The sequence below is a fragment of the Peromyscus maniculatus genome, chromosome X (assembly GCF_049852395.1).
Source record: "Peromyscus maniculatus bairdii isolate BWxNUB_F1_BW_parent chromosome X, HU_Pman_BW_mat_3.1, whole genome shotgun sequence".
In the NCBI taxonomy this organism is placed as follows: Eukaryota; Metazoa; Chordata; class Mammalia; order Rodentia; family Cricetidae; genus Peromyscus; species Peromyscus maniculatus.
Genome location: NC_134875.1, coordinates 54690460 through 54761374, shown reverse-complemented (window position 1 = coordinate 54761374; position 70915 = coordinate 54690460). Strand labels below are relative to the sequence as shown.

The window sequence follows — 70915 nt, the reverse complement described above, 5'->3', positions numbered from 1 at the left end:
CAAATTTCCACTGAATGTCCAAAGTCAGTAGATTAGAGCACTACAGTAGGAGTGAGGAGGATTTAACCTAGTCACTGTCAATTACAAGTCTCATAATACCTTCTTATAGCCTTAGTGAATGTGTAAAAGAAAAAGAAAAAAACCCAGCTATTTCGGATCAAGACTCCAAAACTTTAGTAGAACGTGGACCGCCAAATACAGCTGAATCCTATTTCCAAAGATAAGAAGGCAGAGCTCTTCAGTGAGTGCCTCCAGCAATCTTAGCGGGAGTAGGACACAATGTAGTGACCAGGGCAGTCCGGAGAGCTCTCTACCCCACCCCAGCCCCAGATCCGAAGCTTCCACATGTCTCAAACCACCCGGTTCAATCGATGGTATCTTAAGGTCCTTCCTTACTGGGTGAACAGTGCCAAGGTAAAAGCTGGGGAAACTGGGATTCACACGCTTGTAACTGCAGGGCGGGGCAGAGGCATTTGTCTGGATTGGGGCATTTGTCTAGACTGTGCCATTTACAAATAACTTGCCACTGCCCAGCGCCAGCCTAAGGGGCAGAAGGGCAAGAGCCACCTTAGAAGGCCGCTTCCCAGTCGCCCCAACTCTCCTTCCAGCCTTCACTACCTCCTCGGAGCTACTCTGCATTCCCCAGAAACAAAGCCTCTGTGAACTCAGATGCGCAGATAGAACCCGGTCCACCTGAAAGTACAAAAGCGCTAGCGCACACGCGCCAGCAGTTGCCACCGCACTGGCCCCACGGGGCCACAGGGTCTTACCTGCTGGCTCCAAGGCACGTTATCAAGACAACCGTTAACTCTGCAGCTACAGGACCAGGTGGTGTTCCTAGACTCAGCCACGGGCTTAAGAACTCTGCAACAGGTCCCACTCCTGCACCCCGCCCATCCCTTTATGATTGGACAGACGGTCCTGATGTAAACCGTTCGCAGGCCTCTCTGATTGGACGACAAGTCCTGGCTTGCCACGCCCCCTCCCCAGCTCTAGTTTGCTGGGTGGCCGTCTCTGCTCATTTTAGTACCTGAGCACACCTGCCATAGCAAGGCCTGATGATGTCGTGGAAGAAATTTGATGGCCAAGGGGCGAATTGTTGGCCAAGTTCAGTTCCCCTCCTCTTCCACAGCTTTAGCCTCGGGTCCATGATTCCTTCTTTACAAATACATTCATTCCGCTGCCAACTTAGGAGCCTGACATTAAACAGCTACATCTTATCCAGTTAGATTTTAATATCTGAGCTTTCAGGGCCAAACTGAAGGAGTTTTTTTTTTTTATTTAAAAAATTTTATTCATTTTACATACCAACCGCAGATCTCCCTCTCATCCCTCCTCCCGGTCCTTCCCTGCTCCCACCTCCCTGCCCTACCCCCTCTGGTCCACCCCCTATCCCTTCCTCCAAAAGAGTAAATCCTCCCATGGGGGAACACCAAAGCCTGGTACATTCAGTTGAGGCAGGACCAAGCCCTGCTCCATTGCATCAAGGGTGAACAAGGTATCCAACCATAGGTAATGGGATCCAGAGACCCAGCTCATGCACCAGGGATAGATCTTGATCACACTGCCAGGGGCCCCTCAAACAGATCAAGCTACACAACTGTCTCCCATATGCAGAGGGTCTAGTCCGGTTCGATGCAGGTTCCACAGCTGTCGGTCTGAAGTTCATGAGTTCCTGTGAACTTGGTTCAGTTGTCTCTGTAGATTTCCCCATCATGATCTTGATTCCCCCTTGCTTATATAATCCTTCTTTGCTTTCTTCAATTGGACTCCTGGAGCTCAGCCTGGGAGGTGCTTGGTTTTGTTCATAGCAGCATTATTCATAATAGCCAGAACCTGGAAACAACCTAGATGCCCCTCAACCAAAAAAATTGATAAAGAAAATGTGGTACATATGCACAATGGAGTATTACTCAGCTGTAAAAAAAAAACAATGGCATAATGAAATTTGCAGACAGATGAAACTAGAAAATGTCATCCTGAGTGAGGTAATTCAGACTCAGAAGGACAAACATGGTATGTATTCACTCATAAGTGGATACTAGATATAAAGCAAAGGATAATCAGACTACAACCCACAGCTCCAGAGAAGCTAGGAAACAAGGAGGACCCAAAGAAGGATGTAAGGATCACCTTGGGAAGGGGAAACAGAGGCAATCCTGATGAGTAAACTGGGGATGTGGGGGCAATAGAGGGTAAGGGATGGGGGATGAGAACATAAGGGGACGCGATGGTCGAGCTGGAACAGGGCAGAGTGGGAGAGCAATGAAAGATATACCATGATAGAGGGAGACATCATGGGGAAAGGGAGAAACCGAGTGCTAGGAAAATTCCCAGGAATCCACAAGAATGACCCCAGCTTAGACTACTAGCAATAGTGGAGAGGGCGCCTGAGCTGGCTTACCCCAGTAATCAGATTGGTGAATACTCTGTCATCATAGAGCTTTCATCCAGTAACTCATGGAAGCATATATATTCTTGGCTTTTTATAGCCTTTGGAAGGGACTATACTGTGATGACCAGTGGTTTTGAACCTATGATCAATGACCTCTGTTCTAATCCCTGACCTGCTAATAGTGCAGATGCGGGAGCCAGTGGTTCAGGGTCCACAAGAAACAGAAAATGAAAACTATATAGACTGAAGTTACCTCCTCCCAAGGCTCAGGGATTGTCATAAAAGAGGGGCAGAAAGATTTTAAGATCTAGAGGCAGTGGATTCCTACAATGAAACTGTTTTCTGAACACAACAGGGTAATTGCACCATATGAACTGACAGTCGATGGAACTATATGTACAAGAGTTGCATAAGATTAAATCAGACCAAATCCCAGCATGGAGAGGGAAGGAAGTCAAGAATTCCTGCCCCCCTGGACTGGCCTCAACAGAATGGACCAGGCTCTCTGACTCCCCATGGGAAACCTTGCCTTGGAGGAGGTGGGAATGGGGGGGTGGGTTGTGGGGAAAGGCTGGGAGGCCAGAGGAGGGAGGAGAGGGGAATCTGTGGTTTGTATGTAAAATGAATATAAAATCTTTTAATAAAAATAATGGGGTGGCATTCCTCGCATTCTGAAAAAAAAAATTCCTGGCCCTAGCTGAGAACTTCTGACAGCTGATGGTTGTTGGGAAAGGGAGAGCCAGTTTTCTTCAAACATGAGGCTCCTGAGAGGCTACCTGTGCTCCCGCAGATGGTCCTACTTCCATGCACATACTGGCCGCACTAAAAGGAATTCCTGGTGTAACAAGAAAATTAGACAGTCTTATTAATAAAAACAAACCTGGAGCCAGGTATTGGGGTGAACACTGGAAGATCAGAGAGACAGAACAAGCCACAGCTAACCTCACCTTGCTAATTCCTCAGCTGATCCTGTTTCCTCAGACAGGAAGCCTCTGAGTCCTCATCTGAATTGATCTCAGCTGAACTGCTGCTAAAAGCCTAAAAGCTTAAAAAAGGCTCTAGTTCCTGGTTTTCACGCCTTATATAGCTTTCTGCTTCCTGCCATCACTTCATAGAATTTTGTGTCACCATGCCTGGCTGTTTCCAGTGTGGCTTTGAACTTACTGAGATCCAGACGGATCTCTACCTCAGGAATGCTAGGATTAAAGGCGTGTGCCACCATTTTCTGGCCTCTATGTCTAATCCAGTGGGTGTTCTGTTCTCTGACCCCAGGTAAGTTTATTAGGGTGCACAATATATTGGGGGATACCATATCAAGAAAATACATGAAGTAGGGAGGGAATTGTATTTGGGAATAGAAGAGGAATTGCAAGGGAGAGAATGGGATGGCGTCCTTGTTCAAAACATCATACACAGGTGTGAATCAACCAACAGAAAAGACAATAGCAATAATTAATAATAGTAAGTTGTAAAGCAACGGCTTTTGGACAGTACCCTCCCCCGTGTCTCCTGGGAGAGAACAGTGAAGATCTGAGTTACTGTTGTGGAGTATCCACCAGAGGAGACAACTCAGACAAGAGTTTAAGCCTATAGAAAGAAAGCTGACAACTACACCAGGTGGGTGTTCAGGACCCAGCTCTGAGCCTTTCTCAGGATGAGCTTTTGTTTTGTTTTATTTTGTTTTTTTAAGACAGGGTTTCTCTGTGTAGTTTTGGTGCCTGTCCTGGAACTCACCCTGTAGACGAGGCTGGCCTCATAGAGGCCTGCCTGGCTCTGCCTCCAGAGTGCTGAGATTAAAGGCATGCATCACCACTGCCCAGCCTCAGGGTGAGCTTTTAAGCACAAAAATCATGTTCTTGGTTGACATTCTTCAGTTAACAAGAACAGTTAGCCAAAAGCAGAACTACAGAAGCCAAAAAGCAAGGTTAATACACTTAGAGACTTTCCCAAAACTATGGACTTTAATGGATTAGGTCTTTGTTTTAGTTTTGTCACGTGGTGCTGTCCACGTGCCTAGTTTCACAGCCTGAATGGTACTTCCACCATGGAGTCAGTTGTGCTGAGGTCTGTGGGCCTACTAAGGTCTGGGGCCCTGTTACATTCACCACAGGTCTTAGTGAATGAGTCAAATTGTGACCCAATCCTGCTATAACGAGGGTAGTTAGTCCTAAGGACCATTAATTTTACTGAACTCGACAAAATTGTCCATCTAGTTTAAGATGCAGGGCCTGCCATTAATCCAATCAGAATGATAATTAAAGGCCCATCCAGTGCTGCTAGCAGAGTAGTTAGCCATGGGGGCTAAGAAGACAGACACTGGTATGAATTATCTGATTTATGTCTTTGTCTCTTTTTCTATTTTAGTTTGTTGTTGTTTTGATTTTTTTTTTTTTTTTTGGTTTTTTGAGACAGGGTTTCTCTGTGTAGCTTTGCACCTTTCCTGGGACTCACTTGGTAGTCCAGGCTGGCCTCGAACTCACAGAGATCCGCCTGCCTCTGCCTCCCGAGTGCTGGGATTAAAGGCGTGCGCCGCCGCCGCTGCCCCCCCCCCGCCGCCGCCCCCCCCCCCCCCCCCCCCCCCCCCCCGCCGCCGCCGCTGCCGCTGCCACTGCCACCACCACCTGGCTGATTTGTTTTGTTTTAACCATGGCAAGACTTTTATAAAAATTACTCTTAATCAATTATCATAGAAACAACAGGTTTTCCCCCAAGCCGTGCATAGTCCCCTTGTCTCCATGAGAAGTAAGTGCTCTCTAATTTTGTAGGACCATTTCAGTAAGGGAATCTGTTGTTTGATCTCAGAAATGGAAATTTTTTTTTTTTTTTTTTTTTTTTGGTTTTTCGAGACGGGGTTTCTCTGTGTAGCTTTGCGCCTTTCCTGGAGCTCACTTGGTAGCCCAGGCTGGCCTCGAACTCACAGAGATCCGCCTGCCTCTGCCTCCCGAGTGCTGGGATTAAAGGCGTGCGCCACCACCGCCCGGCCAGAAATGGAAATTTTTAATATCTCTAGGTCCTGATCATCCTGTCTACTTAGTTTGGAAAGGAACAACAGAAGAAAATTTAGTTAAACCATTGGTACATGCCCATCCAGTAGTCTCGGGGCTCAGGAATCATTATCCAGATGAGTTAACCTCTAAGGCAGAATAGCAGGCATCAAGATAGGGAAAATGCCTAGGTTAAGTCCTCTAACTTAATTTGGGCTTCCCCCGGTCACGGTGAGTTCTATCAGTCAATGGGCTGACAGTCTGGGTCGTTCCTATCCCTATGTAGTACAGGGGCCAGGTGTCTTAAGCATAGCCAGCAATCATGGCCTATTTCTGGGCGAGAATGATTAACTCTGTCCCTAGGGTCCCTCCCTGTGGCACAGAGTCTGATTACCCAGGTTTTTCCCATTTTCCAAAGGCCAGAATCTTTTGAAGGACTTTTTCAGGAAGCCTCAGTTTTACAATCCCAATTTTTGTAATGGAAGATCACTTGTGTCTGGCAACTAGAGGGCCAAGCTGGAGGGCATGAATAGAATTGTAATACAAGACATTAAAAATGGGTATTATTATGTGAAGGTCAAGATAGATACGGGTTTCTGGTCTGTAGTCACACTAGCAATCACCTTCCCTATATCTCTCTTTCTTAGTTCCCAGGTCCAGGCCTGAGGGCTGTGGGGTTGGACCATAACCTTGTATTCATACCAAACACAAGTCTCAGGAGGAGGTAGAGGGGCGGGAAGGCAAGGGCCCAGACTCAACGAATCCTTAATTTCAGTGGGTCCATAGTCTGCAGACAGTCCATTTGGCAGCACTGTGTGTGCCTTCCACTTTTTTGTTCTGGGTGTGGTGGATCCATGGTGTAATGCCAGCTACCTTCTCAGCTGTATGAGTTTAGAGAATCACCATGTAGGGTGATTTCCAAGTTGGTTCCAGAGCCCCTTTGGTTACTCACTTGACCCAGACAGTGTCACTGGACTTGAACAAAGGGAAACAGGTGGTGGATTCAGAGTTTGCTGGGTCTTTCGGATAGTCCAATGAATAGCCTTTATGGAGGAATGGAGCGTCTGTAGTGACTTGAGAAAGGAATGGTTAGAGAGCTTTCCAACTGCTGGTCTTTGAGCCTGGGAAGCAGTGGGGGAGGTCTTCCAAACATAATCCCATATTGGGTTAAATCCCTCCCTATAGGGTGTTCAGCATGCTGAAGCCAAGCAAGGAAGGAGGCCTGTTCATTCTGTTGTAGACGCTAATGAGAGTTTTGTTAGTTTCTTTTAATGTCCTATTTATTATTTTTAGCTGACCAGAACTCTGATGTCTATGTGCACAATGAAGTGTTCAATCTATCCCTAAAGATTTAGCTATTAATTGAGAGGTTTTGGCTATAAAAGCCAGGGCATTGTGAGACCCCATTGCAATGAGACCAGTTCCTGGAAGAGCTTTTAAGCTACTATTCGAGCAGTGTCAATCCTTGTGGCAAATGCTTCTTCTCACCTGGAAAAGATATCTATAAAAAGTAGCAAGTACATTTATGTTCCCCAAACAGGTCAAATCTTGGTGAATTCAGTTTTCCCAGAATTCTTGGGGTGTTGGTGTCTCATTTGGACCCCTTTCTGGGTAAGAGCTCTCTGCTTTGGATTTACTTGAACACAAACCTGGTATCTGGCTGTGACATCCCTCACTGTGTTGTCCAGTCTAGGTATAACATACCTTGGTCTTAGCAACTCAGAAAGTTTTGGGGACCCCAGATGAGTGGCCTGGTGAAGGTCAGCTCCCAGAGTCCTGCCAGATGTTTCTGGGAGAGTGATTGTACTGGCTGTTTTTGTGTGTCACCTTGACACAAGCTAGAGTCATCAGAGAGGAAGGAGCCTCAGTTGAGGAAATGCCCCCATGAGACCCAGCTATAAGGCATTTTCTCAATTAGTGATCAATGGGAGAGGGCTCAGCCCATTGTGGGTGGTGCTATCCCTGGGCCAGTCTATAAGAAAGCAGGCTGAGCAAGCCATGTGAAGCAAGGCAGTAAGTAGCCTCCCTCCATGGCCTCAGCACCAGCTCCTGTCTCCAAGTTCCTGCCCTGTTTGAGTTCCTGTTCTGACTTCCTCCAATGATGGACTATAATATAAAAGTATAAGCCAAATAATCCCTTTCCTCCCCAACTTGCTTTTCTGGTCATGGTGTTTTGTCACAGCAATAGAAACCCTAACTAGGACAATGATCTTTGCTTCTGGTGTCCTTCATCTTCCTGTGGGTTTGAGCTGTCCATTTCTTCTTTACCATAGTGTCTCAGGCAGCACCAAGTCAGGGTATATCTCCAGAATATCAATAGGCCCTACTGATCTTAAGGTCATTTTCAGGCAGCCACCTCAGCAGCCCAGAATTGGAGGACAGCAATTTATAGGGGAAGCCAAATAGCCTTTAGGAGGGCCAAGATTTTTTTCTTTTTCTTTAAAACGTCCTTTCTCCTAGTGGTGAGACTCTTTCTCTATCAGTCATAGCATGGACATGCACAGTAGTAAAGGCACAGCGACTGTCCGTGTGAATGGTGGTGAACTTCCCTTTTCCCCATCTCAGAGCCTGGGTTAGATCGATCAGTTCTGCTCTCTGAGCTGAGGAACCTGGCATGGGCCCAAAGCATTCCAGTTAAAGTAACTAGTGCAGCTTCCAGCTACCTGGTTTCATCTTTCATCTTGTGATGGCCATGGATGAGCACCTGCAGGTCGTCATCAGGCAAGAGCGTAGCAGGATTGATGGCGGTGAGTTTATCTTATCTGACTGGAGGGTGAGCCAGGAGTAGGGCCTGCAACTGGGCCACGCAGGCATTAGACAGCCAGTGTTCTGGTGGTCCTTGTTGGAGGACCTCCAGAGTGTGGGGTACTGTGAGTATAAGATCTTGACGAAGAGTTAATTTGTTTGTTTGTTTGTTTATTAGACTAGCAGTAGCCACCACAGGTCTTAGACAAGTGGACCAACTGGTGGGTACAGGGTACAATTGTTTAGACAAGTATGTCACAGGGCGTTTTCATGATCCCAAAGTTTGGATTCAACTTTTGCAATGTCTTGTTTCATGAACAAAAAAAAATGAAAATATTTTTGAGATATCTGAAAGTGCTAGGGCTGGAGCCGAAGTCAGAGATGTTTTTAAAGACTCAAAGCCTTTTGTTTAGTCTCAGTCCAGATTAGGAGATCAGTGGCCAGCTTATGCTGGTGTATAGAGGCCTTGCTATTTCTGCAAACTCTAGTATCCAAAGGCAGCAATACCTACCCTCAACTAGTAACTTTTATAATCTGTTTTCGTTTTAGTGGTTAGGACAAGGTCATGTATATATTATAAGGGTATGGTCCTGGGGAACCTCTTACAGAAGGGCAGGAGATCATCATTTCGTGTCTTTAAATCCTTTGGGCAACCTGGTCCAGGTACATTGCACACTGTAACCACCCTGTGGGTCTATGCATTTAAAAGCATAGATGGACTGACTCACCTCCACCACGGGAGGCTGAAGAATGCATCTTTCTGGTCCAAGACAGTGTACACATTTCTCTGGAGGAATCAGACTCATGAAAATCACAGGATACTCAATAAACTATTCTTGCCATGCTGCTTAACAAAAAAAGTAAAATAATTACAGAATATATAATCAGCGAATGTACCATAAGCTAGAATGTGTAATGGACTTTCCTAATCTCAACATAAAGTTTGAGTTCTAGATCTCCACTGTTGCACATGGTACTGTAATACTCAGCAGTAAAAAATAATTACATCATGAAATTTGAAGGCAAATGGGTGGAACTAGAAAATATCCTGATTGAGGTAACCCAGACTCAGAAGGACAAACATGGTATGTACTCACTCATAAATGGATACTAGATGTAAAGCAAAGGATAATCAGACTACAACCCACAGCTCCAGAGAAGCTAGCTAACAAGGAAGACTCAAAGAGGGACAAATGGATCATCCTGGGAAGGGGAAATAGATGAGATCTCTGGAGTAAACTGGGGATCAGGATTGGCCAATGGAGGGTAGGGGGTGGGGGATGAGAACATAAGGAAACAGGATGGTCTAGCTGGAACAGGGACAGAGTGGGAGAGCAGTGAAAGAGATACCATGATAGAGGAAGATATCATGGGGATAGAGAAAAACCTGGTGCTAGGGAAGTTCCCAGAAATCCCCAAGGATGACCCCACCTTAGACTACTAGCAATAGTGGAGAGGGTGCCTAAAATGGCCTACTCCAGTAATCAGATTGGTGAATACCCTAACTGTTATTATAGAGCCTTCATCCAGTAACTGATGGAAGCAGATGCAGAGATCCACAGCCAAACACCAGCCTGAGCTCCAGGAGTCCAGTTGAAGAGAGAAGAAGGATTCTATGATCAAGGAACATCAAGATCATGATGGGGAAATCTACAGAGACAACCAAACCAAACTAGTGGGAACTCATGAAATTAAGACCAACACCCGTGGAGCCTCCATGGGACTGGAGTAGGCCTTCTGCATAAGTGAGACAGTTGTGTAGCTTGATCTGCTTAAGGGGCCCCCTTGCAGTAGGATCAGGATCCATCCCTGGTGCATGAGCTTTTTGGAGCCCACTGCATATGGGGGGACCCCTTGCACAGCCTTGGGGCAGGGGGAAGGGCTTGGACCTGCCTCTACAGAATGTACCAGGCTCTGCTGACTCCCCATGGGAGGTCTTACTTTCTTATAGGAGGGAATGGAGGGTGGTTTGGGGGAAGGCTGGAGGGACAGAGGAAGGGAAGAGGGGGGATCTGTGGTTGGTATGTAAAATGAATAAAAATGTCTCAAATCAATCAATCAATAAAAGTGAAAGTACTTTTGAGAATATTCCCAGGATTGGATGCTTCATCAATTCATATATTTATTTCTCTGTATCAAGGAAGCCTACATATCTTTTCCCATAATGGCTGGAGTAATTTTTACTCTCACTCAAAGTGTACCGGTTGTTCTAATACTTGTTTTATTTACACTGTTCTTAATAGCCACACTCACAGTTGTAAAGTGATTTTTCACAGATTCTAAGTTGAATTTCATTGCTAGTTAATTATGCTGCTGTTTTCCATGTCTCTGCTGGTGATTGTATATCTTCATTTGAAACTATTTAGAAACAAGATTTTAAATACATTTACTCAAATATTTATAACAACACTAATCACAAAACTATACAGTATAAATAGCACATAATCAGCAACTTACAATTATAAGTAAAATCTATGTGTCTATGCAACTGAATATTAACCTATTGAAAGAAAACAAATATATCTATATTATATAAAATGTATTAATCTTAAAATACATTTTAGAAAATGAAATGTCAAAATCAGAAGGCTAAGTGTTCTATGATACTGCTTGTGCTAGAAATAGTATCCATGAAAACCAAAGGAAAAATATTAGCTTCAATCAGCTAAAGGAAGAGAAATTTAATAATTAACACTAATCATCACAGTTCTTAACATTAGTAATAATTTTAGGAATGTGGTAGTTTTAATAAGAACAGTCCCAATAGGTTCATATATTTGAACACTTAGTAACCAGGGAGTGGAACTATTTGAAAGGATTAGAAGAATCAGGAGATGTGGTTTATTAGAGAAAAGGTGTCCCTGGGAGTGGTCTATGAGGTTTCAAAAAGCCCATGATAAGCCCAGTCTCTCTGACTCTCTGCCTGCAGATGAGGATGTAGCTCTCAGCTACTTTTCCAGCACCAGGCCTGTCATGCCTGCTACCACATTGTCTGCCATGATGACAATGGACTAAGCCTCTGAAACTGTAAGGAAGCCCCCATTGCTTTCCTTAATGAGAGTTGTCGTGGCCATTGTTTCTTCACAGGAATAGAACAGTGACTGAGACAGAAGGTGGTACTAAAGACTGTGATCTTGCTGTGAAAGGCCCAACTACGCTGTGGTTTGAGGACTATGGGAGACTTTGGGACTTTGGAAAGAAAAGCAGTTGAACACTTAAGTGGGGCTTAATGGGATGTGCTGATAGGGTGGAAGACAGTAGTTCTGAGAGCAATGTGGGCCCAGCTCAAGAAGTTTCAGAGGGGAAGAATAGTACTAAGGCCTAGAGACCATTCTTGTGGTATTTTGGCAAAGAATGTAGCTGATTTCTGCCCTTGCCCAAATTTCTGGAGGAACATTAGGAAGTATAATTGAGCTCAGTTCAGTACCCAAGGAGATAAAAAGTTTAAGTAAATGCCTGATGCTAAACAGAATAAATGGAGTGGTGACCTCAGAGCAAGACCCTGTCCAGCTAAACTTCCAACTTGTGGAAAGCAATTAAAGAAAAGCTACAGCAGTGAAGGAAACCAGAAACAACAGCAATCTGATGAAAATGTAGTTGGACAAAGGGGAAAACTACCAGCCCCATAAAGCATCAGAACTTGGCAGTTTTGGCCACGTGGTTCTGACTTCAGAGTCAAGGACTGAAGATAGAGTTTGTGGAATCTTCCTCTATGCTTAAGGAGAGCAGCTGAGGCCAGGCACATGACCTTGCATTCCCTGAATGGAGGCTGTAAGAGGCCATTTTGTGAAGCTGTGAAGGTGGAGCCAGAGCTGTGGGATATCTGCCCAGGAGAGCTGCAGACTAGATGTAGAATCAGCCCACAAGAGAGACAGGCATGATACAGTCAACAAAACTGGAAGGAGTTGGAGTTCTGCAGAGAGCTTTGACATCAGTCATGGAGATACAGAATCTGAAATTAGTCCTGCTGGTTTTGGAACTTACTTGGTCCAGTATTTTCTCACTATGCTCCCTTTCTTCCCTTTTGAAATGGAGATGTATAGCTGGTGCCATTGTATGTTGGAAGTACATGATCTGCTTAATGATTTTTATTTTATAGGGAATTACAGTTGATAGATTACCAGGAATCTCGGAAGATAATTTGAACTTTAAACTTTCAAGCAGTGTTGAGACTGTTATAGATTATGGGGACTTTTGAAGTTCTACTGAATGGATATTTGCATTATGATATGGCTATGAGCCTGCAGGGGCCAGGGATGGAATGTGATGGATTAAAAATGGTTCCAATAGGCTCATAACTTTGAATTCTTAGTCATCAGTGTTAGGTATTCATACCAACTTGGGTGGTGAAGGAAGATTTCCCTGCTGCACATAGAGATGGCCCTGGAGACCTCTAGCCACCAGTCTCCACCCCCAGACTACTCTAGTGGCAGGCCTGACCCCCTAAGGCATGTGAGTGGCCATCCTGCAGCTCCTAACTCCACACCCCTGCCTTGAGGAGCTCCAACAGCCAGGCCATGCTCCCCCATCCAAAGGAATGTAATCCCCCCCACCCCCACCCCCCCCACCCCCACCCCCCGCAAGCAGGAGAGTGACCAGGCTATGCCCTACAGAAAAATAAATCCTACCAACCCCTGAACTTCCTCCAAGAATGGCCACATAATACCTCCAATCCCTGGTGACCCTGGAAATCAAAATGTATATAAACCCTTTCTTCTGCTCAGTTCCCTGATGCTTCTTGCCTGAGCAGAGCTGAGGCAGCCATCCTCCTGGGTTTTTCCCTCCCAATGAATCTCTTGTGTGAGGTTTGTTGTGTGGTATGACTTTGTGGTATTCTTTGGCCCCCAACTGGCAGAATACCTTTCACATCTGAGTTGTAACACGATCAAGGAGACCATTATTTAAGAAGGATTAGAAGGTGTGTCCCTGTTGGAAGTAGCATGTTACTGGGGGTGGGAGTTGAGGTTTCAAAAAGCCGATGATAGGCCCAGGCTCTCTGCCTCTCTACCTGCAGATCAGGATGTAGCTCTCAGCTACTTCTCCAGCACCATGGCTGCTTTGCTTGCTGCCATGCTCTCCATCATGACGGTAATGGATGAAACCTCTGAAACTGTGAGCAAGCCCCAAGGTAAATAATTTCCTTTTTAGTTGCCTTGGTCATGGTTTCACTTCAGAGCAATTTAAAAGTGACTAAAACATATATAAAATATTTTGGGGGCTGGGAGGATAGTTCAGTCAATAATTCACTTGCCACTAAAGCATGAACCCGAGTTAGAGTCCTAGCACACACACACACACACACACACACACACACACACACACACACACACACACACACACCACACAAAAACAATGCCCACTAGGCAAGGTGGTCCATCTGTAATCCCAGTGCTTGGGAGGCAGCGATAGGGAACCTCCAGAGCTAACTGGCTAGGTGGGTTTGGGTTGAAGTGAAGGATCATGTTTTGATGAAATAACGAGGAGACAAATCTAGGAAGACACTTGGTATCAATCTCTAGCACACACACACACACACACACACACACACACACACACACAGAAATTCGAACATGATACACAATATACACGCACACATACACATCAAAAAGCATCGTATTTTATGACAAATACACAAATTAAAACTTCTTAATAATGAAAGCAAGGTTTTATTACAGAACTAATAAACAATATATTATAGTAAGAAATACTAAAACCAACATAAATAATTTGAAAATTAGACAAACCTTAGCAATTTTTGAAAGATACAAACATACCCAGGAAGGAACAGAAATTTTGTTTAGCCTTGAAGCAATTAAAAATATTAAATTAATAGCTGAAATTTTTTCAAATGCAATAATAATAATCTCCAGGTCCACAGTAATGAAATTGTAAATACCAACAAAACTTAAAGGTGAAGTAAATCTAGTCTGAAGAACATTTTCAAGAATATAAATATGACCAGCTTCCTGTTTTATGATCCGAAACTCTCTGTGACAACCTAACCAAAACTATCAAAAGAACAAATAGACCAGTATTCTTGTACATAGTTGTAAAAGTCCTCAAGAAAACATTAGTAAATTGAATCTATCAAAACACAAAGTATAATACAGCATCACAAAGTGGTTGTTATCCAGTAACTCAGTTTCTGAAAAATGAGATCACTATATTAATGATTTCACTATATTAAGAAATTTAATGCCAGGCTGCAATGGCGCACACCTTTAATTCCAGCACTCGGGAGGCAGAGCCAGGCAGATTTCTGTGAGTTCAAGGCCAGCCTGGTCTATAGCACAAGATCCAGGATAGTCACCAAAACTACACAGAGAAACCTTGTCGCAAAAAACCAAATAAATAAATAAATAAATAAATAAATAAATAAATAAATAAAATAAATTTAAGAAGAAAAATAAAATGACTGTGTCACCAGCCAGATAAAAGCAATTGATGAAAATAAGAACCATTTGTCAAGATTTTAAAATGAAGAGTAACTTTTATTTTCTGTTTTAAAATTTTTTTAGATGTATGTTACAAATATAAGTGTTTTGTCTGGTGATCATGGAAGTAAGAAGAAGGCATTAGAGTCCCTGTAACTGGAGTTATGTATGATTGTGAGACACGATATGATAGCTCCAAAATGAACCGGGGCTCCTTCCAAGAGCAGGAAGTGGTTTTAACCAGTAAGCCATCTCTCCAGCCCATTTTCTGTCTTTATTTGTTCGTGTATTATTTTTTTTTTTTTTGAGACAGGGTTTCTCTGCGTAGCTTTGCGCCTTTCCTGGAGCTCACTTGGTAGCCCAGGCTGGCCTCGAACTCACAGAGATCCGCCTGCCTCTGCCTCCCGAGTGCTGGCATTAAAGGCGTGCGCCACCACCGCCCGGCATTCGTGTATTATTTATTTATGAGTTTTCAAGACAGGGTTTCTTTAGACCAGTCTGGCCTCAAACTCACTGAGATCCACCTGCCTCTGCCTCCTGATTGTTGGGATCAAAGGGGGCAACCACCACAGCCCAGCCTGTTTGGTGTTTTTCCTTTTTTTTTTTTTTCCGGAGCTAAGGACCGAACCCAGGTCTTAAGCAAGCACTCTACCACTGAGCTAAATCCCCAACCCCTGTTTTGTGTTTTTAAAACTGGGTTTTGCTGCTCTGTTCAGGCTGGTCTCCGGCAGTCTTCTGCTTCTGCCTCCCAAATGCCACAACTATAGCCATGTCTCAGGGATATTTTTACTATAGCCATGTCTCAGGGATATTTTTACTATAGCCATGTATCAGGGATATTTGTACTATAGCCATGTATCAGGGATATTTTTACTATAGCCATGTATCAGGGATATTTTTACTATAGCCATGTCTCAGGGATATTTTTACTATAGCCATGTCTCAGGGATATTTTTACTATAGCCATGTCTCAGGGATGGTCCCACTACCACATACATCAGAGAACTAGGGACATTAATACACGAGAGTGTTTTCTAACAAATGCATTTTTGATGTATGGGGTTGTGCATGAATGGTTTTTGCACCATGTGCCTGCAGTGCCCACAAAATCCAGAAGAGGGCATCTGTTCTTGATGGACACCTAAAGAGAGTGGTGGATTCTAGGGAACTCAGGTACCTAATGTAGAAAGCCGATCTGTGCATCCTTCCGACCTGGGGCCTTTGGGCGAACAGCCGGGACTCTGGACCCCTGAACCGTCTCTCCAGCAAAGGCCTGGTTTTTAAGAGAAAAGCTTCTGTGCTTTTGTCCACTCTATCTGACTTTTGGTCCCTAAGCTTGAGACCTGGCTTGGGAGAATCCTCCAGTCAGGCAGTGCTGCGGTCACACTCACAGAGTCCACATAGAACTTTGAACCAAAAAAGACGCAGGCAAGTGCATAGACACCTATGACTTGAGGACCTCAGCCTCGTGAACGGAAGTGCGCAGAGGGAGGTGAAGTCACCTGACCCCAGCTAAGCCAATCGGAGTCCAGCTGACCCAGCTAAGCCAATCGGAGTCCAGCTGACCCAGCTAAGCCAATCGGAGTCCAGCTGACCCAGCTAAGCCAATCGGAGTCCAGCTGACCCAGCTAAGCCAATCGGAGTCCAGCTGACCCAGCTAAGCCAATCACAGTCCAGCTGACCCAGCTAAGCCAATCGGAGTCCAGCTGACCCACCTAAGCCAATCGGAGTCCAGGTGACCCAGCTAAGCCAATCACAGTCCAGCTGACCCAGCTAAGCCAATCGGAGTCCAGCTGACCCAGCTAAGCCAATCACAGTCCAGCTGACCCAGCTAAGCCAATCACAGTCCAGCTGACCCAGCTAAGCCAACCACAGTCCAGCTGACCCAGCTAAGCCAATCGGAGTCCAGCTGACCCAGCTAAGCCAATCGGAGTCCAGCTGACCCAGCTAAGCCAATCACAGTCCAGCTGACCCAGCTAAGCCAATCACAGTCCAGCTGACCCAGCTAAGCCAATCGGAGTCCAGCTGACCCAGCTAAGCCAATCGGAGTCCAGCTGACCCAGCTAAGCCAATCGGAGTCCAGCTGACCCAGCTAAGCCAATCACAGTCCAGCTGACCCAGCTAAGCCAATCGGAGTCCAGCTGACCCAGATAAGCCAATCGGAGTCCAGCTGACCCAGCTAAGCCAATCGGAGTCCAGCTGACACAGCTAAGCCAATCGGAGTCCTCCAGTTGCGGCACTAAATTTGGAAAGGAACTGTTGGGGTCCTCACATGACTTTTCGAAGATCGCGCTCTGGTCTGGAGGTCACAGCTGCCGCGCCTGAGGGGGTGAAAAAGTCGGAAGATTCATCCCACTCTCCCGCTCAGGTAAATAAATGGCAGAAGTTTCTTTTTTAAAATTGAACCTGTTGTGGGATTAACCGCCAGTTTCCCTGGATTTCTTCACAGTGTGGCGTTGTTCGCTCGAGGCTTCGCTTCCGCCATGTTCGCTTCAGAATCCGCATCGCTCGCTCATTGCATTAATTCCTGAGGTGTGAGTCGCTTTTATTCTGTGACCAATTGCTTCAGATTCTTTTTCTAAAATACTTCGCACTATCCTTTAACTTCTTATTTAATAATTTGTATTTATTAACTGGGTGTGGTGGCATATTAGAGGTTGAAACAAGTAGGTTTCAAGTTCTGCCTCAGCCTGGATACACGGTGAAGTCTTAGAAAAAAAAAGACAAAAAACAAACAAAAACCCAAACAAACAACAACAAAAAAAACCCTCAAAAACAGAAAAACCCAAGTAACCAACAATAACAAACAAAAAAAAACCCATCATTATTTGCATCAGCCTGGGTACCTGGTGTGTCCTTGTTTTAAAAAAAATTAAATTACTTTTCCCCCCTTTGCATCAGCGTGGGTACATGGTGAGGCCTTGTCTTAAAAAACATTTTTTTCTTTCTTTGCATCTTAGTCTTATTAGTTTTCATACATCAGGCTTTTTAAAATGGTAGGAAAATGAGCTGTGAAGATACTTATTTCCCTTTCAGTTTATTTAATATGTATTTTTAAATGTTTTTACATTTGAAATATAAATACATACTGGAGATGTGTGATTTTGGTTTCAAAGGCATTTAGAACTTTTTTCAGTTTCCTGCTGAGTCTTGTCAGAAACTTGATGATTTTTCTGTCTTTGCATTCTGAATGTGAGAGTTAGAAGTATTTGCCTCCATGCCTAACTTTTATCTTTAAAACATTTAGCAAATAATTTTACAATTCTAAAATGTGTTCTCCCTGATATCTCTACTGAGAGACATCTTATGCCATAAAATGTCAAAACTAAGATTAGCATTGAAATGAATTATTACAGATTTTATTTTCATTTTTCAGTGTTATCCTTTACTTTTTATTATAAATTTTTTATTGAGAATTTCCTACATGTATACAATGAAATATGATCATACCCACCCCCATTTCCCATTTCCAACTCCTTCTACATACCCTCCCCTACATGTTCCCCTCCCAGCTTCACCTTGGTGTCTTTTTGTTTTTGATAACCCACTGAGTCCAATTATTGCCACATATATGTTATTTCAGAAGTATTTCAGGATCCTGTTCAGGATACTTCATTGAATGTGGTTGTCATATTTCTCCATAGTCCCATCCAGGGGTATAAGCCTGAAACGTTTGAAGAGTACTGGTCAGGAATTGTTTCTATTCAAGTTTTGTGGGTTTATCTGTAGTCACAGTTTTCCTGTCCAGCACCCATTCTCAAATAATCACAGAGGCTTAATATTAATTACAAATGTTCTGCCAATAGCTCAGGCTTATTACTAACTAGCTCTTACATTTTAAGGTAACCCATATTCCTTATTTATGTTCTGCAACACGATGGTACCTTTATTGGCTTGGCACATTAATCTCTGGCTCCCTCTGTGTCTGGCTGCGGACTCCAGGCTCAGCTCTTCTTCCTCCCAGCATTCTCAGTTTGACTCTCTCACCTAACCTTATCCTGGCCAGTCAGCTTCTTTATTGGGTGCCATTTGTAGTCGGACTTTTTCTGTCCATCAGTTGCTCTCAAATATTCACTCAGAGGCTCACATTAGTATTTGTAATAATAATTATAAATGCTTGGCCAATTCCTCACACTTATTACTAACTAGCTCTTATATTTTAAGTTAACCCACATTCCTTATTTATGTTCTGCAACATGATGGTACCTTTATTAGCATGGCATATTCACCTCCTGCTCCTTCTATGTCTGGCTGCTGACTCCAGGCTCTGCCCTTCCTCCCAGCATTCTCAGTTTGGCTCTCTCACCTAACCTTATCCTGTTTAGTTACTGGACAGTCAGCTTCTTTATTAACCAATGAGAGTAATCCATATTCACAGTGTAAAGAAGGATTATTACACAGCACATCCCTTAAAAACAGATTATCATACAAAATGTGAATTATGACATTTTTAGTATGTATATCTTGGTCCTTTTCTTCTGTTCCCGCTCAGTGCCCTCTCTTGTCCCTTGAGCCTCTTAAGATAGTTCTCCTTCCTTCACTCCAACAGACCCTTTTCTACTGTCATTGCATATCTTTGTGTATATATGAATATATATTTACATATTAAATCTAGGTTCTTCCTGTGAGAGCAAGTATGTAATATATCTTCCTGAGACTGGATGATTTTGAGTAAACTGATGATTTTCATTGCCGTGTTTTTATCTATAGATGGCATCATTTTGTTTCACTTTATCACTTAGTAATAATTTCACATGTACATCTAATTTCTTGGATCCATTCATCTGTTGATGGAATTCTAGGCTGATTCCATTCCAAGGTTATTGTGAAAAGTAACATAAGAAACTTGAATGTGCAGGTATCTCTATGGTGTGTTGATTTAGATTGCTTTGGGTGATAAGTGTGAAAAGTAAGAGAGTTCTAGTTTTCATTTTTTCAGAATCTTCCAGTGTTTTATAAGAGTTCCTTTCGCTCACATCCTCACCAACATTTGTTTTCATTTAGCATATCAAAGTACTTTTGATTATTTTTTTTCTTATGGTTAAGGAAGTTAAACATTTATATTTTTTTAGCCATTTGTATTTCTTCTTTTGAGATCTGTCCAGTTGATTAGGCATTTATCAGTGTGTTGGCTTCTGTACTTGGTATTTCATGTTTTAAGTTCTTTAAAGATTCTAAATATTAATTCTCTGTAAAATGTATAGCTAGAAAATATTACCATTCTGTCGAATGTCACTGTATTGTTGTTTCTACTGCTCTGCAGAAGCTTTTTAATTTCATGCAATTTAATTTGCCAGTATTTGCTATAGTTTCCTGAATGTGTTTTAAAGAGGTTTTTCTGTGCCTGTATCTTGAAGTGTGTTTCTCATATCTTATAGAAGTTTCAGTATGTCACATCTTATGTTAGGAACTTTGATCCACTTTGAATTGATTTTTGTAAAGAAAGAGAGGGATACAATTTAATCTCTCTACGTTTAGATGGCTAGTTTTGCTAAACTAGTAAAAACTACAAAAAGTTGTTAAAAACAATTTTCTTTTCTCAAGAGGATGTTTTGGGCACTTTTTTCACCTATAATCAGGTGATTTTTAGATATATGGTCTTATTTCAAAGTTGTCTATTTCATTCCAGTGACTTACATGTATCTTTTTGTTGCAATAACATGCTGTTTTTGTTTCTATTTCTCTGTGATATAATTTGAAAGCAGCTAATATTTACTTGCTGGTTCCTGTATGTAGGAGGTCTTTTCCTCTTCTACTGTCTTCTTCAATTTCTTTCTTTACTGTTATTAAATTAGATTGTTCCAGTCTTTCACTTCCTCATTTAGGTCTATTCCTTGGTATTTAACTTTTGAGCTATTGTACATGGAATTGTTTCTCTGATTTATTTGTCATTGTCATGGTTATTGGCATGGAAAAGCCACCAATGTTTGCACTTATTTTGTAATTCTGATTTTTTTTTTTTTGCTGCTTTTATCAAATCTAAGTATTTTCTATTGGAGTGTTTGGAGTCTTTTAATTATAGGATTATAGCAAATGTTCTTAAGAATAATTAGACAGTTTCCTTTCATGTTTTTTTTTATCATTTACCATTTTCTTTTGCCCTACTACAGTGGGCTAAGACTTCATTCAGTATATTGAATAAGATTGGAGAGAGTGGTCCATGTTTTGTTGTTCCTGACTTGAGAAAAAATGCTTTCAAGGTTTCCAAGTTTAATATGATTTTGAATATAGGTTTATTTTGTAGAGATTTTTTTTATGGTGAGATACGTTCCTTTTAGTCTTAGATTCTTCAGGGCATTTTTGATAAAGGCCAGCTTTGCACATGTAAGATCATCACATGTTCTCTGACTCCAAACCTTACATGTGAAACATCCTTTCATACCTAATATAAACCAAATTGATCATGATGTTAAAATATATTATTAAATTCAATTTATAAAGACTATTGGAATCTGTTAATCTATTATTATATTATAATCTATTAATAATGTTCATCACAGAAACTTCATTTTTTAAAAACTTTAGTCTGAACTAGGTATATTGTCCACACAGGTATATTGTCCACACAGGAGAAGTTTGGCATTTCCTTTATGTTTTATCAAGTAGTCTGGGGAGCATTTTTCAGGTCTGATAAAATTTCATCCATCTGTTTCTAGAATTTTCTTTGTTGGGAGGTGCCTTCATCTTGTTGATTTTTATAGATCTTTAAAGTTGTTTATGTCTTCTGTACTTAGGAAATTATCCATTTCTTCTAGATATTCTGTGGATATAAGTTTTCAAATGTTCATTAACCATTTCAGAATTTCATTGGTGTTTCTTTGTAAAGTCCCCTTTTAACTCTATTTTTACTAATTTATATATTCATTCTCTCATTTGGTTCAACTAAGGATTTGTCACTCTTTTAAAGAAACCATCTTTTTCACTGATTATTTGTATTGTTGCTTCTCTTAGTTCCTGTTTTATTGCTGTGAAGAGATATGACTAAGGCATTTAATTGGGGGTTTGCTTATCTGTTTAGCCTATATAATGAGTTCAGACAGTATCTGTGTTCCCCAAGTCCAAGAATGGTCACGGTGGGTAAGAAAGTCAAGAAGGTCCTAAGAGAAGGGTTGGAGCCACCAGAGGGCAGGGATTCTAGAAGACCCTCTGGGTTTCCACACCAAAATGTTAGGACAGTAAGGAACAAAAGGCATGGAAGAGACCCAAGTCTGCTCTCAACAGATGAAACTGTTTATTGGCACAGCAGCAGGGGGCAGTGACTTCCCCATGGGAATGGAACTTGTGTGAAGGGGAAGGGGCTGTCAGGGCTCTTATAGGAGTGGGCAGGGGGCCTGAATATAAGGAAGTTGATAGAGCTGCACAGGATACATATGACCTCCTTCTTTTGAAACTTCTTTTTTTTGTTGTTTTGTTTTGTTTTTCGAGACAGCGTTTCTCTGTGTAGCTTTGCGCCTTTACTGGAGCTCACTTGGTAGCCCAGGCTGGCCTTGAACTCACAGAGATCCGCCTGCCTCTGCCTCCCGAGTGCTGGGATTAAAGGTGTGCGCCGCCGCCGCCGCCGCCGCCGCCGCCGCCGCCGCCGCCGCCGCCGCCGCCGCCGCTGCCGCCGCCGCCACCACCACCACCACCACCACCACTCGGTATGGAAAGCCAATGATGTAGTCAATAACACTAGGAGGAGTGGGAGATATGAAGATCCACCTAATAAGCCCTTTAACATCAGTCATAGAGATACAGAATTTGCCCTGCTGGGTTTCAGTCTTGCTTTGGTCCAGTATTTCCTCACCATGGCCCCTTTCCTCCTCTCTTTTGGAGGAGTAATGTATATTTTGTGCCATTAAATGTTAGAAGTAAATAATTTGATTTTTTATTTTGATTTTACAGGACCTATAGTTGAGAGATTACCTTGAGTCTCAGAAGAAACTTTGTGCTCTGGACTTGTAAACAGTCTTGAGACTGAAAGACTGTGGGGACATTTGAAGTTGGACTGAGTGCATTTTGCACTATGATATGGCTACAGGCCTATGGGGGCCAGGGTGTAGACTGTAGTAGTTTGAATAAGAATGGCCCCCATAGGCTCAAGTGTTTGAATGTTTCATTCCTAGTTGGTGAACTATTTAGGAAGGATTAAGAATTGTGGCCTTGTTGGAGAATGTGTGTCACTGGATGTGGGTCTTGTGGTTTCAAAAGCCAATTCCAGGCCTATTCTCATTTTCTCTCTTCCTCCTGCCTGCAGATCAGGAAGTAAGCTCTCAGATACTGTTCCAACACCATGCCTGCCTGCGTGTCACCATACTCCTCACCTTGATGGTCGTGGACTAAGCCTCTGAAACTGTAAGCAACCCCCTAGTTAAATGCTTTCTCTTATATTTTTCCTTGGTTATGGTTTCTCTTCACAGCAGTAGAAAAATAACTTGAGACAATGGACTTAAAGCTACGTATGACTGTTGATTGCTTTCCTCTGTTGGCAGCTTGCATAGCACCATTGAATACTGTAAGAAGTAGTCCTTAGGGATGAGACTTAGAGGCTTTTTCCAGGTCAGTTTTTCCAAGTCCTGTGCCTGAAGTGTGTGGTGTCTTCCACAGTAGGGTCATACCTTCAGATCCTGGTAGGCAACTGAGGGCAATGGCAGTGGCCTATATTATTTGGGAGAGTGTCTTAGACTCCCCTAAACTGATTTCAGGAATTTTTAACATCCTCTCAGATTGCTTCATTTAGCTACTAATCATTAGGATGTAATGTTTAATTTTATTTAGATTGTTTCATTTCTGTTGTTTCTCATTGATAGTGATTTATAATTTTATTGCTTTATGATCTGATGAGATAGAAAATACTACTTTTATTTTTAAATAATTTTACTTGCTTGGTGACCAAAATTGATATCTATATCACAGAATATTCCATAGGTTGCTGAGAAGATCTGTATCCTATAGCTATTGAATGTAATATTCTATAAATACTTGCCCTAGTCTGCTTTCTTGTTGCTGTGAGAAACACCATAACCAAAAGCAACTTGGGGAGGAAAGGTTTTATTTCACCTTCCAGCTTAAAAGTCCATCATCCAGGGAAGTCAGGGCAAGAATTCACGGCAGGAACCTGGAGGTAAAAACCATGAAGAAATGATGCTTACTGGCTTGCTTCCCCTGGTTTCCTCAGCTGCCTTTTTATACAACCCAGGACTACCTGCCCAGAGGTGGCATCTCCATCAGAGAGCTGGGCGCTCCCACATTAATTAAAAATATGCCCCACAAACTTGCCTATAGGCTAATATGATGGAGGCAATTTCTGAGTTGAAGTTCCTTCTTCCCATATGAGTCTAGCTTCTGATAATTTAACAAAAATTAACCAGCACACTGTCCTAAGTCTGTTTGATCTTTAGTGCATTATGTCTGTGTTAACTGTCAATTTTTATGTTTGGATTAATTATCTACTGACAAGGGTTGAGTACTGTCATTATTGAGTAGCTACAGTAATGTTTTATAATACTAGGTATACCAATATTCAGTGCTTACTTATTTATTGTAATGATAGCTTATTGATGGGTTATTCAAAATATTTATTGGTTGTCTATGTATTCTGAATAAATTTTTGGCTTGAAATCTACTTTATCAGATGTGAGCATATAACTAGACCTGGTTTTTTTCTGCTTCCAAGAGCTTGGTATATTGACTTCAGCCCTTTTTATTCAGAGTTTACTTATATTTGACGAATAGATTCACTCCCCTCAGGCACCAAACATCTAGGCTTATCTGTAATGCAGTCGGCTAGTTTGTATCTTTAGATTCAATAGTTAGGACCATTTTAATTAAGATTAATATTAAGAAAATTTTTTCATTCAAGGAATTTTTTGGTTAATTTCATGGTTTGTTCAAATATTAATTGGCCTTGTTATTCTCCCTTCATTTTACTAGGCACAAGATTATTTACTGAATTGTAGGTTTTTTCTATAATTTTCTGTATCTTTAACTATCATGAAATAAATTATTTTCTGTTTTCTCACAGTTAACACTCTATTTAATCCTCCTCTCTTTGTAGGATTCCTTTAAATATATTTCTGATATGCTGGCTTGGTTGCAACTGATTGCTGTAGTTTGTGGAAAATCTTTATTCACTGACTTTAGGGGATAACTGCTGGATATAATAATCTCACTTGACATTTATTTGCTGTAATGCTTAAAACCCATCATTTGCTATTTTTGTGGCTTTCAGGTTTCTGCCAAGAAGTCGGGTGTTATTCTGATTGGTTGTCATTTGTAAGTGACATGGATGTTTCTTTGCAGATTTTGATGTTATGCCTTCATTCTTTAGTCTTAGCATACTGTCCATATTCTATAGCAGTACATTTTACTTCTGATACATCTTAGAGATGTTATATCTGTTTGGAGTCTAAATGCCTCTCGTGCTTAAAATTTATTTATTTTTTCTGTAGAATCGGGAAATTGTCTCCTTTAATTTCTATGACTGTTTTCTGTGTCTTAAGTTTTTATCTCACCTCATTTTTCTGCCTGTAGATATATTTCATCTTATGGTCATACTCCAGAAGTTTGTGCTCAAGATGGCTTATTTTTTTCCTTTACTCATATATAAATATGATATTTCCTTCAACCAAGAAATTTAATTAAATAAAATAAAATTTTTCAAAAAAGAAAATGGCCCCCAAATTGAGTGACACTATTAGGAATTATGGTTTTGTTGGAGGCAGTGTGTCACTGTGGTGGTGGGCTTTGTACTCTCCTATGCTCAAGCTACTGTACCAGTGAGACCATCTATTTCCTGTTTCCTGCATATTAATATGTACCAGCTCCTTCTCCAGCACCATGTCTGCCTGAGCACTGACTTCTATGCTTCTCACCATGATGCTAATGGACTAAACCTCTGAAACTGTAAGCCGCCATCTCAATGAAATATTTTCCTTTTTAAAGAGTTGCTGTGGTCATGGTGTCTGTTCACAGCAATAGAAACCCTGACTAAGACATATACATAGAGAGGAAAACATTTAATTGGGCTGGCTTTCAGTTTCAGAGGTTTAATCCATTATCATGACAGGAAGCATCTTGATCCACAGGCAGCAGAAGGAGACTGTGTATATGAGCAAGAGATATCAAGACCATGATTGGAAAAAGTAGAGAGACAACTAGCCAAACTAATGGAAACATATGAACTGTGAACCAATAGCTAAGGAGACCCCATGGTACTAGACTAGGCCCTCTGGATAAGTGAGATAGTTGTTTAACTTGAACTGTTTAGGGGGCCCCCAGGCAGTGGGATCGGGACCTGTCCTTAGTGCATGAGCTGGCTTTTTGGAGCCTAGGGTCTATGACGAGACACTTTGCTTATTAGCCTTGGTGCAGGGAGGAGGGGCTTGGACCTGCACTTACTGAATATACCAGGCACTGCTGACTCTCCAAGGGAGACCTTGCCTTGGAGGAGGTGGGAATGGGGCATGGGTTGAGGGGGAAGGCTGGGGGTGGGAAGAGGGAGGACAGGGAAATCTGTAGTCAGTATGTAAAACGAATAGAAAATCTCTTAATTAAAAAAAAGAAGGAGACTGTGTCACTAGGCCTAGCTTGAGCATATTAGATATCAAAGCCTGCCTCCATAATGATACACTTCTTCCAACGAGGCCACATCTACTCCAAGAAGGCCAAGCATTCACACACATGAGTCATTGGGGATGGTTCCTATTCAAATCACCACAGGGACAATCATTTGTACTGACAGTAACATTCTAAGATGAGTGGATAGTCTACCCTTCTTGCATTATCAAGATAAGTAATATAATGGTTTCTCTGCAGAGAGATCAGAACACCTTTTTTTTCAAAACCTTGTCCAGGACTCATTTTATTTACTGTCTGTTGTTGTTCTTGGTAGTGTTATTTTTGGAAGTAATATGTCCCTTTGCTCCTCAGTTTTGTCTTAAACAATAAGAGATCCTGTCCAGCTTCCAAGAAGAGATCCTGTCCAGCTTCCAAGAAAAGATCCTGTCCAGCTTCCCAAATATTTTTTGACGAAAGGCACCTTGGCAAGTTTCTTTGTCAAGAGAAAATAAAGTGCTAAGTTACAACTGTGTTTTCCAATAAGTGAGTTTTAAATGAAAAACTTTTGCTACTGTGCCTGCCCACTAATTCTGACTGCTCATTATCTGAGCTTGAGACCTGGCCTAGTAGAACCTGTAGCCAGGAAGTGGTTATGTCTCATCATAGATTAATTTTTTAATAGGTAAAGTTTAATTTTTTAATAGGTAAACTTCTTACATAAGAATATCTAGGGAGGTGAATGGATACATACTCTGAACCTGCTAACAATGTGGTCCATGGTACAGCACAGCAGAAGGATCTAGAGACAAGGACCCTGACCTCTGAGGAGCCAATCAGGACTCTCCAGTGGCTGCTTTAAATTGAGAAGGCCCAACAGTTAAAAGGGAAATCGCCATCAAGACTGTGGCATCCCCCAGGGGGAATGTCTCTTAGAAAATGAGTGGCTGCTACTCTTGAGGACATGGAAAGTCAGAGGACTTAACGGACCCTCACATTTAGGTTAATGGCCAGGGTAGAGGGATTAATCTGTGATCTTGATGGATGACCACTCAGGGGTTTTGAATCGGCTTGTGTGTGGCATAGGTTTCTTTTGTGGTGTCAGTTTCTCAGGAGGTAGTTGTTTCTTCTGAGATGGTGGTAGCTTAAATTATGTGACTAACTATTTCCTATTCCCTCTTTAAAGTTGTCCACACATCCTCCCTCCTCCTCTTCAAAGATTTATATTCCTCAGAAGGACTTGGTGGCGTTTCCACAGTTGCGGTGTAACAATTTGGACTTCTTCATCAACCAGGGATAACATGGTGAGATGTCTTTTATATGTGAGTCCTTTAAAAGAGTAAGGACTGAACTGTGTAGATATGTATTTCTCTTTCTACAGTATTTGATTATTTTAACTTGGTTTTCACATCTGAAGAGCAAGTACATACTCATGTACCTGTGTTTCATAACTGATGTAGAAGAGTGTGATTTCATTCAGTATAATGAGCTCTGGAACTTTGGAAATGCACTGGAACTTTGCCAGACACTTGTTATGTAACCACTCACTGGCCTTTATGATGCTCCTGGTTCTGTCTCTTTAATGGTAGTGTTGCAGATGTGTATCTCAGAACATGACCTATTTATTATTTTCCTTTAAATTATAAACTGATTTTAGGTGCATAAGAAAATGTGCATCTAGATTTCCCTAGTATACATACCTTATACATCCAAAAAATTACCAAAACAAAGAGATTGCTGGATAATAAGTTAACTTCATATTTCATTTGAATTTGATGATTTATTCAAATAATACTGTCATTGAATTCCAGGACTCCATGCAAGATACCTCAGTGAAATTAGTCATCATTTCTCCACAGTCAGTTTTAGTAGGGCAGTTCCTCAGTCTTCACTGGACTTCACAAGCTCAACATATGTGAAGATTCCTGGTCAGGCACACTTCCCAAACTTCTGTCCATTTGGATGGGTCTCACAATTTTTGCACAGTGTGCACAATGCTGCATGTTGTTAGGACATTTACATACATGTATGTATAGTTCATTACATGTACTGTACATATGTAATAAAAAGTAAAATGAGGACTGCTTGGGTAGAGTAAGGGATTGTAGAAAAAGCAAGATGGGTGGAGAACATAATAAGGTCAGCATAAGTAAGGAACTGTTATGTGCATATCTACATATATGTTACATATATGTGTGACTAGTTATTTAAGTCTAGATACTGAATATGAGAAAACACATGTTACATTTGTCTTCTTGAATTTCCCACCACCAAGTGTAACTGTTCCTTTTCCTTACATTCACCTCAGCATTTGTTCTTATTTGTTTTCTTGATTTTCCCCTTTCTGGCTGGGGAAGGTATGGTTTTGGTATGCTTTTGATGAACATTTATCTAATGGCTATGATTAACATTTTTAATTAATTTATTGGCCATTTGTATTCCCGTGAGAACTGTCAAGTGCATTTGCCATTTGTTGATTTGGTGATTCCTTTATTTGGTGATTAAGTTTTGACTTCTTTATAGGTTGTAAATATTAATCATGTCAGATGTATAGTGGAAAAGCATTGTTGCCATTCTGATGTCTGCCTCTTCATAGTTGCTTACGTCCTTGCTTTGCAGAAGCGTGTTTATTTCATGCAGTCTCATTCATCAATTCTTGTTATTTTCTGAGATGTTTCCAGGGTCCCTTTTTTAGAAAAACTGTGCTACACCTATATCTTAAAATGTTTCCCTCATGTTTTGTTACAGATTTCAGTACGTCCCATCATACATTAGGATCTTCGATCTATTTTGAATTAGTTTTGAGGAGTGAGGGACGGGATGAATGATCATCCATTTAGGTAGCCAGTTTTACCCACTCCATTTGTGGAAGCAATTATCCTCAGTGTTTGGTTTTTGGCATCTTTAAAAATACATAAGTGGCTGTGGCTGTATGGTTTTATTTCTGAGTCTTCTATTCTATTCCAGGGGTCTACATATCTCTCTTTTTGCAGGAGCATTCATTTTTGTTGCTGGCTCCATAGTGTAATCTGAGAGCAGGTGTTGTCCCACCCCCAGCATTGCTGTGGCTACTTCTGGTCTGTTGTTCTTGTCCCTGCATTTTAGGACTTGGTTTCCTTTGAGCTAAACATAATCGGGAATTCAAGGCATTGCACTGCATCTGTGTGTAACTTGCAGTAACATGGTCATTTTGCTAATCTATGTGAGTGGGAAGCTTTTCGCTCTTCTAGTGTCTCCTTCCATTTCTTCAGTGATTTAATGTTTTCATTTTTCAGTACTTCACTCCATCAGTTAGGTTTGTTCCTAGGCATTGTAAATTTTTGAAAACATTGTGCATGGGCTTGTGTTTCTGATTTATTCCTCAGTATCAGGGTTTGGGTCACTATGGACTGCACAGTATTTTATGCTGCTGTGCACCCTCCTTCCTTGGTGGAAGTGTTAAGTACAGATTAGTGTTTGTGTTTGAGTGTTTGCATTCTTTTAACCATATGAGCACATCACTTGCCCATAGAGATTATTTAACCTCTTTTATTTTATCCCACTTATATCCTTCTTTTGTATTATTACTGTGGGTAAATCCTTCAAGCAGGATATTGAAAAGGGTTTTTGTGAGCAGATCCCATTGTCTTATTCCTTGACTTTAGATAAAATGGTTTCTGCTCTTCACAATTTAGTATAGTGTTAGCTATACGTTTGTTATGTAGAACCATTTTATGTTGAGGTGTGCTCTTAGAATCTTCAGGGCTTTTGTCATTAACTGGTCTTTAGCTTTTTCAAGGTCTTTTCTGCTTGTTTTTCCAGTTTTAGGATGTGCCCTGCTTAGGCAAGCACACCTTTCTGCATATTTTAGATCATCCTGTGATCTCTGCTCTGAATGTATTTAGGTGCTGTATAGTCTTTATTGATTTGTGTAACGTGAACTATCCCGTGTCCCTGATAGGAACCCAACTTGATCATGATGTTTTTGATGTGGGCTGGTGAGCAGGCTACATGACCTGAGTTAGGTCTTCTCTGAGTTTTGCCTTCACTATTTATTTATTTTTATGTTGTTGATGTTTAAAGGTATAATTTGCTTCAATCTTTCTTCAAGTTCTAATGTTCTTTAGGTTAACTGATATTGATACACTTTGCTGGTGAACCTTTCTACACTGCTTTTTGTATTTTTATTTTTAGTTCTAATAATTCTATTTTTTGTCTGTTTTCAAACTCACAATTACTTGCTCATGTATGTTTTTGGTTTGCATCTCCATGTCCTTAGTTGGATTCCTTCACCTGCTACTTTGTATCTTCTTTGAAATTTCTGAATATCTTTTCATGTGGAGTTTGAATTCTTAGCCCAGCCTTTCAACCACTTCATCACTTTTAGTTTCATCATTTTAGGGGTTATGATCATTTTTCCTGCTTTTCATATTATTTGTGCTTCTGTGTTATATTTTCTTCATCATTTACTATTGGTTTCTCTTCGAGTTTTATTTGGAGAAACTAGGGAGCAGCCTCCTCTTGCAAGCCAAATCTCCAGTACTATTCAAAGAAGACAAAAGTCACCACTGTAGCAGTTTTAACACCAGTGTAGACCATGTCTATAAAGAGACATAAAATTATTAACTCCAACTGCTCAGCCCAAATGAGAATAGAACAGGTGTTAGTTATTTAGTGGCGCTCTTACCCTGCGAGGAAATGTCATGAAACACGACAGAATCCACTAACAAGAGTTTTATTAAGATGAAAGAGACAGACGAGTACTCAGGCCTGCAGAGAGACAGGAGAAGGAGAAGAAGGAGGAAGCCGGGAATATGGTGCCGGCTTATAAAGGCTGGATGGTGCATGCATAAACAGGTCGATGTGGCTACTCCACCATGCGCAGATCACATGGTTGCCTTGTGTGCTCTTATGCAACCATGCAAAGCCACGGGGTCCTGGTCACATGAGACACCTTGACCCAGAAATGGCTATTTTGAACTGGAACTGCCTAGACAGAAGTGTCTAGGTCCACTGGGCATGCACAAACATGCCCAACCGTGGGGGCATATCGTGAATCCATCATCCCTGACTCTTCTTTTTTAAAAAAGAAAAAAAAATGGCGGTTGAGTGGGTATGGGGCGACGTTTCTCTCAAAGACTGCTTCGAGCTGAATAGTGGGTATCGGTTGGCTCTTGGGGGAAATGGGGAGGGTAGCTTGTGAAGTCCTGGGATGATGGTGGGGGGTCCTGGAATGACGTTCTGCCGTCCCCTTGTTCTGCAGCTGTCCATCCTTCGTGCTGTGGCTGGGAACCTTCTGATAAGATACTGTTGACATAGAAAAAGCTTAGAGAAAAAAATCATTATTATTTTATTTTTGGAGTTGGCATTTATCTGAGGTAGATCTGGCCTGCCTAGATGGAGACATGTGACATTTATCTGAGGTAGATATGGCCTTAGTACTCTGCTTAATTTTTACCTGAGACAAGCCTTATTAGAGGTAGTTTATTTAAGGCACCTGTTTCCTTTATTAGTTTAGCATTTAGGAAACGCAGGTGATCAGTTACTGAAGATTGAACAATGATAGATTGTTGTATTATATTTTTCCTTACCACCTGGATATTTCTGATGGTCCTTTTTGCCTCTGGTTCTGTGTGGCCCTATTTGGGAAAGGAAGGGGTGATACCTTGTTCCTCTGGAATTGGTGACAAGGCAGTGGATCCTGGTCCTCTGGAGCCTGAGAGTACAAGGCCCTGTTTGTTTTACTGTATATGAAGAGAGATTTTTCTGGGATGGAGGTGAGATAAAAGGTTTTAGATGAGACAGGTGGACCCAGTGAGGAAAGTCCTCGAGTTTAGCAGCTGTAGGAGTCACAAGAATTACCTTGAAGGGTCTCTGCCACTTAGGGGAAAGGGGTGGAGGGCGCTGGCCTGGAGGAAAGAGAAGAACCTGATCCTTGATGTGGATTGGAGGTGGGCAAGAATTGTCACATGGCTGAGGTAAGGAATGGTCTGTAAAGCTCCATAGGATAGACCTTAGGTGACATAAAAGGGGAGTTAACGGGCTATCTGTAACAGTAGGAGGGTTGGATAAAAGACCTGGTGTTAGAACTGGCCTTCCATACATTAGTTCAAATGGAGAGATTGAAAGAGGCTTTTTAGGAAGAGCCCTGAGCCTGAGAAGAGCTAGAGGCAATAATCTTACCCAGTCTAGATGAAGTTCCTGTGACATCTTAGTAAGAATAGTTTTTAAGACCGGTTGGTACGCTCCACCTTTCCTGAGGACTGAGGATGGTATGGGATATGAAAATGCCAAGGAATGTTAAGAGTCTTAGCTACTGTCTGAGAAATCTGAGAGGTGAACTCTGGGCCATTGTCAGACTAAAGAGAAGCAGGAACCCCAAACCAAGGAATAATTTCTTGGAGAAGGAGGTCTGCAACTGTCTGAGCCCGCTTATTAGAAACCAGATATGCCTCCACCCAATTTGAAAATGAGTCTACCATCACAAGGAGATATTTAACTTTCCTGACGGTCGGCAGGGTAAAATTGAGCTGCCAGTCCATTCCTGGAAGGGAACCTCTAGCCTGGTGGGTGGGTAAAGGCTGACTTCTGTACTTGGTATTGGGATCTGTTTTTTGGCAGATCTCACAAGAGGCAGTAATAGTTCTTAAGAACTGTAAGTCCTCAGAGGTGGGCTGCAGGTGAGCTTTTACGAATTAAGACAGAGCAAGATTATTAGGGTGAAAAAGCTGGTGTAGCTAGGAAAGAATTTGCCTAGTGTCAGGGGTTCCCTGTGAGAGTGTAAGCTGCACTGTATGGATTCCCTGTGGTGGGTGAGGTGAGACTTGGCCCTGGAGGGCCGCTGTCCTGGCTGCCTGGTCAGCCTGGTTGTTTGCCCTAGAGATGGTGGAGCTATTGATCTGATGAGACTGGCGGTGGACAATTCCTATAGCCTTGGGGAGGTGAGAAGCCTCCAGCATGGCCATTATTTGGCCTGAGTTAGATATGGATCCCCCTTTTGCTGTGAGAAGGCCACACTCCCTCCAAATAGCAGCGTGGGACAGGAGGATATGAAAAGCATATTTGGAATCTGTGTAAACATTTAGAGATTGTCCCTGTGCCAATTGGAAGGCACGGGTAAGAGCTATCAGCTCAGCCTATTGGTTAGTGGTTTGTGTGGGTAATGCCTGTGCTTCTATCACCTCAGTATCTGACACTTTTGGCAACATTTTGGACAAGGCCTTTTTGGTGCTCTTCGTGGGGCGGTGGTGCAAGCCTGGGCCCAATGGCCTTCTTTCCCGCACTTGAAACAGGGACCAGACAGCTTTTGGGGAGCCGGTTCGATGGTGTTTGCCAGCATCTGGCAGCTCCTTTTTTGGGCCTTCTCATCTCTCCCATGGTACACCTGAAATGCTATCGCCAGCACATCTGCCTGTGGGGTCAGAGGGCCGTTCTGCAAACGTTTAAGTTTATCTCTAATGTCAGGGAAGCTCTGTGAGACAAAGTGGGTCATTAGGAGCTGCCTGCCCTCAGGGCTCTCCGTGTCTAAGCTAGTGAACTAAAGTAGAGCCTTGGTGAGACGCTCTAAGAAGTGAGACGTATTTTCATCCTTATCCTGAATTACCATTTTTAGTTTTTCATAGTTTACTGGTTTTAGGGCAGCCTTATGGAGGCCTGTCAGGAGACAGGTAATAAACCTGTCTCTGGCTAGACAGCCACCCTGGGTGTTACAGTCCCAGTGTGGTTCTTGGTCAGGAACCACTTCAGCTCCTGGGGTGTGTGAAAGGTTAGTCTGGTAAACCTCGTCTGCATGGGTCCTAGCCTGTTCCCACAATCACCTGCACTCCTCAGGAAGTAAATTATTAGAAAGTATCATGTATATATCATGAAAGGTGAGACTATAAGATTGAGTTATATATTGAAACCGTTTAATAAAGGAAGCAGAATTAGAAGTATAAGAACCCAGCTTAAATTCTATCTGAGAGAGTTCTGCGAGAAAGAATGGAACATGAACCTTAATCAGTCCATCCACACCAGCCACCGCTCACAAAGGGAGAACAGTGGAAGGGTTTGGATGGCTGGAATCAGGCAATTTAGCAGTTCGAGAATGGGTGGTAGGAGGAGCGAAGGTCGGAGCCAGGGCAGGGCCTTTGGAAACGGCCGCTGCCGAAGGAGAAGCAGCTGTTGCCGAAGGAAGATCCGCTTTAGAGGGAGAAGAATCTGGAAGAGGGGCTGAAGGAACAGTCGCCCTAGGAGCAGAGGTAGGAGCCGGAGGTCAGATAGGTGGAGGTTCGTTAGCAGGATCTAGAGTCAGAGATTTCGAAGTCAGAGAATCCTCCAGTTTAGGCATAGCTAGGAGCATATGAGCAGGAGAGAAGGAATCTAGAAGAGACGGTTTAGCACTCAGAAAGAAGAAAGCAACTCTTTACATTTGCCTGCTCACTGACAGAAATTAGAAAACTCCCGTAAAATATCGGGATCTAAGGAGCCATTCGGCGGCCATTTTTGTTATTTTTTTAAAGCATATTTGAGCCATTTCTTAGTACAGAGATGGATCAGCTTAGGAATCTTTATGTAAGGCATTAAGCTGAGAGGTTTTAAAGCTTCGAGAAGACAGCCTAAGGAAGAGGAAGGACGAATAGGGTTGGAAGCCTTGTTTCCCATGTCTGCAGCAGAGAGGAAGAAAAATGAAAAAATAAATAAAAAAACCAAATGTGATCTGGAGTCAAGGCCCCAGGCATCCCCAAGGCCAAGGACGGATACTGGGCACAGGCCGCTCATTGGCTTGTCAGCCGAGAAGCAGGGGCCCCGCTGCATGAGGCAAGGATTCCCCAGGAATTGGGACAGCATCTACCGCTTCGTCAAGCCAGAAGAACGTGTCGCCCTCACACAGCCTCCAGGACGCACCCAATGGCAGTGGTCCAACCACAAGGAATATCTCAGGCTGCAGATGTGGGGGATGGCTAGAAATTTAGGCCTGTGATAGGGGCTGACCATAGCCAATAATGACCGTGGCCAGGGGTTCCCCTGGTTTCAAGAATACTTAGTGAGGCGCTGGATGCTCAATGGTCATAATTACAGATTCAGGAAACCTTTTATGCCGAAAAGTGGGGGACTCACCATTTGGAGAAGCAGAGTTGGATGCAGTTTAGTGTGGCCAGGCGAATGCAGAGCGGTCTGTCACATAGGAGCAGAGTTCACGGTTTGTGTGGAGCAGTCCTCGGTTTACGAGTTTCCAGGTGCAGGGCGCCCAGAAGTGCCCGCTTGGTCTCAGCACCAGATGTTAGTTATTTAGCGGTGCTCTTACCCTGTGAGGAAATGTCATGAAACAGGACACAATCCACTAACAAGAATTTTATTAAGATGAGAGAGACAGACAAGTGCTCAGGCCTGCGGAAGAGATACGTGTGTAGAGATGAAGAAGAAGGAGGAAGCCGGGAATATGGTGCCGGCTTATAAAGGCTGGATGGTGCATGCATAAACAGGTCGATGTGGCTACTCCACACATGCGCAGATCACATGGTTGCCTTGTGTGCTCTTATGCAACCATGCAAAGCCACGGGGTCCTGGTCACATGAGACACCTTGACCCGGAAATGGCTATTTTGAACTGGAACTGCCTAGACAGAAGTGTCTAGGTCCGCCGGGCATGCATAGATATGCCCAACCGTGGGGGCATGTTGTGAATCCATCAACAGGAATCAGAAACAGTGTGCAGTGAACTACAAGGTTAAGACTGAATGGGGTCCATGTGGTCATAGTAAATGAACTGGGTAGGGTGGGAGGAACCTAAGAAGAAGCAATGCTGAATAAAAGAAAGTGGAGAAGGAAAAAGGGGAAGCATGTGAGGAAGAGGAGGGGAAAGAGACAATGATAGGAGTGCATAATTACAAATGTGTGAACCAAACTAGGTAAATGTACGGAAAGGAATAAAACCTAGAAGGTTTGAAAATGCTGTAAAGTATCAATGATACAGAAGCATAGTGGACAGAAAAGGAGGGAATACAATGGGCAAAACCAAATGTTTTAAATGTCCAAGTCTTAACTGTGCTTATTTCTAGGTCCACTACTGGAGTACGCCAACTGAGAATTGACTTTGGATTTTTTCACCTTTATTGACTTTTAGATTGGTGCTGAGCCCTGACCAGTCAAAGGTCAGTTATCTGACACAACTCTCTTTCTTTTAGGAACTCTTATTTTTTTTCTGTGTCCCACGAACCTCTACTATGTATTCATAACTTTTATACCTATAGGGGGCAGGTGCTCCCTCTCTTCAGGGACTCTATAGTTTGTAAATTATGAGGTTGCTGATGTCCATACAATTATCTCATATGTGTTTTAAGAGTTGAGAAGGAAAGGACCCTGATTTTTTTCTTGGGGATTTGATCTCAGGGCATTCTTGATTCCCACCCAGCAGAAGAGAGCCTGTGTGAGAGAGGAGGCTGCTGAAACTTTAAGGTCCTACCTTTCCTTAACCTGACACTTCCTTTTTGTTTGTTCTCTGATTTTGGATTAGTTTTAAATTATTGTTTGTGTGTTTGTATGATGTGTTTAAGTGCAGGTGAGTACATGTCAAAGAGGTCTATGGAGGTCTGAGGACAACTCTTTACAGTGAGTTCTTTGTTTGGGGTATTAAAGGGGTAATAAGTTATGAATATTCTGATTCTATGTTTCTTTTTGCTTTGTCAGATTCTTAATTTCCCCTTTTTTTTCCTTCCTCATAATTGCCAGATTTCTTTGGATGATTCTCACACCCTCTTTGACTTTACAGTTTCTCAGAAACTGTTTCAAAGACTGTAGTTTCAAGTTTTCATTATATGACATCACTCACTTATTTTTAAATAATTTTATTAATTCTTTGAGAATTCCATACAGTATATTTTGAACATATTCACCTCCTCAACTCCCCTTCACTACACTTTTCAGATCTCCCGTCACTTCCCAACCGACCTTGAGATTAGTTCTTTTTTTTTTGTTCTTTCCCCATTGAGTCCATTCATTTTTTTATTAAGAAAATTTTTTCATTCATTTACACACCAATCAAAGATCCCCCTCTTCCCTCCTCCCACTCCACCAGCCTCCCCCTCCAAACCCACCCCCCACTGTCCCCCACAAGAAGACAAGGCCTCCCATGGGGAGGCACATCCAGTAGAGGCAAGTCCAAGCCCTTCCCCCTGCCTCAAGGCTGCACGAGGTGTCCTATCATAGGTAGTGGGCTCCAAAAAGTCCACTCATGCGCCAGGGATGGATTCTGATCCTTGAACACATTGGCATAGGAGATCACTTCCTAAATATAACACCAGTAGCACAGGCACTGAGAGCAACAATTAATAAATGGGACCTCCTGAAACTGAGAAGCTTCTTTGTCCTAAGGCAAAGGACACAGTAAATAAGACAAAAGGACAGCCTACAGAACGGGGAAAGATCTTCACCAACCCCACATCTGACACAGAGGGCTGATCTCCAAAATATATAAAGACCTCAAAATATATAAAGAAATCAAAATAACGAGTCCATTCATTTTTAAGATATATTAATTACACATCTTAATGGAATTCACTCTGTATTTCTATACCTTCCTCTAGTCTACACTAATCATGTCATATGGTTCTTTTTCCAACTCAGCACCTGATGTGGCACCTTTACTAGATGCTTAGAATTTCTATTCTGTTTTCAGGTAGACTGTTACCACATAAGGGAGAGAACTTAAGGATTTAATTGGACATCTTTGGGAGAGTTGCTTAATTACACTGGGTCTCCCTTTATCTTTAGGATACATGTTTGTATTGTAGGATTATTTTGGGACTGGTGTTTCTGGCCGTAGGCTCAGGTCAGTTTGAAGCCCCTAACCATCTTCTTTCGTGCATATCTCTTGCAGTTTTGGTGTGTCTTCATATGCCACAAAGGTGATCCAAGTATGACAAGTCATGGGCTGGAATGTCATTCTTTTTTCTTTAATCACAGTTAATTTGATGTCTTAGTATTCTATATTTCCAAGATAATGATGATGGCATCACTTTTGAATAGATTTACCCTTTCTTTTGTGATGGCTTCTATACTATTGAGATGAAATATCAGGAGTCAGGTAGCTAAGTGACCAAAATTATCCTCTGCTAACCTAGTGCTCATTTCTATTGATATTTGATCACTTACAAATATTTGTGTATACACATATGTAAAGGAATTGGTTTTATGTCTATTCATATACAAATAGACCTTAATACACTCACAAACCAATTTCTTTTGCCTACAAATAGAGGCAGGTATCTAGAAATGGCTGTTTTATTTATTCTACAAATAGTTATCTATATTGCTAACAATGGTTGCAAAGAAGATTCTGTGGCCATCTGTCAAGTTTTCTAATGTTTCTCACCCTCCTGCAGGTTCATTAAGATGGACAACAGGGAACTGCCCACACTGTTGAATCTTTCTATACAGCATCTACTGAATAATGAGCCTGCAGCAATTCATGCTCTCGAGGTGATACCAAGGGAGCTTTTTGTTCCATTGTTCTCTGCTGCCTTCAAGGGTGGGCATAAGAATATAGTGAAAGCAATGGTGAAGGTTTGGCCTTTTATGTGTCTCCACATTGGATCATTAAGGACACGGGAGTCCCAGCGGGAACTCCTGAAAACCATGGTCGAGAGTCTTCAGTTCCTACCTGTCCAGAACTCAGCTTCTAGGTAAGACCCTGTATAACAGAGATGTGGTAAGACACAGGAGGTTATGCCACAGCCTGCTACTCTTCCAAAGGTAGTATGCAAAAAGTGAAACAGTGAAAAAGACTATGGGACTGATGGTCAGTGTTGAGGTCACTTTGAGAACAAGTGTCTTACAAGGTTGGGTATGGAATATAAGCGACTGAGAGCAATGTTGATGAATTCGCATTATGGTGTTACTATTACGTAGAAGGACATGAGTGTTAAGACTGCTGAGGATTGGTGGAGAATAAAAGAGAAAATAGTGTGTGCTGTTTACTGAGAATTTTGTTCTGTTGTCCACTGCTGCTTCCTCAGTGGATGGGCATGAGAAGACACTGACTGCAAAGCCTGTAAAGGCTTGGCCCTTTTTTTGTCTCCACGCTAGAAAATTAAGCATACAAGAAACATGGTGAACTGAAAGACATGCTTGATGGTCTTCAGGTGTTACTACCAAGAACTCAGCTTTTCAGTAAGAATGTGTATAATGGGTGTATGGCAAGATAGCAACACATTATCCTGTAGCCTGTTGCAAGAGAAGACTGGATAATTTTTCACAGTTAGTTAACGGTGAATGCTGAAAATCAATGTGAGGTGGTTGGTACGTCAGTTGAGGTTATCTTAAAAACTCTGATGTCTTACAGAGGGTTTTAATTTTGTAATAGATGTGAGTGAGGCTACTGTTGATAGAGATACGTAATGGAGATGTTTCATAGAAGACAGGAATAACAAGACTTGTGAGCATTAGTTGATCATAGAAAATAGTAAAGGATACAGTATTTGAATAAGAAAGTCTTGCTGGTAGCTGGTATATGGAATAACAAAAGGAAAAAAAGATGATTTTGTCACTGCGTGTTATCAGTGATCCTGCTCGGTTATATTAATGTTTGCTACCTCTTAGTGTTCTATGTTCTCTTTTCCCTGCAGGAGCCCTAAACTGAGGATCCTAGATTTAAGGCAGAATGTTGGCTGCAAAACCATCTGCTCGGAGACCAGTACTAAGTCACCTGCCTGTTTTCACTCCTGTGCTTACTCTGAGCATTCTATCTTGAAAATCGAAGGCCAGTGTAGTATGGCAAGTTCAGAACCTGAGGCTCAGTCCTCCAGGCAGGCTATGGAATTATTAGTGAACCTTTCCCTTGATAGAACCTTAAGGGAAACTGAATTTTTGGTTCTGCTTCTGAATAAAGTAGAGCAGAGCTCAGGCTCTTTGCACCTGTGCTGCCGAGATTTGCAAATAGACAAATTGTGTGATTGCAGAAACAACCTACATCACCTGGATCTGAAATGTATTGATCACCTGGCTGTTGAGCAGGCTTCTCTGAGTGAGGTCACCACCCTTCTGGCTCAGGTGGTGCACCTGGAAAGACTTTGTCTGTGTAAAATCACTTGTAGATCTTTGAATGGGGAAACCTTTCGAAATTTTATCGCTGAGCTTGGGCGTATGGACCATCTCAATGAGCTGAACTTGTCCTCTTTCCGCCTCACAGATCATCTTGAAAATGTCCTGAGGTAAGGGCATGGGATGGATACTGAATTTCTAATAATAGCCTGTTTTTAAGATGAGAGAAATAATTCTTCGATATTCTCAAGCTTCCCATAGCCCTTTCTCTTTCCACCTCAGCATGGGCTATGCTGGGAGTTTAAAAACAGATAGGGAAGGGTATCTTTCTGTAACTGAAGAGAAAATGGGGTTACAAAAACCTTAGTCAGCTGAGCATGTGCGGGCGTGTGCTCATTCCAGAAGTATAAAGGTGAAGAGAACAATGCAGTCCTCCTCTGGCCATCGAGAGATGAAGAGGAGGAATTGAGAGAAAGACTTCAGGTTGGGCACAGGTGCACATAGCCATCTACCCATAGACAGTAATGTCAGAGCATTAGGAAAATCTCCAAGGTTCAAGCTATGACTTTAGAGGCTGTCACTTGGGGACTGGCCAAAGGGAGCTTCCAATTGGTTGCTCCTCTGTCCTATCTCTTCTGAGCAGGTGAACTAGCTCCACCTTGGATTATATTGTAATTACTAAGTAGGTAATATTTTCCACCAAGTTTTTCACACAAATGTATAACAATATATTGTACACAGTGTCAAGGTTAAAATGGTACTTGTCAGGGTAGTAAAGTGTCTTTCATAGACCCACAAGTCTACTAAGTATGTGAAAGCTCACATCATTTGCTGCTCATGCAATCCATGTGCAAAGTAGTTGGTTTCAGATTCATAGATATAGTTCCCCTCTTCTAGACCTCATTTTTCAGAAATACTTTTCTGTTTCCTCCCTGCAGAGTCCTACCAGCTAGTTTGGAATTCTTACATCTACCATTCTGTGGACTTTCTTACAACGACTTCAAGTTTCTGTCTGAGTGCCCTCAAGCCAACCACTTAAAGCTCCTGAATATCAGCAACAACCCAATGAACTGGGAAGATAGTGAGCCCCTTTATAACCTCCTGCAGAATAACTCTAGCACCTTGCAGCAGCTGGCAATCAGTCATTGCCTTCTAACAGACTCTACAATCTCTGTTCTCATCTCTGCACTAAGTCGCTGTTCTCAACTCCGAATCCTCAACTTTTCCTCCAATCCAATTACCATGACTATGCTAATGAGAATTCTTGAGCGCTTAACATCCTTGGTGCAGCTTAAATATGTGTTTTGTCCTATCCCTGTGCATTGCTATGGGAGATGGCACTTTCAGGACAGTTTAGATCGACAGAAGCTTGCTGATGTGCAGGCACAATTGAAAAGAATGCTACAAGAGGCAAAAAGGAATGACATGCATTGGATGACTTTCTCTGATTAAATTTACAGTCCAACACAGTTTAACCTTGATATGTTCTCTTTAAGTATTAAATGTTTTTTCTTGATCCCATAGACTGAATATATAAGGTTATTATGTTGTAGCAAAATACAGTTAAAAATATAGGTATGTAACTGATTTCTATAGAGAATAACTTAGAAGAAGATGGAGGACTCAGAGTGTCTGTGTGTCTCTTGACTATTGTTCTTGATAGTACTTCATCCTTCCTACTAAAGTTTTAGGTAGAAGAGTTGGAAAGACTATATCATGAATTACCACAGCCTTGTCCTCACTGAGATTTACTTCTGGGCACTTGACTGCAGACATGACACTCTAGCCTTTCCTAGATATGTTTTTGGAGGGCAGGTAGTTATTGAAACTGATGCTTTTATCCCCTGAGTTGTATTAAGCTTCTATATTAAGATGTTTTCAGTTGCTTATGGGAAACCATCTGGATTTAACAGTGAGATAAAGAATCTGTGCCCATTACCCATTGAGTGGCTCAGTTTTTCTTTATTTCATACTCATTTACCAAGGATCGGCTTGCGATATTATTGTAGGCAGCAAGAATGAACAGACAAGACAAGGTCCCTGTCTCAAGCCACTCAGAGGCTGAATGTTTCTGTGGTTTATCTACACGGTTCATTAGTGCATAGAAGAAAGTTGTTTTACACTCTTGGGCCCCGATTTATCTTCCTTGTTCTTGTTACATGGTCTGTTCAATGCAAAGTGAACTCTATGATGTTGACTCTTCTCAACAGAATTCATGGATTCAATGTTACCATCTTGGAGGCTTTCTTTTTTTTTTTTTTTTTTTTTTTTGGTTTTTAGAGACAGGGTTTCTCTGTGTAGCTTTGCGCCTTTCCTGGGACTCACTTGGTAGCCCAGGCTGGCCTCGAACTCACAGAGATCCACCTGGCTCTGCCTCCCGAGTGCTGGGATTAAAGGCGTGCGCCACCACCGCCCGGCATCTTGGAGGCTTTCTTAAACATCTGCTTGATGTCTGCCTTCTGTCATCTTGCAAAATGCCTGACATAATAGACTAGTAAGGAAGAGAACTTTGTTTCCCTGCTTTAGATGGTTCACCGTAATTGTTTGTTGCACTGGTTTGGAACTTCAGCAAGGCAGAACATGGTAAAGAGCTTGTGGCAGAGGGAGATCCTTCCAATTCATGAGGCCAGGAAGCAGAGAGAGCAGGAGCCTGAGTCTCTGTACAGCCTTCAGGAGTAGGACTACATTGATATGCCTCCTTGAGCTAGCCTGCTCTAAAGTTTCTACCACCTGCCCTGGAAACTGTTCTTGAACTTAAAACCTGTTCAAAATTTTCACCCACCTGCCATGGAGCCATCAACTTGAGACCACCTTCTATCATATTAGCTTGGGAGACATTTAGGATACATGGCATCCTTCATGGTATACATGATTCTGTTTGAATATTCGGCTGTTTCTTTTCTGTTAAAGTTGACACAATTTGCTATAATATTGTGTAGCAAATATGTATATGGAGTCCTTTATATTTGATACTCCAAAATGTCATTACCATATATAGAAAAGCATGTTTGTTCAAGATATAATACAAAAAAAGCATGTCAAACCAATTAATTTGCAGTGTATTTATGTTATGAATGTATTGAAATGGGAGTATACTGCATTGCAAGGACATAGCAATGGTGTATAAAATTTAGTTTGTTCCTATCACATGCTGAAATGTCAACACCACTGCATTTTAATTACTTAATAAGGAAATGAAACAAAAATATGCAGTTTTTTTTAAAAAAAAAACCTAACTGCATTTCTAGCAAGAAAAAGCAAAAACAATAATATGTCTATATTGTTTCAATTTTTAAATGATAACATACCGGATTTCAGATCAGCCAAGCAAAAATATAGTTAAAAGTTACAGAATTTTGTTCATAGTTCTCATGTATTGAGATGATATTGGACTATATCTTGGAGATATAAAACATGAAAATTTATCTACAAAACTAAAGTTTGCTTGTATGATTACACTTATATTTTGCTAAGTGTCACAACATGGGTGTGTTGGTTCACACAGAAAGAAAACTCAGAGGCACCTTAATAATGAACTGAGCCTTTCACAGCTGCAGGGGATCCAGTCTCTTTAAGAACTGAGAAATTTTCCCTTCACCTAGGGCATTTTTTCTCTATATTACAGTTTAGCCAATTGATTTCCATATGTTCAAAACAACCTGAAAGAAGCTCCCAAAAATATACTGGCAAGTGCAGATTCCTCAAATCATCAGGTACCACAGTTTTCTGGTTCTCCAACCAAGTTTTGCTTAGGCCTTTGTATCCTTGGGAGACTCTGAGACAAGATTCACATAGGGCAACAAAAGAAACAAAAGGTATCAGTTAAACAAAAGATGGATTAGGGCTCCGTGCCACTCTCTGGAGCCCAGACCAGGTGTAGCCCAGTGGGAGTGCAGCCTCAGATCCCCCATTTTATACAAAAATCAATTATCTTGAAGGTTATGCAGGCTCACAGTAAATATAGTCTTTTTTTCTATCTGTCTTACAATCTTATTAAGTAGACCAAAACACATTTTAAAGCAAATAAAGTTATTATTACTAGAACAAGAGCAACACCTGCTAGGATATGGAATCTATTAAAGTGATTCGTAGGATTGAATGAAGCTATGTTATCTGCAAGACTTTCCATAATGCCCATTCCTGTCCTATCAGGTAACTTTTTTGCAAAAGTTTCTTTAATTTCTTTCTGTAAGTTACAAACCATTTGAGAAGAATTAGGGTGACCCAACAAATGCATCTTAACCTTACCCCAATCGTACTTGCTTTCATGAAATCTCAAGGGTGTGATACAATAAGAAGAAACATTGTAATCACATTTTAATTTTATCTGCTCCTTCAAAATTTCTAACTGATCCCCTAACAATACAACAGCTTGCCTTAACTCAGCTAATTCATTTACTATCTTACTATCAATTTTATTCTGTTTAGTCCACAGTTTTTCTGGATGTTTATGCCAATCTCCAATGAATTCAGCGGTTTGGATTTCTTTATGAAGCACCACTCCAGCAGTTGCTCCTGTGGCTGTCAATGCAATGATCCCTGTAATAACTGTGACCACCAGTTCACCCATTCGATGTGCTCTTTTTAATATTCGTTCAGTGAGCTTCTGTAAAGGGATCCTCACAGGAGAGTCTTGCCATGGCCATGACAACTTCACTGGTATACAGATTGCTGGCCTTGCTCTGAGATTATATAAACTTTCAAAGGTCAAATTTAAAAACATACTAGAATTAGCACAGGTATGAAGGGCACAGCATTCACAAGTAATGCTGTATTTATTCAGGTGCAGGCCCTTTCTATATAGGCCCTTTCAGTAGCGAGTAAGGTAATGGTACACATGCCATAAAAGGATGGCTTTGATTTAGTCTAAAAGACAGAGTGTACTTATCATCTTTAATGTTTAATTTTCCTTCCCACGCCTTAAGAGGTGGAAGGCACGTGCCAATTTCTACAAGTTAGTCTGAGTTGAATCGCCAAATTGCAGGAGGGGACTTGCCATTCCAACTCCATGCCACCAAATAGGTTCATTAACTGAAGCACTGATTTCCACAGTTCCATTCAAATTATACAGTTTCAGTCTTAATTCTGAGTGAGAATATTTTCTCTGAGGGGAGCAGTAAGGGCTCCAATCAATGACGTCTCCTTGAGAGATATTAATTAGCACTCAAGGTTTCTCACTCTTACACTGTTGCCAATGTACCTAGTCAGATTCCTTGTTGGTAACCCTCATCTCACAGAAAGGTAGATTTATGGAACTAGTAGCATTAATCTATCCTTTAAAACCAGATGCATGAAGCATATAAAGCTTATTATAATCTTGGGTAGTATTGACTATGAATAACCATATTTTAGAGGTTATTTTTATATAACCTCTGAATTCCATTTCCCATGCAAATAGGAACTCCTTGTACTCCAACAGTATAATTGTCAATCATTTTACCCTCCTCCATTGGCTGAGCAGGACCTCGGTTGTCATAAGGACCAGGTAGCCAAGATAAACCATTACAGGAATATTCATATCTGCCCAACTTACTGCTAAGTTAATTGGAGGATTGGGGATAAAAGCCTAGTAACCATGATCCATCCCTTTTACCTGCACCGTTGCCATGGAAAGCATGGCAAGAAATAAGTTTGTAGCATTTAGAGGCTTGTGAGTAATGTGAAGTATTGTCTCTCCTTTATCACACAAACTCTTAAGCTGTCCCCAGGTGGAAGGATTAGTTGTTTGTTGCAAAGGTCTCCTGTGTCTCAACTTGGGCAGAGGCATCCCTGCATCTGCATCATCTTGGAGATGTCTCTTGCTCATGGCTGATTTTTATCAATTTCAGTGGAATCCACTATTTATTATCTCCTGTGGAAACATAAGCATAACCTTGACCTTAACACTTCCCCTGGGCTATTATATAATATTATATATATTATATATAAAAGTGAAAACATAATACGTGGGCTGACTCAATTCAGCAATTCTTTTTATAACTCAAATGTTTTTCCTGTTTCATTGGTGTTTAAAAAATTTAAAATTAGTAAGGCAGTGTGCAGTCTATCTCTGGGGGTCCTCATATCCCTCTTCTGTTTAGCAAACATCTCTTTTAGAATGTGATTGGATCTTTCAAAAATTGCTTGTCCTGTAGGTTTGTATGGTATCCTGGTAACATATTTTATATTTTAGCATGCAAAAAATTGTTTCATTTTACTGGAAGCATAAGCTGGGGTACTATCAGTCTTAATTTGTGCTGATAAGCCCATTACAGCCATTGTTTTTAATAAATGCACAATTATATAATTTTCAGAACTTAAGGCAAATGCCTTTTGGAACCCAGAATAAATGTCAATGGTACAATGAACATATTTTAATTTTCCAAAATCTAATAAATGAAATACATCCATTCGGTGCCCCCCACCCAAATTTCATTCCTTTGTGTACCTTTAGGATTAGTTATTGCAGGTAAAGGAACCTGATTATAAAAAGAACAAGCAGGACAGATTTTTATGATTTCTTTAGTCTGTTGTCAAGTAATAGAAACTTTTTTCTTTAACTCTCTATTATTAACATAGGCCCTCTGGATAAGTGAGACAGTTGATTAGCTTGAACTGTTTGGGAGGCACCCAGGCAGTGGGACCAGGACTTGTCCTTAGTGCATGAGCTGGCTGTTTGGAACCTGGGGCTTATGCAGGGACACTTTGCTCAGCCTGGGAGGAGGGGACTGGACCTGCCTGGACTGAATCTACCAGGTTGAACTGAATCCCCAGGGGAGTCTTTGCCCTGGAGGAGATGGGAATGGGGGGTGGGCTAGGAGGAAGTGGGGGGGGCGGGAGGGGAGAGGACGGGAATCCATGGCTGATATATAAAATTAAATTAAATTATATAAAAAAAACTGTGTTAAAAAATAGACCTGTTAGCCAGGTGGTGGTGGCACATGCCTTTCATCCAGCACTCAGGAGGCAGAGCCAGGCGGATCTCTGTGAGTTTGAGGTCAGCCTGGTCTACAAAGTGAGTTCCAGGACAGGCTCCAAGCTACACAGAGAAACCGTCTGGAAAAACCAAAAGAACAAAACAAAAGCCTGTTGACAGCATTTGTTAGAATACTATTCAGTTTGTGGATTAATATGAGACAGACTGACAGCTTACTGTCATGACATACTCCTCATCTGTGTTCAGTTCATAATGGAGTATTGTGGAGAATGACAGCCTGCTATGGGCACTGAGTATCCTTCATGTTATTACTATGTATGCTAAAAATGTAGGGTGCCAATGACTCTTCACCTTGACTATTTCCTTTGGGTCATATTTTCACTGAGCAACCCTGAAGGATGATAAAACATCATCCAGAAAAATATTTTTATTTTCTATAAAGGCAGCAGAAACTTCAGAATTACCACTACTTTCTTGTAATAAAACCCATTGGTTTATTTGATTTTTCATTCTTTCCTTTGTTTTTTTTTTTTTTCTTTTGGAGTGAAGCAGAGAATGTGACCACATTGAGAGGAGGAACAAGTAAAGGAGTGCGGCGTGTGCCAAGTTGACATAAAACTAGCCAGGACAGTGAGCCTTAGGTTTAAATGGACGGAAAATTGGAATTTCACTGTCCTGGTTAAGGTGTAAATCTGCCCATAATTATCTCAGCCTCTTTTCTCACAAGGTGGCCCTAAAATGTCCTCATTGCTTCCGGGGAGAGGGGAAGGGTTGTTGTCTTAGTTACTGTTTTATTGCCATGAAGAGACACTGTAACCAAGGCAACTTATAAAAGAAAGTGTTTAGTTAGGAGCTTGCTTACAGTTTACTCCATGACCATCGTGATGGACAGCATGGCAGCAGGCAGACAGGCATGCTGTGGGAGAAGTAGGTGAGAGCTTACATCTGATCCACAAGCAGGAGGGAGAGAGAGGGAGACTGGGCCTGGCATGGGATTTCAAAATCTCAAAGCCCACCCTCACTAGCACACCTCCTCTAGTAAGGCCACACCTCTTCCAACAAGGTCATACTAATCCTTCATAAACAGTTCCACCAACTGAGAAACAAACATTCAAACATATGAGCCTATGAGGGTCATTCTCATTCAAACCAGCACAGTCCTCAGATGTCCTCAGATGATGGTTACTTCTTCTCAGGTGTATCATGGATAATTTCTGTCATCAGGGTGGTTTGCCATGGGTGCTTATGTTCTGGAAATCCAAAGTTACTCAAGAGGAAAGGCTAAGGACAACCATTTACTTCTGTGTCTTCAGCAGCATAAAGGAGGCAGATATACCAAATGAAGGCAGAGGTATTGGGCTTTCATCCAGCTTTTAGTTCCCGCGTGGGACTAAGAAAGAAGTCAATGCTTGTTTGGCATAGGCAGCTTCTAAACGCCAATCACAGCTTCATCAGGGCACTGCTAGGCAAAGCAGTGCAGTGGTGTCTGCAGTGGCTCCCACCTGGAATCCCAGTGTGCAGGAGGCTGGAACAGGTGGATGATGAGTTCCAGACCAGCTTGGGCTATACAGGGAGACCTTAGATGTCTGATTTGCATTCAGTTACAAAATTAAGTTGCATTAGAGACTTGTAGGTGTGTCAGTTAGCTCATGTTTTCAAAATGTAACCTCCTCTTTACTGTAGCTGTATACATCTTATCTTATTCGCATAGGTTGATGAGAGCTGTAGTCCACTGGATCTAAAGGAGAGGTAAATGGCCAAAGATTCCATGCTGATTAATTTGACTTATTATTATGCCATATTTTTGTTTTGATTACTTCTGATTCTGTGACATATATATATATATATATATTGAAATGAAAGAGAAATGCTTTATTTGTAAGAAACATAATTCTTTCATGAATATGTCCTTTGTTGTCAATAATTTGTAAAAACATGGGGAACTACAGCTGGGGAGCTGTCTCGCTGGGTAAAGTTCTTGCTGTGCAAGCATGATGAACTGAGTCTGGATCCCTAGCGTCATGTGGAAGGGGTGGGGGGTAGATGGGAAGCAAGGGGTGGGGGCAGGAGGAGACGAGGGAGGGGAAATTGCGGTTGGTACGTAAAACAAGTGAAAGAGGTGTTATTTAAACAAAATAAAATTTTAAAAAAGAGAAAAATATTTTAAAAGGCCAGCGGGGGCAATCCACAACAGTAACAGCAGTGCTGGTAGCAGAGACAGGCCAATCCTGAAGGTTTCTTAGGAAAGCCAGTCTGTTCAAACTGGAGAGTGGCTAGGTTTAGTGAGAGATCCTGTCTCCAAAAGTAAGGTGGGGATCAATAAGGAAGACATTCAACCTTGACAACCCCCCCCCCCGCCATGCACACACCAGAGAGAGGGCAGAGGAGCAGAAAAATATAAGCAACTAATAAAACTGTAGCTAGAGTTTTCCTGCCTTGCCCACAGTCAGGACAAATCTCTGTCACCCGCCAGTCCCACAGCCGCTCAGACCCAACCAAGTAAACACAGAGACTTATATTGCTTACAAACTGTATGGCCGTGGCAGGCTTCTTGCTAACTGTTCTTACAGCTTAAATTAATCCATCTCCATAAATCTATACCTTGCCACGTGGCTCATGGCTTACCGGAATCTTCACATGCTGCTTGTCATGGTGGTGGCTGGCAGTCTCTCCCTCTGCCTTCCTGTTCTTTCTTTTCTCCTCTCTGTTAGTCCCGCCTATACTTGCTGCATTTCTGAAATTGTGAGGAAGGGGCTGAGTGTTAGCTCAGTAAGTAGTTGCTGGACAAGCATGAGGACCCGAGTTCAGTTCCAAAAGGTCACATACAAAAAAAGCCAGTTACAGTGGCACAGACCTTTCATCTTGGCACCAGGGAGGCTGATCCCTCAGACTCACTGGCCAGCCGGCCAGCCTAGGCTACTTGATAAGTGCTAAGCCAACATGAGACCTTGTCTTAGAAAGAAAAACAAGGTAGATGGCATTTGTTGTCCGCTGGCATCCACACATGTACACTGCCTATGCATTCATGAACACATGCACACACACACAGATACATTTTAATAAGTATGTTGTGCACATGTGCGTGCGCGCGCGTGTGCGCGCGCGCGCACACACACACACACACACATAACTAAATAACATGAAACTTTGAGAAACATTAAAATTAGATTCTCAAATGTGTTCATACTAAAATAGTAGTTTCTGTTTCTTTGTCATGGTGTTGAAGATTGACAGAGGGTCTTTTAGTGCTGAATGATAGCTATTTTACCACAGAATTGTAGCCATAGCCCTTAAATATAGCTACTTATGCTAAAACGAAAGTTTCAGCATCTTTTGGAGAAAATGAAATCTCTGTGCTTGTTTTTGTAGACAGTGAGAACAGTTAAACTCTGGAGGAAGAAGAATATGGGAAGACTCCCTACTACAGCCCAAGACTTCCTGTTAAAGCTGCAGTCATAACGCAGTGGCAGGATGGCACAAACTCAGACATGGAAACCAGTGGGACAGAACAGCAAGACTGTAAGTTGTCAGAAGAATATACAAATGCTTCATTTCTGGTTTGTTTAGTTTGTTTTTTTGAGACAGGGTTTCTCTGTGAAACAGTCCTGACTGTCCTGGGACTCACTAAGTAGACCAGGTTAGCCTCAAACCCACAGAGATCCACCTGCCTCTGCCTCCCAAGTGCTGGGATTAAAGGCGTGCGCCACCACAGCCCGGCTCAAATGCTTCATATTTGATAGGATTTCATCACAAATGAGTATGGAGAGAAAGGCCTTTCAACACATAATATTAGGATGCCTGTATATTTATCAAGAAAATATGAAAACGGACCTCTAGCTTCATAGTGTTTTCATGCTAGGAAAGCACTCTATCTCCAGCCAATGCCCTTACATTTTACACAAAATAATTCCAAGTATATTGGAGAAATAAATGTGAAAGGGAAAACTAAGAATATATATTCAAAGAAGGATTTCTTTGGGGAAACACACAAATTACTGCAGAAAGAACAGACTAACAATGTGACAATATTATAGTTATCAAAAGAAAATATAAAGGCAATGACAAAGTGACCAAGTGAGGAAGACTGTGTCTTTTATGTACATAAAAGACCAAAGACTGAAGTTAGAAGAAATAACCACCATTAATAAATTTGAAAAAGTGACAAAATCCAACAGGTGTCCTTGAATAAATGATTCACAAAAGAATATATCCTAATGTCCACCAGGCATTTGAAAATATGCTCAACAGTATTAATAATCAGGAGTGTCAAAGCAGGAGACTTCATTTAACCTCCACTGGGTTGGAAAAATAATGTCAGGTAATACCAAATATTGGCCTGCAGGTGGCGCAACAGAAACTGTTAAACATGGATTGTAATGGTGGAAATTCGTGCATGGTTAGAAAATGTCAGGCAGCATGCAGTTAAATTGGAAGTGTGCACACTACACAAACTAGTATTTACATTCTTAGAAAAATATCCCAGAGACACCTGTGTTTATGTATGCAGATTGTAATTCTTTATGGCTGAATCATATTTTGTATATTTTTGCCTATATTAGCCCACTTGTATGTTGCTGTTAAATTCTAAATTTAACGAGTCTTTAAACCCATATTTATTAACTCCTTATTTTGTTGATCTCAAGTCCTAAAAGTAATTTTTCAAATATCATAAAAATGGATAGATTATCATCAAAAATGCAATATTAATGTTGACATTTAAATTCACAACACAATAATCACAGCTTTAAATTTTTCTGAAAAAATTTAAGTGGGAAGAAATTGGTAGGTCTATGTAATTTTACAACATTGCCTAGGTTTTTACGTGAACCATTTTTTTTAAAGCACATAAGTTATGCCACACTTTGGTTGTAAATCTTCATTTATAATTCCATAGCTTCGAATTTCAATGTACACGTTTAGAACTCAGGTATGCATAAAGTGATTAGAGTAAATTTAAACAATTACCACGAATTAGTCTTAAAATGTGTTATGTGAGTTTTCATTTTATAATATTTTGCAATCAGGATTGGCGGTGTAGCTCAGTTAAAGTGCTTGCCAAGCATATGCAAGGATTTATCTCCAGCACCACATAAATGGGGCATTGTGGTGCACACCTGCAACCTAGAACTTGGAAGATAGAGGCAGGAAGATCAGAAGTTTAAGGCTATCCTTTTCAATATAAGGAGTTCAAGGCTGGCCTGGGCTAGAGATCCTGGGTCAAAAATCATTTGGCAATAGCTACATTTTTATGCATTTATTTATTTGGGGGTTCTGGGGATATCCTTTAGGATGCTAGGTAAGGGCTCTACCACTCAACTATAGCCCTATAGAATTATCATAGAGATAAAAGATGGTCTTTTTAAAAGAACTTGAATATATGACTATTATAGCTAGAAACATTGAAAATGAATTATGGGCCAGGCAATGTGGTGTAGTCCTTTAATCCCAGCACTTGGGAAGCAGAGGCAGGCAGACCTCTGAGTTTGAAGCCAGCCTGATCTATAGAGCAAGTTCCAGGACAGCCAGGGCTACAGAGAGAAGCGCTGTCCAAAACAAACAAACAAAAGTAAATGTATGCAATTCTCAGTCTAGGAAAAATATTTCTCTGTGTATAGACAGAATGCACGCTCATATAATATAGCAAATGAGATAAGGTGTTAATAGGTTGACCTGAGTATAGGATATATAGATGTCCTTTAACCATTATTAATGAAAATTATCTATAAGCTCAAATTTATTTCTAATAAATTGTTAGAAAGAAGAAAAGGATATGGATTGACACAGTGACATTGGCGAATTCACAGTGTACGTGGAGATAAATGCATCGTTTGGATAAAAATATGGGGGAATGGTGCTCATTAGTGCTCTTCAGCTAGTTACACATCTTTATGAACAATATTTTCTCCTGGAAGTTAGACATAAGCATAACTAGCTACTATTCTAATTTTTCTTTCTTTGAGTATGTATTATACTTTTTTGAGTGGACACGCATTGACATCCATCAGTATCCATGGGGATTTGGTTCCAGTATTCTCTGGGAATATCAAAACCAGTTACTGCTGAAGTCCTTTATTGTTTAAAAATTGTGTAATTCTATTTGCATGAAACTTCCCAACTAATATATTTTATCGTTTTATTTTTATTTGGGTTCATTTTTTATTTTGTGGAGAAGGGGGAGGACTTGTCACAACCTTATGCAGCCCAGGCTGTCCTGGAACTGTGTAGCCTATGGTTCCCTCAAACTCCTTATCCTCCCACTGCCATGTCTCTAGTAAGGATTACAGATAGATGCCACCATGCCCTGCTCTATCCCATGTATTTTAAGTCATTTCTAGTTCATTTATAGTATCTAATACAGGTTAAGTGCTCTGTAAATGATTGTTATACTGTGTTGTTTGAATGAATAACAAGCCAAAAAGTTGTACATGTTCAATACATATGTATGTTGTGTGAATATGTATTGCTGTGAATATGTATTGCTCTGATTGGTTAATAAATAAAGCTGTTTGGCCTATGGCAAGTCAGGTTATAGCTAGTTGGGAAACTGAAGAGAGAGACAGGAAGAAGAAAGGCAGAGAGGTAGAAGAGACACCAGCACTTCGAGGAGAAGCAAGATGTGAAAATACCAGTAAGCCATGGCCACGTGGCAACTTACAGATAAATAGAAATGGGTTAAGTTATAAGAGCTAGCCAGTGAGAAGCCTGCCATAGGCCATACAAGTTAATAATTAATATTAAGCCTCGGAGTGATTATTTTATAAGCAGCTTCAGGACCTCAGGCTTGGCAGGACAGGACAAACCTTCCGGCTACATATGTAATCCCCCAAAATATTTTTGGCCTTAGTTATTAAATACAAGGATGCAGAATCTGCAGGTAGGAAAGTCTAACAACATTGTCCCTGCCCACCCACATCTATTGTGTGGAAGTTCATCTACAGCACTTCAGGAGGCCGTTTTCTGTTAACATTCTCAGCAAAGACTAGCATTCTCATGGCCTAACAAGCCTATATTTAATGCCTGTAGTAGTCTGATGAATTTTGATCCCTAGACATTTGGGTCATTATAAAGGACAACTTTAGTTCAGTGAGGAAGTGCAGGTCGAGGAATTTATCATGATATCACATATAAACCAAGAACTGCAACACATGCCATCTTGGAAATACTAAAAATTCTAGAGATAAAAGGGGTAGGAGAGCTATGCAATGTGATTCTGCTTGTAAAATTTTGGTGCTAATGTTATAATAGCGAGCATGTTGTAAATAACACAAACTCACCAAATATTCTGGTTGAACATAATTTTATTATTATTGTTACTGTTATCATTGGCATCATCATTAGCACAAAACTAAATCCACTATTAAAAGAAAACAAACACATCCCAAAGGCATGTGTCTTGTTGACAATGAGTCAGTAACATTATCTTCATGTAATAGGGATAGCACCCTGAGGATATAGACCATATCACAGCTTGATAATCAATGCAATAATTCACCAACTTTATTGAGCACCGAGGCACAATGGAGGATTTAAAAATGCATACAAGAATCCCTGCTTTCAAGAAGTTTACAGTCTAGTAGGAGGTATTGAAGAACAGCAGGAACATGGGGCCACATGGGATCAGTGACATAATGGAATCAGTGCATGTTGATGAACTGCTGGAAGGGGTATCACAAAACTTATGTCACATTCAGGTGGGGGAATATAGAGAAGGGGCTCCGTACAGACAGTAGCAATGGAGCTGGACTTTTGGAAATTGGAGGCCTTTTAGTGTGTGGGGAGGGCAGTTCCTGTAGAGAGACAGTGTGGGCCAGAGTATGGCCATGGGTGAGATCTTGGAATGTCTGGGGAGAGAAAAGCACTGCATTTGGCTAGCCTATGCAGTCCACAATATGCAGAAAGTTATATGGGGTCCATATTGGCAATGGCTCTGAATGACAGGCTAAGATCATTATGCTGTGGTTACTATATAGTTGTCCACATCAACAAAATTAGCAGTTAATTGTGAAGAGATATGGTCATGTTAGTTCCTGATTTCTTATGGAAACTTAAATGGTTTGCAGGCAACATAATCACTTTACTATCTATAAAAAAATAGTTCTAACAGATAACAACAAACCATCTACAATAATATTTTTCTCTATTTGGCATGTGATTAAATTAATTTAATCTCTTACTTCAAAGCCTTTATTCGTTCTATCCAGGCACCAAATCTCCTCATTCCCATCTCCATCATCATCATCAGTTCCTGTGGTACCAGATGGTTGACGTGAACCTAATCTAGGGTTTGTAATCAGAGCAGGTACCCCGAAAGTGGAACCCATGGCTTGAAGTAAGAGTGGCTGTGGTAGAGGCAGTGAGCAATGTCAGGAAAATATAGGCATCTCTCAAGTTTTCCTCCAAGTCTACTACAAGTTCATTGAAATTGGAGTTCCACTTGGTTTGGTCAGAAGGACATGTAGAAAGATCTCAGACTCACAGTACCCAAGTAGGGTCTTCTTTAAAAATATCCGCTTACTAAAAAAAAAAAAAAAAAAAAAAAAAAAAATCCTTAAAGGAATTATATTTAATCTGGGCTACAGCTTATTTAAAGGCTCCAGGTTCTGAGGCTACTGAAGCTGAGTATAGACTAGGGAGCTGTTCCTTCTTTGACTAAAGGAATCTGCTAGGCTTTGTCTGTGACTAACAGGTGAAAAGTTAGGAGCTTCTCCCATGCAGCAACAGATTATAGATACTAAGTAACGGTTGTATTAGGGAACCGAGCCAAAGAAATATACTATACACAGCCAGTGAGTGAAGACTTAGAACAAAGATGCCATGGTCACACTTCATTTAGTCAGTCTTTCATCTCTTTCTTGGTGTGAGCCTTTCTCTGCAAGAAGTCATGAATAGCAGTAGTAAGCCCCCAGGTCACACTGGACCTGAGAATGATCAGTGATCCTCCTCTATAAATCAGGAGTATCTTTCGACCTCGAGTGTCCCACACATCTTGTGCAGAGGCCCACAGGCTTGGCATTCTCTGCCAGCCAATATGAGACTGCATATTGGCAACCAGCACAATCAGAGGATACAGAACCAGGCAGGTGATCGTTCCATTGACACTACCAGACACCAAAGCAGGAACCCAATGGGGCAGGCCTTGCCTTGTCAACACATCCTGGATAGGATCCTTGAAGGAGAAATAGAGAGCACTTCCGAGGCTGTTTCTGACAAGGACCGGCCAGAAACCACGATAATAGCCCAGTGACAGCCGCCCCCAAAGCCCATATGAATTGAATTCCTTGAGAATGCTGGAGGTGCTAGGGAAGCAAGCTTGCTTGCGAGCATCCTGAAGCACATTTTGTACCCTTTCAAAGGGGCTGAGTGCCACAGCTTCTACCACACCAGACATGAGCCCTGCAGTCCAGCGCTGTCCGAGGGAGTGTGGTCCCACAGGGGAGAGAAAGCACAGCAGACTATCGTAAGTACCAAACAACAGAGTCCCTTGCAGGGTCTTGGAGAGAAGAGGGGGGTAGATGCCCCGGTAGAAGTACTGAGGGCCTTCATGCCAAAGCTGTCTCACAGCCTCTGACACTGCCATAGCATGGATCTGCTGCCGGAACACAACCTTATAGATAGGAAAGGTCAGAAAAGTAGACATAAAGTTGGAAATGGCCCCAAGGGTGTAGGCCTGTGAGTGCCAGATTTTCTTTCCTGGAACTTCTGCTCGTGTCCTGTGTTGAAGCTCCTTCCCAGCAGAGTTGTTCTGCTCCTCCATGCTGAGGACAACTGGATGCAGATGGAAGAAACTAGCAAAAGGAGACAAGAAGTTAGGCTGACCATTTCCATGCCTTCGCAAGTGTTTTCCTGGTTTGGGCTGACACAGAACCATGGGAAACTCACATGTCAGGAAATACTTTTGAAAGTTCCTAAGAACAGACATGCCATTAGGAAATCAATAATTCATCAACCTTAAATCAAAACTTTACTTGATTTCCCTTGACAGTCACCACTGTGGTATTTGGTGACACAATAAAATTCAAACATTCAAAAAATTATGGCTGAAAACCATAGAAAGGGAGAAAGAGGGCTTAAAAACCCACTGCATTATATTTTTCCACAAAACTTTGCATTTTAAAAATGTGCATTTGTGCTTGCATGTGTGCCTGGGCATGTGCACCCACCCAAGAGGCCAGAAGAGGACACTGGAATTCCTGGAGTTACAGCCACTTTGAGTCACCTGACATGGGGCTAAGAACTGAACCTTGGTCTTCTGCTGAGCTGTTTGTTGCTCCATCCCCAAACTTTGCACTTTATCATCTACTAGATAAGTAAGTTGTTTCTCTCTTTCCAAAACTACTTTTTGCTATGCCACAGGTTGAACCCAGGCCTTATGTGTGCAAGGCAAGTGTACAACCGTACAACCAGACTCACAGGCTCCACCCCACAACGTTTTTGGGGTGTGTGTGTGTGTGTGTGTGTGTGTGTGTGTGTGGTATATTTATGTTAGTGTTCATGTGTATGTGTGTGCGCCTGCATGTGTACACTTGTAGAGGCTCGAAATTGATGCTGGTTGTCTTCTACAGGTCTCCAACTTATTTTTGAGATAGGGTATGTCTCTGAACCTGGATCACACCAATTGGCAACAATAGCTTACCAGAGATGGTTCTGTCATTGCCTTCCCAGCACTAGGTAGGATACATGCATGTGCCACCATGCCTGGCATGTTTATGTGGGTACTAGAGATCCAAGCTTGGATCCCCACTTTTTCAGAACAAGCCCTCTCCCCATCCAAACATTTTTAAGGTGGTAGAAAGTTACAGTACAAAGCTTTCTTTCCAAGTTGGTTGTGAATTTGGGCGCGAGAACCTCCTCCCACCTGCCACTCTAAAACCCTGCACAAACTATAGCTGTCTCATGACAACACCCTACTCCCCACTAACTGGAGGAAGGAAAGAGCAGCTAGCTGCTTCTGGAAGTTCCATGTGACGTGGCTCAGTACCTGGCAATTTTCAAACTTTATCTTTTATATGTATAGCTACAGAATACAGCGGGGCTTCTCATTTTGAGCTCTGCTGTCATTTGAGGCAAGAGAATTCTTTGTATTAGTGTCTGTCTTAGCCGCTGAAGGATGTGGATCACTGTTCCTGGCTACTACTCACTGCATACCAGAAGCACCAGTCATGATCCACATATGTGATAATCAAAATAGCATCATCAGGGGATGTAGGTCAGTGGAGGGAGTGCTTTCTCACTGTCCATGAAGGCCTGTGTTTGATCTCCAAAACTGTACATAATGTTGCATGTAGTGTAACCCATCCCTTAGGAAGTGAAGACAGGAGGATGAGAAGTTCAAGGCCATCCTCAACTACTTACCAAGTTCAACCAGGGAAACAGAAGACCTCACTTAAGAAATCTTAAGACATGGAGAAGCAGCATTAGAAGCAGTGTGGAGGCCAAGACACAGAAGAAACGTTACAATCAAGATGGAAACCAGAGCTGGATGTGGTAGCACGTACCTGTAGTCTGAGTTACAAGGGAGGGTGAGCTAGGAGGATCACACTTGAAACTGAATTTCAAAAGCTGCCTGAGAAACAAGGGAAACCTTGTCAGGAAAGACAGAAGAAGGAAAGGAAGAGTGGGGAAGGAACGGAGGGGAGGAGGGGGGTCGATAGCGGGGAGGATAGGTTGGGACGAATCTGAAAAGAGAGAGCGTGCAGCTGTGGCAGCTGGCATGTCAGGGAGAGGAAGCACACATCTGGCCAGGTAGAAACAAGGACACAGAGAGCTCATGCTGATCAGGAGGGAAGGCAGGCAGAAACAGGAAGTCTAGTAACAATACAGCAAGTTTCACACAGAACTTAGGTCACTGTGGTCTGTGGCTGAGACTCGGGTTATGTTAGTAGGCTCTCTGGCCCACTCGATGGGGACAATGGGAGCTCAGGCCAAGGCCCCGAGTGAGGAGTAGGGGTCAGCTGCTACATGCAACCTATGCAGGCTTCTCTGGGATGCTGCACTCACAACTTGCCTTCCAGTGCTTCTGCTAGAATCACCCTACTTGGCTCTGCTTGGTTCTGGTCTCTGGTCCTGTATCACCTCCCCCCCCCCATATCATCTTCATCCCCTTTGCTGAAGCCACACTCTTTCTTTTCTTTTGTTTTTTGTTTTTCAAGACAGGGTTTCTTTTTGTAGCTTTGCGCCTTTCCTGGATCTCACTCTGTAGCCCAGGCTGGCCTCAAACTCACAGAGATCCTCCTGGCTCTGCCTCCCCCTGAGTGCTGGGATTAAAGGCATGTGCCACCACCGCCTGGCTGCCACACTCATTTCTTGATGATGAAGGAAGAGTTAACCGTCTTTGCTCTGCCCATTATTGTAGCTGGAGTTTTCTGGTCCTGCCTGGCCCACGATCAGGACAAATCTCTCTCACCCTCCAGTCCTGCAGCCGCTTAGACCCAACCAACTAAACACACAGAGACTTATATTGCTTACAAACTGTATGGCCACAGCAGACTTCTTGTTATCTAGTTCTTCTATCTTAAACCAACCCATTTCTATTCATCTATAAGTTGCCACGTGGCTCATGGCTTACCAGTATCTTAACATCTTCTCATGGTGGTGGCTGGCAGCATCTCTCTGCCTCAGCCTTCCACTTCTCAGAAATCTCCTCTCTCCTTGTCTCACCTATATTTCCTGCCTGGCTACTGGCCAATCAGTGTTTTATTTATTAACCAATCAGAGCAACACATTTAACATACAGAACATCGACATCACATTACCACCTCCCCTGCTCCAGCACTTCATGTTATCCAAAAGCCTCAGCTTCCTTAACTTTCAAGACCAGGAGGAGGGTAGAAAGGGCTTGTGTTCCTGGGATCCTTTGGCTGAGAACTTGCCAGGGGCAAAGGATCAAGGGGCCCATTTATTGCATCCTTCTGGAATAATTCTGGGCTTCTCACACTCACTTCCGTATCTCAGGAGCTAAAGTGGGGGTGGGTGGGGGCTACTCCCCTACCTTTTCCTGCCTAGGTCACTCAGACATCGACAGCTAGAGGAGCCTGGAACATTTCACAGCTCTCCCTTCCAAATCTTACCTTGGCCTTAACAAGGGATGGAATAAAGAGTCTGCACATCTAACGCTGAGTTCAATAACACACCAGTGCCTGCCCTCCTTTTTATAAAGAGCTGTTCATCCACTCCATAAGGCAGTCTGACTTAGTAGAAGGAAAATGGTTTGGCACAACCATATCATAAACCCTGGTTCTGGTATTAACATTTTATATGACTTTAGAAATTTCATGACCTCTTGGAGCCTCTTTTACTTTAGTTATAGAATTATCAGGCACGGAAAATTGTTCTGTAGTCATCCCCAAAATTGACTATGGGAGGGTTTTGTTTTGTTTTTTACCTCTGGCTGATAATGAAGCTGCTCTTTTGTACCACCTATTCCTCTTACCATTTATGTAATCGATTTTGGGGGGTTAAAAGTGAACAGTAATTTAGAGGCACCTTACCTTAAACATCTCATACAACCTTTTATAAATCTATCTGTATTCTACACAGGGAAGAAAGTTCATATTTTTCTTGTGGATTTTTCTTTGAAGACACTTTGGAGGACAAATCTAGAAGTGAATTCTGCCTCCACCACTTTCTTAGCTGTGTGATCTGGGGAAAGGCAGGAATATCACTGTCTCACATCCTTCTGCTACAAAGCGGTGACAAAAAGGTCTAACACAGAAGGCTGTTGTAAAGATTGGTGACATAAAATGCGACAACGTTGCTGAAAATTAGGACTTGGTGACTTTAATTTTCAAAGGTATCAAAAAAGATTATCCCCAACCTCATTATCTGTCTTCACAGAGCACATGTTCCTGAAGACCAGCTACAGCCAGATGAAGTGGTATGCTCGAACTTATCCGCTGTCCCTGTGGGAGCCTGGGGAGGTCTTTCTTCTATGAATTCTAAGCTTCAACAGAATCCTCCAGGAGAGCCTGGCCCCCTAACATTAATTTCAAAGTATGGGATGAAGAGTGGGCTTGGAGCCTGCCTTGAGCAGCTGTCAGCTAAACCTATGATCTGTCTCCTGTGTCTACAAACCTAATCAACCGAGCAGACGACAACCAAGACTTCCCAGGCTAGTCTAGTGGAGATGGGGATCAGAGGTGGGCATCCTAAGACTCAGTCCTACCTCTATCTGTTCATTTGGGGGAATTCTCAGCCAGTCCTTTGCTCAGTTGCACATATTGATCACCTTTCAAGTCATTGTTAAATCACTATGGACTTGAAGATGGATAGGATTTGGTGCCTGTCTTCAAGGACACAGGAGTTTAGTGGGGTAGACACTAGAAAACAAAGCAAAAATAATCACAGTCAAAGAAGAAAGATAAGGACAATTTATTTTGTCCAGGACAGGGAAAACTCAACCCTGGCAAGGATGTGGAGAAAAGACAACCATTATATACTCTTTATGGGAATATAAATTAGCATAGGAACTATGCATATCAGTATGAAGGCTCTTCAAAAAAGTCAAAATAGGGGCTCAGAGGTTAAGAGCACTGGCTTCTCTTCCAGAGGTCCTGAGTTCAATACCCAGCAACCACATGGTGGCTAACAACCATCTGTAATGGAATCTGGTGCTTCCTTCTGGTGTGCAGGCATACATGCAGACAAAACACTGTCTACATAGTAAATAAATTTTTTTTTTTAAAAAAAGTCAAAATAGATAAAGCCAATAGTTCAGCTATTCCACTCCTGATATATACCTGGAAAACATAAAATAGGCCTACAAAAGAGACACCTGAATTGTCAAGTTTGTTGCCACACTATCCACAATGATTATTACAGAATCAGTCTTAGTGCCCATTAACAAATGGATAATGGAAATGAGGTACACAGATTAGTACAGTGGAGTATTATTCAGTCATAAAGAGTGAAATCTGTCATCTGCAGCAGAATGGAAGGGCCTGGATGCTACCATGTTAAGTGAAATTAGGAACAGGAAGTCAAATACAGCATGCTCTTTTTATATGTGGAAACTTAAAAATTGTAGATCTGAAAGTAGAAGAGCAATTACTAGGGATTGGGAAGGTAAGAGGGCATAAGAAGGATGGTTCAAAATGATTGGTGCAGGTTGCATTCATATAAGGCAACATTACACTGACCTCACTCAAATGCTGGAGATCTACAAAAGTTAGGAGTCACTCTCTCCATAGGATTTTTAAGACTTTCCAGCGCACTGAAATGTGCAATTAACATGTGTTAATAAAAATGTTCTCAGGAAAAATGTGACACAGTCCTTAAATAAGTCATGTCTTGTTAGGTGGAGGAATGGAAACAAGTGTTTTGGACTGAGGAAGAGATCTGAAGGAGGGAAATGAATGTTGATAGGGGCAGGTTCTCCTAGAACATCATGTTTAGGCTTTGCATTCATAGAAGAAGACCTTCCCTGGCTCCCATAAGAACTCTGGATGTATTCCTGCATGCCACTTCTCTGGTTTTGACTAATCTTCAGGAATATATACTCTGTGAAGACAGAACTGCCCATGGCAGTGGTGGTAGTGAAAAACAAAACAATAACAAAATAAAACAAACAAAAAAACCAGATATAGCAGAGGCTAACAGAAAATAGTCATAACGATTGCCACATTTATTTTCTTCACTGATGTATGTTGTAGAGAACAAAACACTGGAGTCAGACAACACTCTGTTTGAATTCTGCTCTGCCATTCCTTAGTTTTATGACCTTGACTGATTCTCTTCAACTCTCTGAACCTTACTATCATTATTGTTTTATATTTCTTTATTATTTTGGGAAGACGTGGTGGCAGCTAAGATCAAATTATGACAAAATTGCTAACATGTTCTAGTGGCTGTATTAGGATCTTTATTGTATTAGGATGGTTTCTTTTATCCTTTTTTTAGTCTTAGGGACCAAAATCAGGGTTTCGTTTTGTTTTTTACATACTAAGAAAATAATCTGCCACTGAACTGCATAGCTAGCCCTGCAGGATGCATTTATGCTTTGCCCGTCAACATGGCAAAGGAAAGTATTCATAGGTTTGACTAATCTTCAGGAATATATAGAGGTTGGCAGCCCTGGGCTAGCATCCCACTGGTTCCACTCCCAAGTAGTATGGCCTCACAGAAGCTACTTCACCTCTTTGAAACACGCACTTCTCTTCTTTGAAAAATGGTACGCCGTGATGCCTGTGTCAGCAGGGCTGCTGGGAAGTTTAAATGAGATAACAGATGGAAAGTTCCTGGCATAGAGGAGGTCTGCTGCCAAAAGTAGCCACTATTATTTCATCTGAAAGCTTTACCTCCTAACCTTCGAGCTTTTAAGGTTCACTTGTCAAAATTGGAAAATGTGGCCTCATTAGAACTATCCTTTGGTGCACACTCTCGTGGCCAAAGATAGGAGATGTTCTGTATCCCAATGGACCTTGCTGGTAACTTTGCTCTAAAACGTTCTTGCTTCAACATCTAAACCTATACACAATCCATTCTTTTCATTTTTTAAAATCCAAACTCTCAGGTCTATCCTTAGTTTCTTGATCCTACCCACCAGGTCCAACATAATATTTACTTTGGTGATGAAGCTAATGGAAACACAGAACAAGTGTCTGCTGTGGGGTTGTGGTCTAACAATATGGTTCTAGGAAACAGAAGCAAGAGTATGAAGAACGCCCACCAGTTACTCCTAGACCCACCCCTAACTCTACAAGGTGAGCTACCTGCCTCCTATATGCCTTCACCACTCTCTACTTTCCATCACCTCTACCCCACTGTCCCATCCCCCAAAGAAGGACCACAGTGGAGGATTATACTATACGAATGATGCTTCCTTCCAAATTTGGATTGCTTATGACAAGTCTAGTCATTACGGTTGTAAATAAGAAGGCAGACAGGAACAGGTAAAATACCTTAGCAGGTTGAAGATGAAGCCAACAGCAATTGCAGGGTTTCAAACCGTTCCTGTGCTTCCAAGCATCAGGAGTTGATAGCAAACCCTGCCTAGGGGGCCTTCTAGCCACCCACCAGCTACACAGAGAAGTGATACCTGTTGTCTAGGAACCAGAAGGCAAGGGAAATGGAGCAGGTTTTCTAGCCTCTAGCTTCACGGCCCATTCACTCTGGACAGCCTTGCATGCCGTTTCCATGGAGTTGCTCCTTCTTTAGGGCCAGTGATGCCAAAGCCAGCAAAGGAGAAGTCCCCTGAAGAGCTCGCAGAAGGGCAGCCTAGCAACCTATCCTTGAGCCAGGAAATGAAAGAGCTATATCAGCGGCTGAGAGCTGTGGTGTGGGTTAGGTCAAATGGTGTTTTGTTTCTAACACTTCTTCCTCAAGCAGGTGTTGAAAGGGAAGATGTTTTGAAGATTGTAGGGCAGTGGTTCTTAACTGTTTGGGGGCCACGGGCCCATCTGAAAATTCACAGAGTGATGGCATCAGAAAGAAGCGTTCAAATCCTTTGCATGCAATTTCAAGAAGGATTTGAGGTAGGGACTTCTGAGTTTCATACAAATAGGCTATGGACAAACATTTAAGTGGCAGGCCCATTTTTTGGATAGCCTTCAGTATGGTGTGCTGTTTAGAACAGTGGTTCCCAGACTCTCTACAACCCAGAATCAATTATAGCAACAGGTAAAATACAAATGACAGTTTTCACCCCCAGTCCCAGGAAAGCCAAATCCCCAGAACTGGAGGCCAGGAATGTGAATTTCTAACAAGCCCTCAAAAATCATTCTGTGATAGCCAGCTGGCCACCCATACTTTAGTTTGTAGCATGAATTCTGGACTGAAAGCTCTGGCTTCACCCTGTGATTTTAGACAAGTCATCTCTGAGTCTGATTTCCTTTGGGGGTCCTAGAGAAGTGCTGATATATTTATAAACAGGTGGTTTATTTTTGTGTAAAAAATGTGAGCAGAAAACTGCCTCAGTTTCCTCCTTGGTATAATGCATATCATGAAGGTTGCCTTCCTCTTCTTTTCCATCTCTTCTCACTCCCCTCCTCAGCACCACTGTCACCTTAGCAAAGCTGCGGAGATCGTCTGTGGGTATGTATGTAAGAGTGAACATGCGCTCTCTGGGCAGACAAGCAGGGCAAAGTGTTGGCATCAACAGAGAGGAAAACGCTGCCATCAACAGAACAACAGAGCAGGTAGCAAAATCCGACGCTATTAGCTTATTTGCTGCATGATACAGGACAAGATGCCCAAGCTCATGGTGGCTCAGTTTTCTCATCCGTAAGTTGTAGACAACAGTTCATTAATTTTAGATAGCCCTAAACGGGTCCTTTCATCCTCATTTTGCCTTTTGTCCACTAACCCTTAATCTGACACCAGAGAGGGGTTAGACGCCTGGGCTTGAGTGTGAGCTGTTAATTCTGTACTTCCTACCCACACTGCCTAGGTGCTTACATCCCCCTCTCTGTTAAATGGGCACAGTGCGACGTTTTATCACAAGACTGGTGAGAAGAATAAATGAGATGTCTGTGCAAACGCGCTGGCACACAGAAAGCGCTCAGCAAATGCTACCCTCTTCCCCCTATACAAAGGTGAAGAACTCTCATTGTTCACTTGCTTTCGGTCCCACCTCGTGTTTAAGTCATCGGGTCGCAAAGCAGCGGAGGAGAGCCAAGGCAGAAGGCGATAGGAAGAAGGGAAGAGAGGGGAAGCTGCAAACTCACGAATGAAATGTAAATGGGCCAGGTCCGTGAGTCCGAGCTGCACTTGACGCCGCGCCCGCTCCCGCGCCAGTCTGCCGCAGCCCCCTCCAGCAGGTTCCCCCCTCTGGCAGGCATTAGCATCCTGGCCCAGGCTTTGCGGGGAGGCCGCCCCCGCGCGCCGCTGATTGGCCGCGCCACTGCTCTCGTCACGCTCTTTTGTCTCAATGGGCAGAGTCTAAAAGCAGCCACTGCAGCTCTGCAGGCTGAACTGGAGAGCGGGCGGGGGCAGCTGCAGCTGCCTTGGAAACCGCGGCGACGACTGCGTTATCCCTGGCTGGGCAGCCCAGCGCCATTGGGTAGCCTAGACAGCTCAGTGGCTGAGGCGCCATCCTTTCTCTGCAGGGCCTAAGAAACGACACAGCTATTCCTGGCGCAGGATCATCCATCCGCCGTTCTTCTTCGGAGTCCAGGTAAAGAAAGGGAGGCGCAACCGCATAATGTGGAGATGGGAGGATAAAACCTTACCATTTGGGGCTTCAGAACAGGCAATTTCGAGGCAAGGAGGCGAACACCCTAGTGCTCGTGGGAGGAGGTGAGCTAAGGGTAGGATTTGCCCTGATTGGAAAGAGGGCTCCCCCCCCCACCCCCGGGAAGGTAGCAAAGGGCAGAGGGGAAAATTCACAATTGGTCTGTTCTGAAGTCCCTTTTCTCTCAGTTCTTCGGGGATAGATACGGAGGTGGGAGGGTATCCAACCTCTCTTCTTTTTCTCCATGGCAGCCCATCAAAGCCGATTGCAAACTTGAATTCTGTGTGGCTGATTGCGGAACTGGTAGGCCGCTGGTTTCCCGGGTGAAGCGTATTGGGGGAGGGGTGGGCCCTTTGGCTTTTATTCTGTACGGTTTTTCCTCCTGGCAACAATGGAGTCGCTGAAGGAAGGATGAGACAGCTTCTGACGTCTCAGGCCCTCCTTCTCTTCCCTTCCCTTTGCTGTGGCGCAGTCTAACCTAGAGGTTCAGAGGACCCGGATCTGAGAGGCCTGTGGACAGAGATCAACCCTACCCAGGACCAGAACTCCCACGAAAAGCACCTGTTGCAGAGGCTGAATTAAATAAAGGTGAAGGCCAGCTTTCGAGCTCCGGTAAGAATCAAAAAAGGGGGAGGGGAGCGTTGTGACCTAATATCTTTTCAGGCCTTACTCATTAACATAATTCTGTGAGGCTTACTCTATTGCCCTCTATTTTGGGAGCCTAGTATGGGCTCCAGCCGCTATTGCAGCCAGAATTCCAAGCAACAGTTGCTGCCTCTCCCAGAGAACAGGCAGTGAGTAAGGGGGAGGGGGAGGAGGTACAGTGGCGAGGGAGTAAATGTGGCTCAGACAAAGGCCTCACTAGCACAGAGAAACCTTATTGCTTCTCAAGGTTGTAAGTGCCAGTTTCCTGCTGAGTAGTTTTAGGGCACTGGGCAAATATACAAGACTGTAGAAAATGTGATTAGACGCTTCTTTCCAATCACTGTGGTTTTGAGCTTTTTTTTTTTTTTTTTCTTTTACAGTTCCTACCCAAACCCGAGGGAGATACTGCCCAGGAACGTTGCTGCCCATTGCGCTGGTTCACAGAGAGCCCAAGCATCTTGTATTCCGATATCCAATTGTTGTCAGACATGGCTAGCATCCTTGCTCGGATGGGCAACAGCCGAAGGCAGAATACAGCTTTTCTGCCTTTGGCCCATTCCATGCTGAGGGCCCTGGGGAGGAGTCTCGGTCCTTTGATAGCCAACATAGCAGAGAGAAACCTGAAGCTGTTCTCTGGGAGGGCAGAGCTGGCCCAGGGGGAAGAAACCTTTGAGAACTGGCTAAGCCAGGTCCATGAGGTCCTGCCAGAGTGGCATATGTCTGAGGAGGAAAAGCTCAAACGCCTGATGAGAACCCTTAGGGGCCCTGCCAGGGAGATCATGCGTTTGCTCCAGGCTTCCAATCCCGATCTAAACGTGGCAGATTTTTTGCGGGCAATGAAGTTGGTATTTGGGGAGTCTGAGAGCAGTGTAACAGCACAAGGTAAATTTTTAAACACCCTGCAGGCACATGGAGAGAAACCGTCCCTGTATGTGATCCGTTTAGAGGTGCAGCTGCAGAATGCTATTCAGGCAGGGGTCCTTGCTGAGAGAGACGCAAACAGGATTCGACTGCACCAGCTCCTTGTAGGGGCTGAGCTGAGTAGGGACCTGCGCATCAAGCTTAAGAGTCTTCTCCAAATGCATGCGCATAATGAGCAGGAATGCCTTCCCGACTTCCTGGAGTTAATCAGGATTGTAAGGGAGGAAGAAGAACGGAATGACCGTTTGCTTGCTCATAAACGGCCCAGAAGATCTGAGTCAGTAATGGAGAGGGCCGCCAGCCCTGTCGTATTTCAGGGCTCCCTGCCTATAGTGATAGGCGGTGCTGATTGCAATGTCATAGAGATAGATGATTCCCAGGATGACTCAGATGAAGATGTGATCCTGGTGGAGTCTGTGCCTCCACTGTCCTCCTCCCTCCGAGGCAGAGACACTATTCAGGATCAGATGCTAGCTATTGAATCCCCCAACTATTTTGATGATGAGTCTCCTTCCACTAGCAGTGGTTCTGGACAGAGGAATAATGGGCCTGGGGATCTGCGTAGAAACAGAAAGCGAAAGTATCCAATCCGCTGCCCCCACTGTGGTGAAGAGGGCCATGCAAAAGAAACCTGTGACAGCACCAGCAACAAGGCTCAGGTTTTTGAGAATCTGATAGTCACTCTGCAGGAGCTGACTCATATGGAGAGATCAAAACCCTCTACACCATTCTAAGGGGTGAGATTCAGCCCCAGATCAGTGTTTAACTCTCCTCAGAAACTTATTCTGAAAGAAACAGGTATGGGGTGGCCTTCGGAAGGAGTTAATTCAAAACCAGTTTGCTTGGGGAAGGAAAAGCAGACTTGTGTACCATGTAATGGAGAGGGATGGCCCCACATCATTCCTTGCTTATTCATTCACCTGATTGCTTAATGGTTGTTTCCCTGTGTGTCTTTCCCTGGTGATTTTAGTCTGTTCACAAAGTGGTATCTTTTTGAACCTTCCAAGTGAAAATAAAAAAATTTAAAAAAAAATAAAAAAATAAAAAAAATTAAAAAATTTAAAAAAAAAGCAAAAGTACATGTTACCTGAAATTCTCACCCTGATACAATCATTGTCAGCCCTTTGGTGAATGTCTTATGTATTTCCCTGTACCTGTGTGCCTAGATATATATGTATAGGTAAAAGTGATCAAACCAGTAAGTGCTGTTGTATATGTATTTTTTCATCAAGCAGTATATATTGTGGACTTCAAAATAAATGAATATATAAGCATCGAATTTAATGTCATGCATACTCTATCTTTGGGGAAGATCAAAACTGAAACTAACTGTAACAGTTATAGCAGGGGTGTTTTACTTAGAGGTAAGATGGGACGCTGAGATGAGCTAAGTCTCTCTTCAAAGCCTCCTCTAACTGGCCTGCCTCCAGGCTCATGCAGCCATCTGCACCAAGTACTCAATGTCTCAATGGCCTCAAATGTATCGTGTGAAGTCTGACCATGGGTCAAAGAGGGGCCATCCCTGTCCATCTGTTTCTGCCTCACCTCTTGGCCTGAGATCAGAGGCTGAAGATGACATGTGATATTTTTCTTTGAGCATTTTCCTTATGGGTACATTAGTCTTTATACTAAGAAGACTAATGGAGAGTGATTTCATGTAAGGCTGACAGGAGAGTGTAATGAAAGCTGATCTAAGGATCTGAAGCATTTGTAAAAGATTTATTTGAAGTGTAGGACTTTTTGCCTGCATATATTATGAGCCTATAGAGGCTGGGAGAGGGTGTCAGATCCCCTGGAACTGGAGCTTCTAAGGGGTAGGTACTAGAAGTAAATCTAGGTCTTCAAGGGCATAAAGTGTTCTTAACTGCTGAGGTATCTCTGCAGCCTCAATCTGGATCATTTTACCCCAATATAATAGGGTTTGCACAGGTCCAAGAGAGTGTGCAGCTGTGGCAGCTGGCTTTCAGGGAGAGGAAGCACACATCTGGCCAGGTAGAAACAAGGACACAGAGAGCTCATGCTGATCAGGGGGAAGGCAGGCAGAAACAGGAAGTCTAGTAACAATACAGCAAGTTTCACACAGAACCTAGGTCACTGTGGTCTGTGGCTGAGACTCGGGTTATGTTATTAGGCTCTCTGGCCCACTCGATGGGGACAATGGGAGCTCAGGCCAAGGCCCCGAGTGAGGAGTAGGGGTCAGCTGCTACATGCAACCTATGCAGGCTTCTCTGGGATGCTGCACTCACAACTTGCCTTCCAGTGCTTTTCCTAGAATCACCCTACTTGGCTCTGCTTGGGTGTGGCCTCTGGTCCTGTATCACCTCCCCCCCCCCCCCCCGCCCCATATCATCTTCACCCCCTTTGCTGAAGCCACACTCATTTCTTGGTGATGAAGGAGGAGTTAACCATCTTTGCTCTGCCCATTACCACCTCCCCTGCTCCAGCACTTCATGTTATCCAAAAGCCTCAGCTTCCTTAACTTTCAAGACCAGGAGGAGGGTAGAAAGGCTTGTGTTCCTGGGATCCTTTGGGTGAGAACTTGCCAGGGGTAAAGGTTCAATAGGCCCATTTATTGCATCCTTCTGGAATAATTCTGGGCTTCTCATACTTACTTCCATATCTCAAGAACTAAAGTATGTGTGTGTGTGGGGGGGGTACTCCCCTACCTCTTCCTGCCTAGGTCGCTCAGACCTCCACAGCTAGAGGATCCTCCTTAACCCTCTTTCAGGTTTACAGCTTTTTCTTCTTCTCTGACACTCTCAAATCTATCCTGTATCCCAGATTATAAGATTATTTCTGCCTTGGCTGCTCACCTTTTTACAGTTTTATGCTATGGTTTTGGGCGACTTCCCCAGGTTTACACTTTGTGCAGCCATAATTTTCCTCAGAAAGTAGGTAATTTTCAATAGAAAAACATGCTGTGGGCACCACTGCCATTCTTTTCATTGCAGTTGCCTGGGAGACTCAGTATAGATGAGTGATCTGAAAACCTCTGTGATTCATCTTGGCTTCCTTCCCTGTCCTTTTAACTACACAAACCTGAAAGCGTGTGAATTTTTATTTCACCAAAAAACGATGCAAAGTGTTCGTTTCTATTTCACTTTCTGGGACACTCAATTTTCCTTTATTCAAGAAATACGTACTAACTGAGTGTAGTGGGGTATACTTTTATCCCAGC

The 70915-nt window shown here is 42.4% G+C and overlaps 4 protein-coding genes and 1 long non-coding RNA gene across 10 annotated transcripts in view; 2 read left to right on the top strand and 3 right to left on the bottom strand.

Moving 5' to 3' along the window:
• LOC102903304 (thymosin beta-15A) overlaps nucleotides 1-911 on the bottom strand; it is a 2636-nt gene extending 1725 nt beyond the window's left edge. Inside the window, exon 1 of the mRNA XM_006998427.4 lies at nucleotides 771-911. The gene's annotated coding sequence lies outside the window, so the exon portion shown is untranslated. The remainder of the gene's footprint in view (nucleotides 1-770) is intronic.
• Nucleotides 912-16793: 15882 nt separating this feature from the next.
• Nucleotides 16794-43529, top strand: LOC102908093 (melanoma antigen preferentially expressed in tumors-like). 6 transcript variants are annotated; one of them, XM_042269352.2, is made up of 9 exons: nucleotides 16794-16926; nucleotides 17008-17090; nucleotides 22795-22892; nucleotides 26469-26639; nucleotides 27280-27397; nucleotides 36112-36204; nucleotides 38434-38733; nucleotides 39676-40260; nucleotides 41029-43529. In XM_042269352.2, the coding sequence occupies exons 7-9, from the start codon at nucleotides 38444-38446 to the stop codon at nucleotides 41540-41542; spliced, it is 1389 nt and encodes a 462-aa protein (XP_042125286.2). In that variant the 5' UTR covers nucleotides 16794-16926; nucleotides 17008-17090; nucleotides 22795-22892; nucleotides 26469-26639; nucleotides 27280-27397; nucleotides 36112-36204; nucleotides 38434-38443; the 3' UTR covers nucleotides 41543-43529. The 6 variants fall into 6 exon arrangements, with proteins under 6 accessions (XP_042125286.2, XP_076418701.1, XP_076418699.1 ...); XM_076562584.1 differs by lacking the exons at nucleotides 26469-26639; nucleotides 27280-27397 and having other exon boundaries at nucleotides 16804-16926; XM_076562586.1 differs by lacking the exons at nucleotides 17008-17090; nucleotides 26469-26639; nucleotides 27280-27397 and having other exon boundaries at nucleotides 16802-16926.
• Nucleotides 30792-35566, bottom strand: LOC143270996 (uncharacterized). The gene is made up of 2 exons (XR_013048232.1): nucleotides 35172-35566; nucleotides 30792-31397 (listed from the first exon to the last, which is right to left on the bottom strand). It is a non-coding gene; the product is annotated as an uncharacterized LOC143270996 (long non-coding RNA).
• Nucleotides 43530-55709: 12180 nt separating the features above from the next.
• Slc25a53 (solute carrier family 25 member 53) lies at nucleotides 55710-65761 on the bottom strand. Its single transcript, XM_015987370.3, has 2 exons — nucleotides 65666-65761; nucleotides 55710-56791 (listed from the first exon to the last, which is right to left on the bottom strand). Exon 2 carries the CDS (start codon nucleotides 56758-56760, stop codon nucleotides 55840-55842), a length of 921 nt encoding a protein of 306 aa, XP_015842856.1. The 5' UTR covers nucleotides 56761-56791; nucleotides 65666-65761; the 3' UTR covers nucleotides 55710-55839.
• Nucleotides 65762-65891: 130 nt separating this feature from the next.
• Nucleotides 65892-69016, top strand: Zcchc18 (zinc finger CCHC-type containing 18). The gene is made up of 4 exons (XM_076562582.1): nucleotides 65892-66114; nucleotides 66423-66474; nucleotides 66644-66783; nucleotides 67197-69016. The coding sequence occupies exon 4, from the start codon at nucleotides 67305-67307 to the stop codon at nucleotides 68469-68471; it is 1167 nt and encodes a 388-aa protein (XP_076418697.1). The 5' UTR covers nucleotides 65892-66114; nucleotides 66423-66474; nucleotides 66644-66783; nucleotides 67197-67304; the 3' UTR covers nucleotides 68472-69016.
• Nucleotides 69017-70915: the final 1899 nt, after the last annotated feature.

What these genes read in the sequence shown, in the direction of transcription:
- LOC102908093 (XM_042269352.2), top strand. Translation starts at nt 38,444, where the DNA reads ATGGACAACAGGGAACTGCCCACACTGTTGAATCTTTCTATACAGCAT. An exon ending in GTCCAGAACTCAGCTTCTAG is followed by an intron (nt 38,734 to 39,675) that starts GTAAGACCCTGT and finishes TTTTCCCTGCAG; the next exon opens with GAGCCCTAAACTGAGGATCC. An exon ending in CATCTTGAAAATGTCCTGAG is followed by an intron (nt 40,261 to 41,028) that starts GTAAGGGCATGG and finishes TCCTCCCTGCAG; the next exon opens with AGTCCTACCAGCTAGTTTGG.
- Slc25a53 (XM_015987370.3), bottom strand. Translation starts at nt 56,760, where the DNA reads ATGGAGGAGCAGAACAACTCTGCTGGGAAGGAGCTTCAACACAGGACA.
- Zcchc18 (XM_076562582.1), top strand. Translation starts at nt 67,305, where the DNA reads ATGGCTAGCATCCTTGCTCGGATGGGCAACAGCCGAAGGCAGAATACA.